The 72,089-nt window shown below is 39.1% G+C and overlaps 1 protein-coding gene across 4 annotated transcripts; it reads left to right on the forward strand.

The window, feature by feature from the left end:
- The first annotated feature begins 7,789 nt into the window (after positions 1–7,789).
- CARD10 (caspase recruitment domain family member 10) lies at positions 7,790–55,264 on the forward strand. Of its 4 annotated transcripts, none has more exons than XM_026695867.2 (23): positions 7,790–8,207; positions 9,136–9,282; positions 10,517–10,659; positions 14,290–14,508; positions 15,884–16,021; positions 17,136–17,461; positions 27,557–27,736; positions 31,529–31,684; positions 32,309–32,434; positions 33,105–33,302; positions 34,381–34,518; positions 36,443–36,558; positions 37,483–37,523; positions 38,742–38,862; positions 39,859–40,039; positions 42,075–42,198; positions 42,428–42,668; positions 45,915–45,972; positions 47,098–47,179; positions 48,366–48,518; positions 50,645–50,766; positions 52,060–52,175; positions 54,833–55,264. In XM_026695867.2, exons 3-23 carry the CDS (start codon positions 10,605–10,607, stop codon positions 55,038–55,040), a joined length of 3,099 nt encoding a protein of 1,032 aa, XP_026551652.2. In that variant the 5' UTR covers positions 7,790–8,207; positions 9,136–9,282; positions 10,517–10,604; the 3' UTR covers positions 55,041–55,264. The 4 variants fall into 4 exon arrangements, with proteins under 4 accessions (XP_026551652.2, XP_087790943.1, XP_087790944.1 ...); XM_087934819.1 differs by having other exon boundaries at positions 8,015–8,207; positions 10,541–10,659; XM_087934817.1 differs by lacking the exon at positions 9,136–9,282 and having other exon boundaries at positions 8,006–8,207; positions 10,541–10,659.
- Positions 55,265–72,089: the final 16,825 nt, after the last annotated feature.

A 72,089-nucleotide genomic window follows, 5' to 3' on the forward strand; every position in this document is an offset into this window, starting at 1 on the left:
ACACAATATACAGTTGATTTTGCTGTAAAATATTCTGTCATTCTGTTACTTGTTTTATGAAAACTTTTATGAAGAGTCATACTATGTACTTATTTTATCCAGTTATATTTTAAGTTTACTTTTACTTTTCTTTACTTATGATGTAGTTCGTATTTTATCATATAGCACAATGACCGTTGACCAAGTCATGGTGTTTGTGTTTTATAAATGCCAGTATGGTTAAGTGATTAAGTTCTAGTCCTTCCTTAGACACAGAAGCTGTCAGGAAGTTTTTGAAGCAGACTGGAAAGTTTAAAAAAAAAAAAACTATGTCTACCAAATTGTACTGGACCACAGTGATAATGTATGGAATTTATATTCCATAATTAGTGAAGGAGCCCTCATCCTGTAGTAAATTGATTCTGATAATAACAAAAATATTAAGATTTATATCTTGGCTTTACTTCGTATAAATCAAAGTGGTGTATATACTGCTTTTCGCTTCCTACTTTCTCTACAATTACAACCATGTAAATGCATTGGAGTGAGGGAGAGTGGCTGGCCCAAAGTCGCTCAACCAGCTTTCATGCCTTTCATTCCTTTCACATTTCTCTCTCATTCTCTAAGTACAAGAAAACCTTTACTATAATTTGTACATGCCAAGCATACACAATGCTGTCAGCCATCACTTCACCTTGATTTAATGCTTCATTATGGTATCTTCCATAGATGCTGATGGGACTGATTAGATTTAACTATTTAATTTCCCAACCTGGAAGAATGTTACTACTTTTTATTCCCAGAGATTGCAGAGACAGGATTCATTTTTTAATCAGGGAAACTGCAGGCACCTTAGTTAAAAGAAGAAACACTAAGACAAGCAGCCCCAAATTCACTTTAACCATGAATTGCTTAGAACTAGCCCTGAGTAAACCTGATTCACATAATGCACTAAGCCAAAATCAATCAATCAACATGATGGCTTAGTATCAAGTTCCCCAACATTTATTGGGAAGTATCAGTGTGCTTACGGAAATTAGTTGACCTTTGATGGATTCCATGACATACCTCACTTTTTTTTACATGTTAGTAACATTATTTTAATTTTGAAAGAAAAAAATGGGAATTGGCCATTATGGAAAGCACCAGTCTCCATCAACATCTTTATTTTCAAGAATGCTTCAAGGCCTTCAATGGATTCTAGAAGAATGATTAGAAAATAAACAGGGTAGGTAACTGTAGCATAGGTAAGGGCGAGATTCTACCAGTTCGCACTTATTCGCTAGAACCAGTTGTTAACATTCTAAGCAGTTTGGAGAACCGGTTGTTAGAAGAAATTACTGGCCTAATCCTGTAAGGAAGGCAGGAAGGAAACATTCTGGTGTTGCTTACAGAAACTGCCTCTCCGTTAACCCTTATTACATTCTTGGCAGGACTAGACTTCCTGTCTCAGGAACATCTCTAGAGTTTTTTTCCCCTCCTTTGCTGGTACTTTGCTTGTGTGGAGTGACCATTCAAAGGTACAATGGCACTGAAAGAAGTGACTTATGACCATTTTTCACACTTACGACTGTTGCAGCATCCCCACAGTCAGGAGACGCCAGGCGAGGAGATGCGTGCCTCGATGTGAGTGATATTGAGTTGGCCACACCCAGCCAATAACATGACCACCAAGCCATGCCCACCCAGTCACATGACCACCAAGCCATGCCCACCAACTAAGCCACACCCACAGAACCAGATGTTAAAAAAATTGAATCCCACCTCTGAGCATAGGGCTATATTAGGAAATGGGAACAGTTGGGCAAAGAAAGGACTAAGGAAAACAGGGATGGTAGGAATGTTCTGCAGGAGAGGATAGTAAGAAGCAGCATGATAAATCTTTGTAGTTGGTTATACTTCTTATCGCAGCATATGTGACACACATAAAAAACAAGGGAAGCTTCTATTGTACCATTATGGCTACCATGTAGGCTTTTTTGACCACAGCCCTGTCATTGGTTTTACCAAATGCCCTGAGAATCCAGATCCAGCCTTGCTTGCAGTGCAAGGCTAATACTGCCCAATCTTGCAGCAATTTTGTATAAATTACTAAAGTTATTTGATGAAAGATTTAGGAATGAATATAAAAACTAGTTTTTAGTATTATTCGGATCCGTTGCATGGCAAGTAATTTCATATACAAGCAAAGGTAAATAAACCATGAGTTTAGATGAACTAAAATAAAGACAGAATATTACATAATTTCAAACTCAAACTAGTAACTAATAGAATCTATTAAGGAGAAAGGAATATATGTCCAAGGCAGCATTTGTCTAGTTCAAGGGCCCATTTTCACAAACAGGAACTCAGTTTCTTGTGTTTTTTGTTTCTCAGCTTCACACAAACTTCAATTTTCTGCAATTGCCCATCTCCTGCAAGCTTTACTAGATTTTCATTTAGGGGCTTATTTAAATTTAAATATTTTTCTATCTCTATGTATTTTTAATAGTTAATTTGTGTTTTTTTGTGTTCTAGTTTTTGAACATTATGAATAGTTAATGCTACTGGGTGGTTTTTATTGTTTCGATTGTCCTTTTAATATTTTAAATATTTTAATTGGGTTTGTTGCTTTGATGTTTTTTTCCTTTCTTTTTAAGGGCTGCCTTGAATGTTAACCAGAATGCAGTTCCTCAATATATAAAAAATACATGAGTAGCACTTTTTCATGCCTGCTGTGATCAGTCTTCCCATTTGCTGGAGTGAGGTGTCCCATTTTATAGATCAGATTTGGAAGATGGGGTTGTTGCACTATTAAATACAACGAAAGATCAGTCTAATAAAATATAGTTTGTTAAAAAAAAAACCATAGGATATATAACCAATTTTATTTTTTTGCCTTGGGGAACAGAATGCATGGACTGCTATTGCTGCATATTGATATGTAAGTGTTCCCTAGAAACCACTGTAGAGTTCTTCTCTGTTCCCCCACTTATGCACACAGGGGAGGCATTTGTCTTCCTTGCGTTATTTCCTAATAGCTGCAGACTCAGAAGCTCTTTAAATTCTTTATTTGTCTTGCATAGGAAAAAGATTTATAGCCAACACTAACCATTAGCCTATGCTAACTATTAAAAATGTATCATATCAGAAAAATAAAATATTGATTCCATTGGTTAGTCTGATTTTGTTTTCCTGTTTTGCAGTTTTGGAGGTGACTGTGCTAAGAAAAAGTAGGTTGCTTTTGTGCTTGATTCCAAGATGGGCCAATTCTAGGATAATCACAATTAATCCCAGTTAAAAACAGAAATAAAATTTCTTCGCTCAAGATTCCAGAAAGCCTCTGCCAATCAGAATAGCACTATACAGGTATATTGTTCAAAACTGACTGTAATACTTTAGCTTTGCATAGAGATCACAGGTCGTCTTTTGCAAATTCTCTTTTCTCAAAAGTATATTATAGTGATAATAATTAATGGAAGGACATAGTTACAGTTCAAGGTTTTCTTTTTTCAGGGAAGGAATAAGAACACTGTCTGTCCAAATGCTAAATTGGGCAAGTGAATCACATGACAAGATTTTCAAGCTGCACTCAAGTTTGTGTCATGTATGTATGTATGTATGTATGTATGTATGGCATTCAGCTTTGTTCGGGTATTTTCCCACATCATTATAGTTGTGCTTTTAAAGTTGTAGCAACGTTTCGGCAGAATCTCATCTGCCATCATCAGGCTTCTGTATTGTGTTCGTGTATATAATATATATATATATTATATGTTGTGGTTCCGGGCTTGGATTCAGCTCCTGTGACTGATATGAGTTCAAGTGAGGAGGTCATGGCAGAAAAATATGAGCCGGCATGGCTTAGTGATTGGACTGATAACCAGGATGAGGAGATGGACGTGACAAAGGACGACAGACCTGATGTATTAGAATTGTCAGGACCTTTGACCTCCTCTGGTTCCTTATCTGATCAACAGCCGGGAATGGCTGACAGGGAAGTTTTGAGAGAGTCTTCTAGTGGAGATGAGAACTTGGAAAATTTGTGGTTAAATGTAAAAAATAGAAGACGGTTAAGAAGGCAAAATCAGCTGGAGCGAATGAGGAGAGCGAGTCAGTAAATTAGCACGTTGCCTCAATGAGTATAAAAGGACACAGCTGGGCTGGTACATTTTGCCAGGAACAAAATGACTATTTGAGTGAGGACATTACAGCAAGAAGCTCTGAGACTGGAGATTTATTGCCAGGACTGGTTTGCCGGACAGAGTAAAGATTTATGCTGTGGTTTCTGCCAGCCGTTATCTTGTAAGACTTCTTTCCGTTTGATTTAATTGTGAAACGGCTGCTTTCTGTTTTGTTCGTTTGAATTTTGAAGGGGAGTCATAACATACATACATACATATATACATATACATATACATATACATATACATATACATATACATACATACATACATACATACATACATATATATATATTATAACCAGCCACATGAGCAAAGAGCCCCGGTTAATGCCACCCACAAACCCAAACTATGGTTAAGAAACATCGATGACACATTTGTGATTTGGCCCCATGGAAAAGAAAACCTAAATAATTTCCTAACACACCTAAACAGCACACACCCCAAAATCAAGTTCACCATGGAAACGGAAACAAACAAACAACTACCATTCCTAGATGTACTAATCTACAAAAAAACAGATGGCACACTAGGACACACCATAGACCAGATACAGGATACAGGAACACAATGTTGCCAGCCAATCAAGACACACAAAAAAGCCACAAAACAGACAGAAGATATTAGAAACACCAATCAAGCAGAACACAGCAAACTCCAAGACCAATAAACACAGACCAAGACTCCCAACCAATCAGGATGAAGAAAAAAACATTCTGGCACAGCAGTAGGCTAGCCCCAAATTTAAAACTGAAACAACTGTAAAAGTCTGACTCACAGACGAACACAATACAGAAGCCTGATGATGGCAGATGAGATTCTGCCGAAATGTTGCTACAACTTTAAAAGCACAACTATAATGACGTGGGAAAATACATGAACAAAGCTGAATACCATTCATGTAAGTACCCATGAAAACTTAAGAATATATATTGATATCTATCTATGGATCTTTGGTTATTCGGGTTTTCTCCCGCGTAAGATTGGAAGTATCTAGGCAATGTTTCGATGAAGTCTCATTCATCATCTTCAGGCCTGAAGATGATGAATGAGACTTCATCGAAACATTGCCTAGATACTTCCAATCTTATGCGGGAGAAAACCCAAATAACCAAAGATCCACATATTAATACCCGCGAAAATCTCAGAAAACAAATATCTATCTATCTATCTATCTATCTATCTATCTATCTATCTATCTATCTATCTATCTATCTATTTATCTATCTATTATAACCAGCCACATGAGCAAAGAGATCCAACAGACGATCATCCCAAGAGAAAAATCTTCCAGATGCCTCAAACTATACGGCCTCCTAAAAATGCACAAAAAAGGCATACCTCTCAGACCCATAGTCAGCTCCAGAGGAGCACCACTACAAAACCTAGCTAAACACTTAGCAGAGCAGCTACAGGCTATTCACCATTTTCACTATTCACTCAAGTCCCGATAAAAGAAACTCTTTTATAATACCATACATGTAAGTACCCACAAAAACTTAAGAAAACAAATATGTGTGTGTGTGTGTGTGTGTGTGTGTGTGTGTGTGTGTTTTAAACTGGGACCTTAATTCCCTCTGGCAATTTAAATAGGAGGTACCTGGAAATCTTTGGTTAAGGAGTTAAATTAAACACCAATGGCATTTTCTTTCAAATCACTGGCGGCATTTCCCTACTTTTGTTACTACTACAGCACTGTCACATATACAGTAGTGGTGTTCAGCATTGCAAGTGGTACCCAGATGTGGAAGGGGAAAAACAAGGAGGTAATCATGGCACACCCAGACTCTTCACATTGTTGTATTCAGATTGTGCATTCTTCAGGGAGGAAATGTAATGGCAGATATTCTTATCAAAACTGCTAAGAAGGGCTGCCAATTTATGCTTGAACATTTATCCTGGACTGAGAGCTATTCCTGTCATTGACCTTTGGAAATGCAGTGGCATTGGAGGAATAAGCAAAGGTGGCGTTGATCTAAATTGGGCATGGTCTTTGCATACATCATGAGCTTGTGCAGAAATTATTGGGTTACCCTGGTGTGTGTGTATATACTATGCTTGCTTAAAAACGATACTTAATTGTTCTAGAACCCTAGTCCTTCTTTAAATATGGAGCAAGTGGCCAGTTTTAAGTTTCTGGGTGTTACCCTAAAAGAGGACCTGACCTGGGGTACCCACATTGCAGCCCTGGTCAAAAGGGCCCAGCAGAGATTGTACTACCTGAGACTTCTCAGAAAACAACAACCGAATGAAAAACTGCTGATGACCTACCGCTGCACCATAGAGAGTATCTTAACTTACTGCACCACTGTATGGTTTGTCAACTGCACAGTGGCAGATAGGAAAGCACTCCAGAGGGTTAACATCATTGGCCAGAAGATCATTGGTTGTATTCTCCCCTCTTTTGAAGAGCTTTATAGCTCCAACTGCCTTAAGAAAGTTCAAAACATTCTCAAAGATCCATCTCATCCTGGGAACTCTTTTTTTGAACTATTGCTATCTGGCAGACGGTACAGAATAATAAAAACAAGGACAAGCTGAAAAACAGCTTCTATCCCAGGGCAGTAACTCTGTTGAATTCTGCTGTATAGTGCAGTGTTGGTGTGGTGTCAGGGGTTTTCAATTCAATGTGTGGAGTGTGAAGGATGTGTGTTTGTGTTTATTTTCATGGTCATGATGTGCACTGAAGATGGTGTTTGATTTCGTTGTATGAGGTGCAGTGACAATAAAGTAAACTAAACTAAAACTAAACTAAATAGCCCTATGGTTGGCTTGTCAAAAGCACTACTGGTAGTTCTCAACTTGCAACAGTGACTGTTCAAAGTTACAATGGCACTGAAAAAAGTGACATGACCATTTCTCACAACTTTTATAGCATCCCCATGATCATGTAATCAAAATTCAGATGCTTATTACCATTGCTATATCTCAAGGTCATGTGATCCCCTTTGGCAACTTTTTGACAACCAATGTCAATGGGGAAGCCAGATTCACTTAAGAACCGGGTTACTAATTTATCAATGGCAGTGATTCATTTAACAATGGTGGCAAGAAAAGTCATAAAATGGGCTCCAGAAAAATATGTTACATTTTAGAAGTAAACATTAAAAGGAGCATCATTAACTATGTAGAAGCTCAGGTAGATAACAAAATATTTTTTAAAAAAGAAATGCAAAACAGGGGGTAGGTCCAAGCCCTCGGTTGTATTATCATAACATCGCCAAACTTCTTCGCTTCTGCCCCATCACTTGACGCTTTTCAGACGAGGCAATGAGGTCCAAGCGCTGCGCCGCAGGTGCCTGGATTTCTGTCCCCGGATACACCTCCGAGGCACCTCTGCACGCAAACTCCCCTGTGGAATCCTCGCATCCCTCAACGGCGAAGTTTAACCACAATTAAACCAGGCACAACCGGCTAGGGTTATACAACCCACGGAGCCACCAAACAAGGCGGGGGATTCCTTTCAGGCGCGAAGCCAAAGCTATCACCTTGTGATTGAGCGCGGCTACGAGCCCAGCCACAAACCCTCACGCGAAGCTCCTTTACTTTGGCAGTGACCACACCGCCGACGCCTGCTAAATGTGTATGCAAGGAATGCGTGAAAAGCGCTGGAGGTACAATAAAAAATCCCGCCCTTCTCTAGAGTTAGGCTGAGGGTGCCTGGGCCGCTTAACCTCTTCCCGTGTTCTTTTCGGCTTTTGTGTGCCATCCCCGCCCGCGGGGGTGAGTTTCTCCCCCTCTGGGAATGGAATCCAGCCGCACGCATTCCTGAGCAGGCCGAGGGGCTGCCGGGACTTGTTTGGGCTCAAGCCACCTCGAATGCTTCATTCAGTTGCCAATCTGCCTCTGCCTGCCTTTCCGCCCACCTCTCTGGCCCGGAGGAAGCGGCTGTTGACTGCGGCCATCAGGTGTGCGTCTCGCCTTGAGGCGGGCAGAATGAGTAGGCAAGGTTAGGAAGTGAGGAGGAGAGGGCGAGGAAGGCAAGCGGGCAAAAGCGAAGAAGGACCCCTTCAGCTCGAGAGTTTCTTCCCTCTGCAATTAGCCCGTCGGCTGAGAAGTTTTAAGGTAACGCGAGCTCTCGTGGTCCCCTTTGTGAGAAAAAAAGGGGGAAAAAAGCGGCGCGTTTTTCCGATGCTGGCGGCGTCTTAGCGGGTCTTTTGTTTCTCATGAGCGGATGTCAACGAATCCTGCAGCAACTAAGGCCAAGGATGTAAAACTGAGGGGATTGCATATTTGTCTTTTATTTTCTTTTTCTCTCCCTTTCTCTCTCACTTCTTTGCAAAAAGAGCCATGGATCTAAATGGTGCAATGTTTCAGCGTTGATAGATAACAACTTTGAATAAGCACACTCTACGTGGTATTTCTCAAGTGGCTTAGGCATGAGGCCCAAGATAGCATGGGAAAAAGGTTGCTCTACCTTAGTCTCTAACTCAGGATGTTTGCAGAACCCAGCCATTGTGATTTTTTCCAACAAACAGTGGCTAAAAGTGATATTTTCTCCCTCTCCCATGAAGATGGAGAGATTTGCCTGCAGCTATTGCTGTGAAGGAGTAGCCTTGTCCTAGGAGTTGTCTCTCATTTTCTTTCGTTCTATCACACCTGCAGATATGACTTATGGCATTAGGTCTTGGTTATGGGGATTACCCCTAGGTGGCTTAACTATAAACCCAACTGTGATTTCAGATTTCTTAAACTGCTGGCACAGTGTTGTCATTAGACCATTGTTTATATTTGAATAACAAGGTCATTTAAGGTGGGGTAAAAAGTTTTATTATCCATAACCTTTCCTTTATAATTGATTCATAATATTATGTGACAAAGTGCAAGCTACGTGTACTTGAAATATTCAAGTTTCAGGAGAGAAAGAAAAGTGTGGCAAACAAGGGAAGGAAGGATATTTAACTATTTAGAGATGAAAAGAAGCATCAGCATTTAGCAAATCAGTTAAAAGGCAAGAATTGTAATACTGAGACAAGATATTGTGTTTTTTCAGACTTATTTAGGATATTCCAAATTGCCTGAGGAGCATGATGGACAAGAGATGTTTATTCTGGCACTGAGAAGAATGTGTAAACTTAAAAGGTTTTCTAAAGAAAACTTGGTTTAATATTATTTGAATCTCTGTGGCACGGCAATTAAGGTAATATGGACAAATGCAGTGGCTATTATCTAATCGTAATGGCTATTTTAAATGTTTTAGTTTTATATTAATGTGTGATTTTCAATCTGTTACCTTCTTTCACCGTCAAGGAATAGATATATAGTTCTTTGGATACAGGATTTATGCAGTCTAGTAATGCAGAAACTACATAACCTCAAGGAAACTATGTGTATGTGATGAGTTCTGTGCGCTATGAATCATCAACATGTTTGCATGTCTGGGATTGATGATTCAAAACATTTCCTTAGAATTCTGGCCCTAGTCTCTTAACCTTAGTTAGACTTGGGAGAATTAAAGACCTGAACCTGCTCATATTTAACTCATAGAGAAATAGGAGTGTCATTTTCACTGCTCTAAGCAATAGTTTGACATAAATGGCTTTTTCCAATCTGAAGATATCAGCCAGCAGTTGTTAAAGTTCCAAGAACCCAATTGTGTTTTGGTGTAACTAGTTCATGGATCATCCCATGAATACTTCTATACAAATATGCCATAGTGCTGTTTTCATTTTCCTATCCATTCTAATTGATTTGAAGATGATATGCAAATGACTTCAGTTCTGCATAGCTTAAAACATGAAAACAACTCTATGGTGACAGAAGGGGAAATGATAGGTGAAAGGGAAGTAGGAAAAGATGCTTTTTTGTTAGTGACAGGGAAGACTCCTGATAAATGCTGCCATTTCAGCAAAACATCAGTTGAGCTATCAGTATGTAGATTTGGCTCCAGGATGCAGCAAACATCATGAGATTGGATAAATGGTGACCTTAATATGAACTAGTGCAAAGATCTCATGTGGAAATGCCTAATTCACAATTTGGTTTGATCTTAGTATATTGTGAACTCCTAGTCATTACTGATTATGACTTTGTAGCTGATTAAACAAACCATAGCAAGATAGAACATGTGTTAGTATGATGTGTAAGTCCAGACTATCTCTGTGGCTTAGCTACATTTATATAATTTGAACAAGCCATAATGAACTAGCTTACAAGAAAGCATGATGGAGAAAGTTCAGTCATTATAATAAGCCAAAGTATTATTTGATAGGAACCTAGCAATTTCTGTTTTTCTGTCTTTGGCCCTTTATTTACCATGTAATGTCTTATTGGAAACCATTGTCATGGGAGACAGAGTAAGGGATAAACTTTTAATTTTAATCTATGAATATATGATGCTTCCTTATGTTGTATCATATCATTGATTTTTCTAGCCTTCTTCCATTTTCTTTGATCAGTGTTTGCTCTCAAGCATTTCCACTACTCCAAATTGAAGTTGGTTTATCCCAAGAATTCCAAGCTATGGATTCTCCCCACAAATGGAACAGCTCAGTTACTTTGGACACAGAACAAAATGGTCTGTATACTTTGAATTTATCTTTTAATTGTCTTGTCTTGTTGCTTGTATGACATGAACAGAGTAGACCATATTATTTTATCTTCACTCTATTGCTTCTGTTTTTGAAAAAAATATTGCTATAGCAAGATAGATTGGCTGAACAAGACTGCTATGGGAATGGAAGCAAAATATACTGCTATAGAATTAAACTTTCTGTGAATCAATTTTTCCCCATCCTGAAGTCCTCCAGATGTGTTAAACTAAAGAGTTCTTATAAACCTCTCACCATGAGTGGCAGCCAATTTGGAAAGCTGCTGTAGAACTAAGACTCCTGGAACAACATTCAGTACTGCTTTTTTTTTTCATTTAAATGTAGCAAGATCCAGGGGTAGGATTCTACTGGTTCAGTAGAACCGGTTGTTAAGATTCTGTGCAGTTCGGAGAACCAGCAAATTGTGCCCTTGGCTGGCCCCTCTCCTCTCCTCCCAGTCAGTCCTTACTGGTATTTATTTCTTCCTGATGATCAGCTGTTTTGATGATCAGCTGTGCCGGGGTCCCCCTTGCTGTCTTACTGCTTCACCCAGGGGGCTTCCCTGAGGCCCAGGAGGCAAAAAGGGGCGGTTAGGGGTGCTGTAAAAAAAAAAGCCACACCACCCAGTCACATGGCCATGCCCAGATAGCCACACCCACAGAACCAGTAGTAAAAATATTTGCATCCCACCCCTGTTAAGATCTTTGCTTGTTGTTGGTAATTTGATATTTTTGCTATACTTCCTTATTCTGACTGGAAATTTTAGGCTTGAAATTTTATGAAGATTAATGGTATCTCTGAGGCAGAGCAGAGCAGAACAACAGAACAGAACAGAACAGAATTCTTTATTGGCCAAGTGTGATTGTACACAGAAGGAATTTGGCTTTGGTGCATAAGCTCTCAGATAAAAGATAAGTAATAAATCATGATCATAGTCATCATAGATACATTCATCATGAATCATGTGATACAACATAGTAAACTAATAAATTTTACTCTGAGAATTACAATATGCATTCTTGCATTGTGTTAAGCCAAAAAGTGGTTAATTGCGTTTTGCATCTGTTGTATGAACCTAGCAGTTATGGGTTATTCAGAAAGTTGTTAAACTAACTTTCATAATGTACAGGCTTCCTGGTAATTTGCCTTGAGTTTTCAACAACTTGTCAAATTCCAATTCCCTTTGTTAAGGGAAGGCAGTTAAAGTTAGACTTCAGAATCAAATAGTGACCCTTGTTTCCACAGTTGTGTAATATATCCATCTCTGCTGGCTATCACTGAAATTGCTAAAATGGTTTTGGTAGAAAAGCACCTATTTGGATCTGTATGTTTGAAGACTTTGGATATGTTAATCTTCTACTTGACTGTTAAGTGCTTTAGAGAAGGCTGTGGAAACTCCTTGAAGAGGGAATAGAAGAACAGCGGGAAGTCCTGCTCAGGCAACCAAACAGCTTATTTTGCTGCTTTGGAAGTTCTTAGAAACTTTGCTCTTTGTTGAGGGAGTGACTGCATGCATTCCTAGTAATTTTGTCCCCTGGAGTAAAGTCTAAGGTTGTTTTTTTTTTTTTAGTGGAGATAATAATTGTAGTTTGCTTAATATTAGGGATGTTGATTTATATTGGAGGGAAGGGCAGAGGGAACTTATGGCTCCTTACATGGTTCTGCTTACTGACTGGGATAGTTAGGACTTTTGGGATTGTAGTTTAGCAATATTTGAAGGGCCCAAGTTGCCTACATCTGTTTGAATAATTATTATACTTTTGTTTGCTTATTGAAGACTTCACATTATTGAATAGCTGGATTTTCCTTCTATGTGAATGGTATAAACTCTAAAATGCCCTCCCATTCTGTTTGGTTTGGCCAAACGATGATTGTCTCTAATAAGTATGTATTAGGCCAGTGTTTCTCAATCGTGGTCACTTTAAGAAATTTGGGTTTCAATTCTCAGAATTCTGCTTTATCTTGGGGTTGGAAGGATTTTGTAAATTGCTACTATCAAAGTCAATCAAGGCTACAGTCAATCAGAGTCAGATCTGAAAACACCGTGGCATTGCAACATTGTATATATGACTATTGTTTTTTCTGCATGCCACTTTGGCCCTTGTGCTTCTTCTGTTGTTGTATGATGTGCTAAATTAGGTGTAGCAAATTGTATGAATGGTACCATTGTAGTTTGTCCCACAAATCATGGCTTGGTACTAGAAAGAGAAGTGAGTAAGATTAGATTTGGAGACTTGGATGATACTGAGAGTTTTACACATTAGATTGAGGGCTGAAAATTGCATGAATCATTTGAGCCAGAGAACTGCATTCAGATTATTCCATGTTCAAGACATTAAATGTTTCACCATGAAGACAGGTTTTGAAATAGATAAAAATAGAAAAAACAGTGACAATATTTAGATGTTTTATCAGGGATGTCCAAGACTTCATATATCTGGTAAGTCTAATAGATGTCTTCAATTAAACTGTCATAATCTCCTGCTTGCACAGCCATCTGAAATACATTATAATTTGGAATACTTTTTACTGTATGTCCTTGTCATCCTTGTTGATAGTATTTATTTGGAGATAATTGTTTTCTCTTTTAAGCAGTTCATAACTTGCAGACTATGCTAGATGTGGTTCCTGACATCCCTTTTTACAACCCTTGGTGCTATTTCTGACTTTAGTAGTTCTTGTCATTTTGAGATGGAAAGCGTAGGAAAATTATTATGTATTATATATTATTATTATGCTGTACAGATATTTGCATTTGAAAGGCAAATTGTGATTTAGAGATTTTGTAGGCACATAGATAGCACATGCTTGGAACACGTTAAAACAGCTACCTCTTCAGCTTGTGCATAGTCCTTATTATTTTGTGTGCCTTAAAATAGGAATATTATACTTTTATAAAACTAAGAAACTCCCCAAGACTCCCCTCCCAAATTTAATTCTATGTTCATGAAAAATGTAGGTCTTGGCATTAGGTTATTTGAGGGACCACCTTGCCCCAACTTCATATGAATGCTGAATGTGAATGCTCCAACACTGAAAGTTTTTAAGAAGAGATTGGACAGCCATTTGTCTGAAATGGTATAGGTTTCCTGCCTAAGTGGGGGTTGGACTAGAAGACCTCCAAGGTCCTTTCCAATTCTGTTCTGATGCCCATCTTACCAGATCCAGCAGAGAGGGAATGTTACAGGTTGCATAGTCTAGCGAGTTACATTTAATGGGGCTTAAGCAGCAGCACTCACATTTTGGAATCTTCTGCCCCCTCATCTTTTCTAAGTTTCTGAGGCTTCTTCAAGATTTGGTTGGGAACTCCAGGGATCGTTGAACTAGTGAAGTGGTTCTGCTAACATTCCTTCATCTGCTTTTTTTTTTTTTTTACTTTACCTCAGTTTTCTATAGTTTTGATGCTTTGATTGTTACTAATTATGATTTTTAATGTGTTTATTAACTATTGTAAGCTGCCCAGAGTCTAAAAACAAATACACTTTGTGGTGTTTAGTCTCCAATAAAGAACAGCCCTAGGCTGGTTCCATTTTCTGGGCAGAAGTTGAAATCCCCACTTTAACCTTTCGTATACATTATAATAATGTGAAAAATCTACACTCAATATGTGTTCATAGGGCCTGAAGATGGTATCAACGAGGTCCAAAGTCTTTCTGAAGAACAGGAAGAAGAGGAAGCTTTGTGGGAGAAGATTGAGAGTGTGCGGCACCAACTAACTCGCTCTTTGAATCCAGAAAAGCTGACACCCTACTTGCGTCAATGTCGTGTGATAGATGAACAGGATGAAGAAGAGGTGTTGAGTGCCTATCGGTTCCCATGTAGGAGCAACCGAACAGGTGAGAGATACTTGGAATTTGCATGGAGGAGAAATTGGTGGAAAGGTTTTTTTTTGTGTAAAGTACAATACAGAGTTAGTTGGTTCCTGCATGAAAGGAAGGGCCTGTTCAAGGGATTCCATCGTGATTCTGTGATAGCTTTAAAAAGCCATGTTAAAGCAGACCAAAGTTTTGTATGTAGCCCAGCAGTTTGTTAACGTTAAGGCTTTATGGAACTGAAGACTAACTTAGATGTTCTCAAAGCCCAGCGAAAAGAAAAACAAAATTCACCTTCTATATTTTTTATTTCTGTTTAATTTCTGTTATTGATATTTTTTAAGTTTCCCTTTGCTGTTGATGGAGCATGCTAATGGTATAGTATTGTATAACTTTATTGATTGGTCAGCTGACCATAGCAAGATAATGTTAATGTAATCATTGACTTAAATCTACAATTGGTTGTGATCGTTAAGTGAATTTATAACATTTTTAGCTGTGTCACTGAGTGAATAACTGCATTTACTGGTAGTTTTCAGAAAAATTACATCCACAATAAACCACTGATGGGCAGACTCTATTAGGGTCATAACTTGAGAACTACCTGTATTGATTATGGTTTCTCTTTTGTTTAACCTTGCATAAGACCTAAGACATTTCCCTAATCCTGCTCTCTTGACTTGGCTCTCACATCCTGTTAATTTAAAGGGCCATTGCTGATTTTATAAAGGTTAGGCAAGGGGTCTGCAACCTGTGGCTCTGGAGCTGCATGTGACTCTTTCATCCCTCTGCTGTGGCTCCTTGTCGCTCAGAACATGCATCATAACCACCGATGTGCAATACCCGCCAGCATGCGATTTATTGAGCTTTTTGACCTGTTTTTTTTTGGGGGGGGGGGAGTTCAAAATGTTTTTGTTGCATGCAGAAATAAAAAAAATGTTTTCTCTATGGCAGTTCATTGATTTCATAAATGCAACACACTGTAGTTGTTTTTATACATAGCATAAGGGTAAAAAAACGATATATACAATTTTATCTTAATTTTAGATGTCAAAAGGGTTTTGTGGCTCCCAGTGTTTTCTTTTCTGTGGGAAACGGGTACAAATGGCTTTTCGAGTGTTTAAAGTTGCAGGTCCCTGGATAGACCAGGTGGCCTTTTTACGATTTTTGGCTTTATATTTCTAGAAAAGCAATAAGGCTACTATATTAAATTCTAATTTATGATTTAGTGTGATTGTAAACCAAGCTAATGGTTATTTATTCAATCATGGTTTATTTAATGAGCCAGAATTAAGCACATGATGGCTTTATGTGATACGCAATCACCCAATCTAGGATTCTGGTTGTTAGTTGTTTGTATCCTATCCATGTGATTTTTTTAAAAAAAATATCTCTGCAGGACTCCTGATGGATATCCTTCGAAGGCGAGGGAAGCGAGGCTATGAGGCATTCTTAGAGTCCTTGGAGTTCTATTATCCTGAACATTTCACCCGACTGACAGGAAAACAACCTGTTCAGCGTTGCTCTATAATCTTGGGTAAGAGATTGTAAGAAACACACTATTCAGTCAGATTTAGAGAAGCTTGATTCTACTTTGGAAGAAGGAGGGCCTTCAAAGCTCTTGATATATAGTTTGCATAAATGGATCCTTTATTGAGCTTTCTGCTGATACGGAGAATTTTATGTGAGATTGCTCGGCTTGTATTGTACTGAAATTCATATATTTGTCATTTTTGGTTTTGTTTTGAATGCCTTCCTAACATAAAGCGGTTGTCATTTAGAAGATGAGATACTCTAGAACTGGCCTTTTATTGGTAATCAAAACAATCTGCTTTTGAGATTTGAAGAGATAGAAATAGCTTAAATTTGTGTTGTCTTTGGTTTATGGATCTATTCAGGGCAGTACTATAGAATGCTTCATGATACCAAAGTTATGTTTCTGTATATTGATTAACTGTTTTGCCTTTTCTCTACCGCTTCCACTGATATATCTTTTGTTGCTGTATGTGAATCGACTCCTATATTGTCATAACACTGTTATCTCTGAACAAATGTTATTTTTATTTGAACAGCTCTCTTGCAAAAATAAAAGCAAAATATACAGTTTGAGTTCATTTATTCTTAAAATAATCCACTCTGCTTGCATTTTTATAAATTGCCATGTGGTTATACAGTTTGTGTTTTCTGAATGCAAAATATGTACTTGATAGGTATGCATTAGAGAAACATCTCCATATTAGAGAGAGGTATGTAACAATAAATAGGCCTCACAGAAAATCTGGTACAGTTCTCAAGAAATGCAAATTGAAATGCATGTACATTCATATAGATTTGAGCAAAGGAATTTTATTTGCCAGAAGTGTCAGATACTTAAGATTTTCTGTAGAACAGTTTTACCATGAAAAAGTGGTATTTTGCACCTTATGCAGCTAAGTGTGTTGCTGTGTGCTTGCAGTGACGATTGCCCCAATTTTAAGCATACATGCATGTATATAAACATGTTATTTTACATATTAAGTACTTGCAAATTAAGTAGGTGTTTGACAAGTTGGCTTACTGTGTGAATTGCACATGATGTTCTGATTGAGGGCTGCTAGCATTTTGTCTACTTGTGGGACTAATTCAATGGTCCTCCTCTGTCCCTTTTCCAGATGAGGAGGGTCCTGAAGGCCTGACTCAGTTCCTGATGATGGAGGTGAAGAAGGTGAGGGCCCAACGAAAGGAGCACTTGGCCAAAGAACACCAGCTCCAGATAAAAAACCAAGGCTTAGAAAAGGAATGTAGCCAGTTGAAGCAACACCTCCAGAGATTACAGAAAATGCAAGAACGTTGGCAGAGGTTCCAAGAAGAATGGGATACCAACAGCCTGGAGCTGCTGAGGCTGAAGGATGAAAATTATTTGCTGGCCATGCGCTATGCACAACTATGTGAAGAGAAAAACACTGCTGTCTTAAGGAGTAGGGATCTGCAACTTGGGGTATGGTGAGCAATTCAATACAGTGGAATTATGTCCAAATTAAAGCAAGCTCTTTTCTCTTGATTGAAGGTTATTTTGTTATTAAAATAGTATTTGGGTAAATGTAATACTAGTAAAAAAAAATTATAGAAAAGTACCAGAAAACCAGTTCATCTTGCTTCCATTTCTTGGCACTTTATGCTATGTCTGATATAAAATTGGTTCTCTTGTTCCTTAGTTTTTCATTACATTGCTCATTTGGATGAATTCTCACCTGCACCCGTGCCTTTTTAATTCTGTTCTCTGCTGAGTTTACTGCTGTTCCTTCCTGTCTGCCGTAGGTTTTTTTCCTAAGTGTTCCTGAATACTCTTAATCTATGTTTATCTCCAGTGTAACTCATGACTTAGATGATTCTCTTAAATGCCAACCCCCTCCAACCCTTGCCTCCCCAGGATTTGTGAAATGCCAATTTTGAAATTTGAAGCCAAGTTGAGTGTAGGTTCTATTCAACATGACTTTCCTTTATGTCTGTGACCCCTATTAGCTAGGAAATTCCATAGTTTGACATTGCTGGTATCTTTTTTAGGGAAGACAGATTTATCGTTTTAGATCTAAGCAGAGTCTCTGAAAATCAGTGACTGAACAAATGTGTTTGGCACTTGTGTTTATGAATCTTTAAATTAGAGACAATGATAACAAAATTATGATTTATAAGTATATTTAAAATTTTACTCTGTACTAACAGTTTTTCTGTTTGGTGTAATTGTGCACTTCTGCTAGATTTGCTGTATGATCAGCATCAGCAGGTATTCATCCAACTGCAAAATACCTAATCACCTTAGACAGAAAGCTAATTTCCCAGGGTAATCTTTGTCCCTTTTTGATGGAATTCCCAAGTTACCATTTATATCTCTGAAACCACTTTTTAGCTAAACTGTCTCCCAAATCACTTCCAACCCTCTGTTTAGCAATAGTCTGTTTAAAAATCAAGTCACATAAAGACAACAGATGGGGAGAGATGAGAAAGAATAAGATTAAAATACTTAACAATATTATTGTTATGATAGTGCTTGAGTTGGGGAAAGTAGGGCATTTTTTCCAAATTTCTCAGATGTGGCTCTTAAGGTAGGAGATTGTTTTATGTGCATAATCTAAAACTTAATGGTGGCAAATATATAGCAGGTCTTGAGGTCATCTGCATTTTTAAAAATGCAGCAGCTTCAGATTGCATTTATTATTGGAAGAAAAGAATATTTTGTGTCTTAAATTAGGTATCTTTTGGATGTGGTAGAATGGTGTGGCAGCAAAATAGTTAAAGTTTGGACTGGATCTGGTTTCAAATTCCCATTTATCCATAGAAATCCACTGGCTGAATTGGGCAGTCTCAGACACTCTTGATAGTCTCACCTTAATCTTTGTTATTGAATTTCAGTTCTGGGAATAAAATTAGGAGAGACTTTCCACCATTCTTTATGCTTCTGTAAATTTGGAGAGGAATGATATAATATCTATGGAGATTCTCAGTCATCGTGGTCATGGTTGCCTGAAAGGTGCTTTTTCAAAAGGTGACAGGACTTTGTTTTTCCTTGAAGATGTTTTGCTTCTCATCCAAGAACTGAAGAAGCTTCTTAGATGAAAAGTGAAATGTCTTCAAGAAAAAACAAAGTCTTGTTGCCTTTTGAAAAAACCACATTTAGGATAGATGTGTATATTCTCTGCCCCACTGTATCCATCTTCCCAACCAGTATAGCCAGGGATGAGAGTTCTGCGAATTGCTTACCTGGGAGTTTTAGTCCAGTATGGCCAAGATTGTTCTGAATAGCAAGTGCATTTTATGTATGGATCCATAGGAGCATATCTACATTTATTTATTGATTTGATTTTTAGAACTGCCCAACTCACACACCAGAACTTTGGGCATAGGATAAACATAAGATTAAAGCCAAAACCAGAGTCAACAAGGTAACAAACAACAAAGAAGATGACATGAAAGTAACCAATACTATTAAGGGTGGGATTCAAATTTTTTAACAACCGGTTCTGTGGGCGTGGCTTAGTTGGTGGGTGTGGCTTGGTGGTCATGTTATTGGTTGGGCGTGGCCAATTCAGTATCACTCACATTGAAGCACGCATCTCCTCGCCTGGCCTCTCATGACTGTGGGGATGCTGCAACAGGAGTAAGTGTGAAACATGGTCATAAGTCACTTTTTTCAGTGCCATTGTAACTTTGAATGGTCACTCCACACAAGCAAAGTACCAGCAAAGGAGGGGAAAAAAACTCCAGAGACATTCCTGAGACAGGAAGTCTAGTCCTGCCAAGAATGTATTAAGGGTTAATGGAGAGGCAGTTTCTGTAAGCAACACCAGAATGTTTCCTTCCTGCCTTCCTTACAGGATTAGGCCAGTAATTTCTTCTAACAACTGGTTCTCCGAACTGCTTAGAATGTTAACAACCCATTCTAGCGAATAGGTGTGAACTTCTAGAATCCCACCCCTGAATACTATGTTATTCAATAGTTCAGATGTTATTCACATACAGTTTTAAAATAAAACCCAGGCACAAGTATTAGTTTCAGTACTTATTGATCATAGCAAGTTTAAACATTCCTTGCCATTTCTGAGCCTGCTTAACCATCTAGGGCTGTGATGGTGAATCTATGGCACGCATGCCAGAAGTGGCACACAGAGCCACTTCTGCCGGCACGTGAGAGGTCACCCAGAAGAGCCCCACTGTGTGTGCACACGCTGCTGCCCAACAGCTGATTGTTCTGGCATGCATGTGTGGGGGGTGGGGGTACACAGGAGACTGGCGCACAGGGGCATCGCGCGTGCATGCGCAGAGATGCACAGCACACGGGGGTGTCATGTGCACATGCGCAGAGGGCGTGGGCCCCCCCAGCACGCATTGCATTCTGGGTGCTGGTGAGGACACAGCACAATTTTCCACACAGGAGCCAAAAAAGTTAGCCCCTACTGATTTAGGGCATCCTTTGATTCCTTGAAGTATTACTCAGTCTCCATTGCAACCTCTCATTCTAATCTTTGTAGATGTAATACAGGTAATCCTCAACTTTTGACCATAATTGAGCTTTCTGTTGTTAAATGAAACATTTGTTAAGTAAGTTTTGTCCCATTTACAATCTTTCTTGCTGCAGTTGCTAAGTTGATAGGTTAGTAACTTGATTGTTAAGTGAATCTGGCTTCCCCATTGACTTTGGTTGTCGGAAGGTCGCAAAAGGTGATCACATGACCTTGGGATAGAGCAATGATCATAAATATGAACCAGTTGCCAAGTGTCTGAATTTTGATTACATGATCATGGGATGCTGCAAGGGTCATAACTTTGAAAAATGATCATAAGTCATATTTCCAGTGCTGCTGTAACTTTGAATGATCACTAAATGAACTGTTTTAAGTCAAGGACTACCTGTAGTCACCAGTTCATGCAGAGTCAGAAGGCTAAGCCCAGTTCTTGGTCCCAAGAACATAGGATTCTTTCTTGCTGTAGACTCTGTCACATTCTTTGCAACACACTTAATACTAGAATTATGACATAAGCAATGAATGGGAGTGAGCAAAGTGTCTCCTATAAAAATGGTAAACCTCAGATGATCCTTTCGAGTAAGTCAAAAAAGTCTTTGTGGGAAAAGCCAAAACAACCCAAGATTATGGCTATGCTGTGTGGGAATTGAACTGTGTTTATTGTTCTTATGCAACAGTGAGACTTGATGAAAATCAAATTGTAGTTTCATGCATAACAAATAGTATTCTTCTAAAGTATCTGGTCATTCATATTTTGAATTATTACCATCAGGGAGATGTTATAGGTCTCCCTGATGGTAATAATTCGAAATATGAATGAGGACTGATAGACTGCCTTTTCCAAGGCAATAATTGTCTTGAATCAAACAGTACATTTGTGATTTAGTTCTATGTATAAAGTGGTATTTTTAAACTATCTAATTTAATATATGGGGACGAGCGGTCTGCCACCTCCAAGTGGTGTCCCCTGGATGCGCAAAGCCGTCAAACGCTGACCGTAACTGAGAGCAGACCCTCCGACGACAGGCCCACGCGACAGGCCGGCTGGAGTACTCAAATGCCGCATCAACATGGTGGAAACGTCCACTACAAAACACACGTCCAATGCTACCGCGTTCGGGGGAACCGACGGGCGCAGGAGACCATTGGCCTGTGCCAAAAATCAACGAAATGGTCCACGCGGAAAGCACGGCGCACCTGCACCGTGTGAGAAAGCTATGGCGACTGCGTCCGGGTCCGATGTGCACGGAGACTACCCGATCCGTGTGAAAAAACGCAAGCGGGGAACAGAGGACTGCCAGACGCTCAAGGTGGCCACCTGGAACGTGGATTCGCTGACTGGACGCTCGACCGAGATCGTCAGGGCCATGCGGGACAGGAAGCTGGACATCTGCTGCCTCCAGGAAACTCACTGGAAGGGCAACAAGGCTACGACTATAGACGGCTACAAGATCATATACACCAGCTGTAAGGAAAACCGGCGGTGTAGCTGTGGTTGTCAGTCCAAGCTGGCAAAGTTCCGTCGCAGAAGTTAAGCGCCTCACAGAACGACTGATGATAATCGTCGTAGCGACCGAGAGGCAGCGCCTACACATCTTGTCTGCCTACGCCCCTCAGACCGGATGTCACGAGGAGGAGAAGGATACCTTCTGGGAACTGCTCGACATCCAACTCAGGCAGATCCCACACGAAGGCGACACCATCATCTCGGGCGACCTGAATGGTCATGTAGGGCGGGACAAAAACGGACACCAGTGCCACGGTGGGCACGGCACAGGCGATACGAATGAGAATGGCCAGAGGATCCTGGACTTTGCCGACTCCCATGATATGACCATCACGAATACCTGCTTCATTAGGCGAGAATCTCAACTCCTCACCTACCATAGCAGAAACGGGAGCCACCACACACAGATCGACTACATCATCGTACGACGAAGAGCCGCTAAAAACATGCTCAACGCCAAGGTGTACCCGTACGAATCGAGCAGTCAGCACAGGCTGCTGATGGCGAAGATCAGGATCAGCAAGCCCAAGACCAGGATTGACAAAAGGAATGCAGACCAGCCACGAATCAAGTGGTGGAACCAGAAGAAGATGGCGGGACCCCTCATCAAACCGGAGCAGTTCCTGCAGATGGTCGACGGGCCACAGGAAGCGTGGTCCATGCTGAAGAGCACTGTTCACACTGTCCGGCTGCCAACAGCTTGGTTGCACCAAGCCAGGACGGAGACGCATCGAACGAGATACATGGCTCTGGACACCGGAAGTACAAGATGCCGTACACCTGAAGAAACGGCTCTACAAGGCCTTTCTTCAGGACAAGACCAGCGAGAAGCTCTGCGAATACAAGGCGGCCAAAAAGGCAGCCAAGAAAGCAGTAGCGACAGCCAGAAGCTCCCACTACGATGACATCTACGAGAAGCTGAACACGCGAGAAGGCGAGAATGAGATCTACCGCCTAGCCAAAAGCAGACACAGGAAGACCCTGGACATTGACCAGTTTCATGGGATCAACGACGAAAGGGGAAATTTGATCGTCAACCCCAGAGACGCTGCGGAGAGGTGGCGGCAATACTTTCGAGAAGATCTCCACCGAGGAGTTCCCACACCCACGAACCCCGCGAGGTGACCCAGTTGAAGGCCCAGTCTCAGGCATTTATGCCAGCAGGTCGCCGACGCCATCAAGGCCATGAAAACGGTAAGGCAACAGGACCAGACGACATCCCTGCCGACTTCTGGAAAAAGGCACTACCGGGCTCGGCATTGTGGCTGTGCGAGCTGTTCAACAACATCGTCTCCACGGGAAAAGTGCCACACGACTGGTACCGCAGCACCACTGTTCCGATCTGGAAGGGAAAGGGCAGCCCAGCGGACTGCTCCAATTACAGACCGGTCAGGTTACTGTCACACACTATGAAGATCTTTGAACGCGTCCTTGATAAGTTATTCGGGACATCGTCGACATCAGCGTCAACCAGGCTGGATTCATCAAGAACTGCGGCACCACCGACGCCATCTTCGGTGTGCGGATGCTGATGGAGGCTCACAGAGAGAAGAAAATCCCGCCCACACCGCCTTCCTAGACTTGGAAAAGGCCTTCGACCGTGTCCCGCACGATCTCATCTGGTACGCACTGCGAGATCACGGCGTGCCTGAGCTGCTCGTACAATGGGTCCAACTCCTATACAGATGTCACAAAAGCCGTGTAAAAGCGGCAGCTGGGATATCAGAAGAGTTTAATATTACCGTCGGCGTACACCAGGGCTCTGCTCTCTCACCACTGCTGTTCATTCTGGTGATGGACACAATTACACACGACCTGTACACGCCCGCCCCATGGACGCTGCTCTACGCCGATGATGTGTTCCTGGCCAACCTGTGCAAGGCTGAACTCGAGCACCGAGTCCAACAGTGGCACGACCGCCTCGAGCAGTTCGGGCCCGGCTGAACCTAAAGAAGTCCGAATACCTGACCACTGACAATGAAATGACAGGCTCCATCCACGTGAACGGGCAGGAGCTACCACGCGCCTCCACCTTCAAGTACCTGGGAACTACTCTTGGGGAAGAAGGCCTATTACAAACTGAGGTGGCAGCCAGGATCAATGCAGCGTGGGGCAAATGGAAGTCCGTCACGGGCGTCCTCTGTGACAAGAAGATGCCGATGCGCCTGAAGGCGAAAATCTATAACTCTGTGGTGCGCCCGTGGCCATATACGGCGCAGAGTGCTGGCCGACGACCAAAGAAGTCGAAAGCAGACTCCAGATAATGGAGATGCGAATGCTCCGATGGTCGGTAGGCCTCACCCTACTCGATCGCGTCAGGAACGAAGAAGTGCGTAAGACGGTTCAACGTCGTGCCCATCCCCACGGTCATGAGGCAGTCCCGGCTACGATGGTTCGGCCACGTGAGCGCGCCAAGGAAGAATCCATCATCAAATCTGTAATGAAGGTGACTGTCGGAGGAGCGAGACCGCGTGGTAGACCTAAACAACGCTGGATGGACACGATCAAGGCCGATCTAGAGATTGCGAAGGCAGACCCGACACGCGTGGCAGACAGAGAGGTGTGGAAGCAGTACTCAAGGACATTAGCGGACCTCGCCCGAGCGCGAGACAAACGCTGAAGAAAAAAGAAGAAGAAGAATCTAATTTAATATATGTTTTAAATAGGTTTTAGACTAGGTTTTTAATTATTATCATTACTTTAATTATTTTTCTTTTTTAAACACTGTGTAGTGTGATTGTGATGTGGTGTTTGGGGCACTGTGCTGGAGTAGCTTTCAAATTTCATTGTATTTTGAACGCAATGACAATAAAGGTATTCTATTCTATGTATCCCCAGGAAAAAAATGGTTTGGTTTGGAACACAAGTTGTTTTCTACTACCAGATTATTCATTTACTTAACCAGGAAGATCTGCTGGATTTTATGCTCATCAACATCATTTCATATCTGATATTTATAAAGCTGTAGGTGTCAGAATTAAATTTGGGATGTGTTGCATACAAAGAAAGGGTTTAATTCTTGACTTATGGTCCCTTCTCAATATTCTCATCTCCAGTTCAAAATTCCCAGGGTTCCAAATATGTTCAGTCATCTTTTCCAGCCATCAATAAAGGTTAAAAAGAAACTGCTTTATTCTAGGTCAGACTGTTGATCTATTTTGTCCATTATTGCCTGTTCTAATTGGCCTATTCTAATTCTAATTGGCAGCAGGGATCTGAGGCAGGAGTTTTGCATATATCTTGGGACTTGAACTTTTTAAGTGGATATATCAGATTGCATGCAAAGAAAGCCTCCTACTAAGTAGCCTATGAACTCCAAGTATAGCAGCATTCTAGGTGGCCATTCAGTGTTTCCTTGCCTTCCTACACATCATAAAATTCTGGGTCTTCTGTTTGTCTGTTTTGCTTGGCCTTATGTCGACCCTCCAGAATATAACTTATCTAAGGATATGTGTAAATTATAATTGGATTTAATAATATGGTGTCAGATATGTATTATATCCCCCCTTTTTCCCAATTATATTATGTCCCCGAAGAATAAGCCACCACCTGCTATTTTACTGTTCCAAAGCCCTATGCATATTGATGATGCTGTAAAAATGATAGATGGTGGCAGTCCTGGCCTTTTTTAGTTAGATCTGAGCTTGAAATGGCTTTCGTATTTGCTCTGGGAAGGCATTATTTTATAGGCCATGGCAGAACTATTCCAATTTCTTTTGAGCAAATTAAACAAGTTATAATTGGGATGGGGCATCTTTTCATGTTAATTGTATCACTCTGAAGTGTAGGATGAATTTTGAAAGTGTATTTATATGTACTTACCTGCTATGAAATATTGCATATACATTTTTCTGGTTATTTCAAGATTTTGATATTTCAACATTTGTATTTCTGTTTAAAGCATGAACCTACCAATTTAACAGCATGATACCAATTTATTTGCATGTAGTATTTGAATTCACAGACATCTTCATTATTTTATTTCAAAAATCTTTAAAACCATCAGATAAGTTGGTATTATTGTACCATATTGCAGATGAAAGTTATTGATTTTATGGTAAAGTCAAAATTTGAAATACATGGTTCATGGTTCTTCACAATTTTACATGTAGCTTATTGTTGCCTTGTACTATGAGATGAGTAGCATATAAATTTGTTAAATAAGTTACCTTGAACAACCCAGGCTAAGATAGAATAGAGCTATGGTTAAAGAAGGACAGACTCATTCTTATATATACATTAATCCCTTTAGTGTGTGACTATATTTATAAAAGAGAGAAAAAAGCTTACGAATCTCATTTTATAGCATTGATCCCTTTAACGATGGAGTACTGTCTGCTGTAGTTTCAGTGTGCTGTATGTGTTTTCCATTTGTGTAGGAATGTTTGATTGTTAAATGCTTGATTGGTTAAAACATAAATTGGTAGTATTTTTTTTAATTGTAGAGCCTAAAATCATTTTGACCACACTGTTGAATTTTCTGGTATGATTTCCAAAATTGGAAGCATGATTTTTTTTGGCATTTTTTTATGGGAAGGACATGGAAACTTGAAAGCATAAACCTAACATAACACTGCTTAAAAAACCATAATTCCTACTAAAGCAGAAAAATCTCAACCCTGCCTATGTGTTTGATAGAAGCCATCAATTTTACTTTAGTATGGCTTTTCTTCCATTTTCCTATTACCAAACATTGTCCAGGGTGGTCTAAGATATGAATTTAACTAGATTACCCTTGTGTCTTTTTTTTAGCTGCTTTCAGCAGTCTTAGAATTGCTCCAAATTAAATGCAATCCCGGGATTCATCTGAAGTGCCAATCATTAGATTTTGTTCTGGAGATTGGTAGATTCTTCAGATGAATCCCAGGTTAGATTATATTTGACGCTATTGAAAAGCAGATAAAGGTATAAATAGATGTCAAGTCCCCATTGTAAATTACGTTTTCATTCCAGACATTTGACAGAATTTATTAGACAACCCTTTGGTTACCTGAATTTCATCTTGAGCAATAGACACGTCTACTTCCACTTTATGCTGGAAACTTTAACTTTAAATCTATATATGTGTTTAGATTAGAAATCTTCTGAAACCACTATTCTGCCTTCCTCAAACCAGTTGTCACCAATCATATTGGATAACAATGTCCAACATCATGTCTCAGTGAATCTGGTTGGATGTGTTGGCCAGAAATGATCAGAGTTGAAGTCCAAGTGCAGGAAATAAAATTGGAAAAGGCATGTCTAATCTTCTAGATTTTTTTACCTATTATTTTAAATGTTTTTGAGCATGCATCTATTAAACAATTGGCTTGCTAACCCACAAATCTATTATTACATTCAGAAATAGGGCACATATTGTGAAGAGAACTCACCTATGCTTCAATTTACTCCTTTCTTTTTAGTACAATATTTATTGACTGCGAACCATTAAAAAGTTTTATGTAAGACTTAAGTTTGATTAACTTCCTGATCAAAATAAACCCCTATATAAATTTAAACTACTTGTTTCTCTAGTGCTGTAATCAATGTAGTGCTGTAATAGTCTTTTATTTGTTCCAACTTTCAGATGGATCAGTTGAAGTGCAAGATCACTTGTATGGAAGAAGAGTGTTCCTTATTGAAGAAACAAACATTAATGGCTCCTCAGCAGGAGGTGGAAGATCATGGATTTACTGACATTTCTGATTTGCAAACTGAGAACCAGAGGTTAATTGCTTCACTTCAGGAGTTGCAGAATGTAATGCAGGTACGTTCTGAAAAATGTGGATTTGAGAGTAATCCATAGAAGCATTCTCTATTCTGAACCTTCTCCTGTATGGAGTCATTTTAGTATTTAAACTGGGACAGCATCTGAAAGAGCAACCTTGATCTATAAAAATGATTTGGTTGCAGAGGAACCCAAACATTGTAACTCAGAGCTTCAGGTGCCACTATACTCTCATTATTTGATGGTCTGCCCTGAGACTCCAACTATGGACCTTCCAAGGTTCTTCCTGGTATAGTCCAGATTTCCTACTTGGTGCCTTTGAAGACTTCACATAATTCTTTAAGCAACAAAGTTAAATAGGCTTGGGGTAATTTGTCCATTGATTTATATGTTTGGAACCCAGATGTCAGGGAAGGCTGCTGGGGACTTTAAAGGAAACCCATTTAATCTGCATATAATTAAAACTTCTGTTTTAGAATTTCATTCTGGGCCTGTGACTGGGTTGCTACTTCACACTAACTTTCTTAGTTTCAGCTGTGGTTTGCTTAATAACAACAAGTAAACGATTCATATATCTCATGTAAGTCACAAGCAAGGCTTTGCAAGCCATAGGGTTCACGCAATAAGCTGTGCACAAATAAAACAAATCATTTTGGTGCGATGTATGAATCCAGTCGGTTGGTGCCAGGATTGTTACTTTTCCCCATCTTAAAACCAAGTGATAAAGTCTTTACTATTATAATTGAAATGGGAATGGGTTGGTCACATAGCAAGAAGAAATGATGGCAGGTAGACCAAGGCAGTCATAGAATGGAAACCACTTGATAAAAAGCATCCACAAAAGACACCTAAAACAATAAGGATCTACGACATCAGCAAGTATTGTGGGCCCAATTGGCAAAAGAAAGCTCAGGACTGTATTAGTTGGAAGCTTGTAGAAGAAGCCTTCATCCTATAATGGATAGACGGGTTAAAATGATGATGATTTCTCTACTACAGGGGTGTCAAACTCACGTTGACACGGCGGCATCACGTGATGTAGTGGGACTTTCCCCCCCTTTGCTAAACTGGGCGGGGTCAGCACATGACGCAACTGGCCTGCAGGCTGCAAGTTTCATACCTCTGCTCTACTACTGCTATACTTCTACTATGAGCTGCGGGTGGTTAGAGTGTAGTGCTGCAGCCTTCTTCTGCTGCCTGCCAGCTGCCAGCAGTTTGGCAGTTCGAATCTCACCAGGCTCAAGGTTGACTCAGTCCTCCATCCTTCTGCGGTGGGTAAAATGAGGATCCAGATTTTGTGGGGCAATAGGCTGACTCTGTAAACCACTTAGAGAGGGCTGTAAAGCACTATAAAGCAGTTGTCATGTCTCCAGGGCATGCTGGAGCCGTGACACCACGCGTTGTGCCATGTCAGACTATGCTATCAAGGGGGGAAGTGCTGTTAACCACCCAACCTGGGGCTTCGACTGTTCCACGGAGATAACGAGCCTTGCTGACGTCACACGCTGAGTGATTAGGATGCTGCCTGTTGAACTAACGATCTCAAGAGGGGTGGAGGGTCACTTCATAGGCGTAAATACAATGTTGGAATATGATATTTGTACAAGTATAGTAAATAGGGTAAATAATTAATGGATAAAAGCACGGTGTATAGGGTGTTACATGGTGACCGGATGTGATCCAATAGTGCTCACCGGATGGTGGATAAACTCATTGTTAACTGGTGCATAAATACAGCTCTGGTTGTGAGATGCGCCAGAGCTGACTTTAAATCCTTTTGGTTACTCATTGTTACCTGAATCCGGAACATTGTATGGACGAATAAAGACTCATTTGATCATTACCTTGAGACCTTTGTTTCCCTTCCTGCCTAGAATTTGGTGAAACAACTGAGATCAGTATGTAAGTCTAAGTGCTATTGCTATTGCTACTACTGTTGTTCTAGTTGGAATTTAAGCATACAGTTGGTAGTCCAATATAATTAAAGGGCATCTGATTGGAAAACACTAAACTAGTTATATTTTTGATTTTACGTGTAGACCTTAAACAATTAAAAGGTGAATGTCAGCAAGGCTGTTCCTTCCTTTCCAGCAATGCCTTGTATTTTTGTGAATCACAGTCTTTGTTCCCTTCTAAATTACCTCATCACAACATTGACAAATGTTTCTCCTTGAATGGCTTCAGTACAAAGTAATCTTTTATAATAAGTGTAAGACTTGCCATCCAGATAAACATACGACGTATTGCAGGAGAGTTGTGTTCATTCTTACACTAGTGCTGGATCAGAATCTGAGTCGGTTGAGTGCTAAAAATAAAATATATTTTGAAAAGAAGGCCTCTAGCACTGGCTTAGATGCTGCTAAAATATCAGTGGGTGGTATGAACAGCTGTGATTCTCAGCTGTTTGGGAGATGTAAACAGCCTGTTATATCTGGGTTACCAAATAACCCCTATTTTTACCCTGGAATATATGAATATATATATATAGTTTTGAAGTTTTCCTTGGATTTATGACTTAAAACTATCCTGTATTATGGATTCCAATTATTTGGTTATTTACATAAGTTATCTCATGATGCACAACTTACTGTTAATTTGTTTTAGTTTTGGTGAATGTTACTTAAGTACTTATATTTTGGTTTAAAATTCTTCCTTCCCCCACAAATCCTTTTAATTTATTAAACCATATAAATTTTAAGAAAAGTATTCGTGAGGAAGGGATACAATCAGTTATATAAATCTATTACATACTCAGCAAAATATTGCTATTTCCATTATACTCTGCAATTTTTATCTAGAATAGTTTAAGAACTCATCCCAGAAAGCATGAAATTGTAAGGTTCTTATCTTAGAAGACATGAGTCCATCTGCCCATGTTCATAATCATCCATAAAACATTGCTTAGCTATGATGTTTTGACTATACGGTTTCAATATGACACAGCTTGTCTGTTTAGAGCAAGTATTTTTCACTGCTTAGATCCCCTCATTCATCTAAATATAATCAAAACTAGAGCTCTGCCTATACATTATTGGCTTCGACAGCCACTGTGGCTTACCGGTTTCATGCAGGCAGATGCAGAGTCAGCCTATGGAAGCGCCATCAGGGCTGACGTTACTGTTAGAGATACTGAGACAAGTATCTTGGACTTCAAAAGGAAACCGCTATATAATTGTGAAAGATATTTCTCTACTGACAAGAGAGAAATCTGCTTGTGTGGTTTTCTGTTTTAGAAGACAGTAACTTGATTGACCTTAGAATCAATGTATCTTGATTTTGCAAGCAGGGGCATCGCTCATTGCTCCATCTCAGGCAGCAGAATACCCCAGGCTGCTCTTGCTGGGAATGAAAAAGGCTGCTAAACTGCATCAATCTTACAGTCTCAAATAGATTTAAGAGTCATTCTTTGCTTAGGGGACAGGCTTGCTAATTGGCAGTATTCAGAATCACTGCTAGACTAGAGGATTCAGAATTATTAAAAGCAGCCATGAAATTAAAAATGGCACGGCACTGGTATGAAGTTTGTTGCACAAATGCACCTTTCACTTTTGGTGGTAGTGAAGATATAGATATTGAATTGGATAGCCTTTCTTAAAAAAAAAGGACCTTCCATTGCTAACTGAGGATGGAAGGTGGTGAACACATCTGGAAGTTGTCAAGCAGGCAAAGCGTAGAGTAGAAGAGAACTCTATTCTGGAGCTCTTGCTGGAGATATTTTAAAATATTCCCTAGGCAAGCATGCTGATCTCTCTTCTTTTTTCCCAAAGGCCTTAATTATCCTGATATCATTATGTCCTAGCACATGAGTGACTTTGCTTCTTTACTGCTTAGAAAGCAAGGGAAGACCAGGCTCCGGGCTCTGAGAGGGTGCTTCTAGACATTCTGGAGCATGATTGGAAGGAAGCACAAGCAGACCGACAGGAACTGTGTCAGAAGCTCAACTCCTTACAGAACGAGCTGCAGTGTGCTGAACAGCTGAGAGATAAGGTAAGATGCTGTAACACCCAGACATTTAAGCTTGGAGATACGTTGGAAGGGCCGTGAAATTCTTGTTCCAGACATTAGTGAGCAGGGAATGTCTGTGCTGTGGGCTAAAGGCAGTCAAGATATTTTGGGACTCTGATAGTTCTTACTTTGTTCTACCCTTTTGAAAAAAAAAAAACCCAGCAAAACCTATGGAAGAATTTTTTTGCAAATCGAGACAGACAATGGAAGATGATAATTGTATCCTACTTCCACCCCTGCAAGCAGGTGTATAAAAAAGGAAAATAAGATTCTAATACTATTCATTTCTGGATCTCACTACTGTTAGAATGAACACCTTCATAGAGTATCATTAAGGCAATTTGGACCCCGACAGGAAAAATCTTCCCTATCCTTGTTCTAATGTCTTTTAAACATCAGGTACATGCTTTCTATTCTGGAAATTCTAAATTTAGTCCCTTTGTCCAATCTATGCATGATAATTGAAAATGGAGTGTAAGGGATGCAAAACACTTTCTTCTTTCTGAACCCTGACATTTGAAAAGAGATTGCAAACCCCCAACTGCCTTTGTTTAAGACCTGAACGTTTACTTGGAAAGTAATCCATCTCTGGAATTTCTTCCTCAGTATCTGCAAGAAATGGAGGATTTACAATTGAAATTCCATACTCTGCAGAAGAACTGTGAGCTGTATAAGCACAGAATGAACACCGTGCTGGGTCAGCTAGAGGAGATTGAGAAGGAAAGAGATCAGGTAAACTGCTTCTCCTCTGAAATATTTCCTTGGTTTATAATTATGGTATACAGTTAAGATTAAACAATGTTCTTGCTACCCCCATTTCATGCTATTCAAAGTAATAGAAAAATACAGAAACCCTGTAGGAATAATAAGATGGAAGAATGGTGCTTGCTTTATGTTTTCAATCCAGTCTGTTTCTCCGTGTGTGGTTCTTCATAGATACTTATGTAATATGATCTCAGATCCTATATCAGATAGAAACATCTAGAAATCTATCAAGATTGTTTATTTACACCAGTTTTTGGTTATTTGGGTTATTTTTTATTGAATGTGCTCTGTTCCATTGCTTTTGTTCTTCAAGTAATTGTATACTGAATGAATTATATGTCAATGCATTCTCATTTCTCAATATTTCAAAGAGCTATCTTACTGTAATTTTACTTCCAATCAGGAAGTTCTTTGTTTAGAAAGGCCTGGTGAATACCAGAAGTGAGCTGAAAAGGACTAATAAACTATGGCATTTTATCTTTTTGATTATGGATACTAAAACAGCAGAAATTATGCAGCAATGTGCAAAATTGGATATAACTTATTTAGAATGCGATTTAGAGAAAAGAGCATATGCTGTGCACAGTTCTGCCTATAATCTCACCCATCAGTTCCCCTTCTTCACTGTTTCCTTTAGGCCATTCAGAGCCGAGATGACATTCAGCTCCAGTATTCCCAAAGCCTCATTGAGAAGGACCAATACCGTAAACGTGTTCGGAACTTGGAGGAAGAGAGGGATGACTTGCTGAGCAAACTCACACAGGCTGAGGGCAAGATCTTCACCCTAGAGGGACAGTTGCAGCGATGCTTGTGTAACAGGGGGCTTGCCAAGAAGGTATGTTTGGAGAAAAAGAGAAAGTCAATAGAAGGGAATATTTGCAACTCAGGGTTGAAATGAGAGGTCCTTGGTGTTCTCTGAGCTTGGTTATTTTCTTGCAGATGTTTCATTATCTAAACTAGGTAACACCACAGACTGGCACTGATGATGTTGCCTAGTTTGAGTAGTGAAATGTCTGCAAGAAAACAGGCTTAGAGAGCACCAAGGACCCTTTGAAAGAAAGACGAGAAGGCCAATGTCTTGTTGGGAAGGGAGACTAGAATTTAAGGGAATCATCAGGCACAAAAGACAGGACTATATAACACTTCAATTAACAGATTTATTGCTAAAAGCCTGCACAGGAATCTTCTCAACTAAAGTTCAGCATCTGTTTAGAATTAGATAAGGGTCAATAGCACTCAAGGGAGGGAAGGGTTGGACTTAATTCTCTTGTGGCTACATAGGATTTTACGCTGATTCCCCCTTTCACTCTGCCCCATCCCCTCTGCCATTCTTTCTACAGTAATTCAGTTAAGCTTGCTAGAGAGGAAAAGGGCACATGTGAATGGTGATATAAACTATCCAACATGCCCTCATCTGCTAGATAATTGCAAGAGTGAGAATTCAAAACACAAGAAGCACATGTAAAAAATAGCCCTACCTTCTGTCCATCAAAAAGGCAAAAAGGACAGCTAGATATTCCAATTTTAAACTACGTTAAAGTCTATAGGATTTAAACTGTCCCAAATTCTTCTTCAAGCCTTTGATACTTTATCAAAATGAAACAAAAACAAATCTATAGTGCTGCATTTATGGGATTCTAACCTGATATTAAGAAATCAAATAAATTCTGGTACTGCAAAAATGAAATTTCCCTCTGAAATGATTAAGTCAGTGTGGATGACTCTTAAAATCAGAAAAGTAATGCTCTTTTTTAGCCTCCGTGGAATCAATGCAGTAAATGAAGTAATGCAAAGAATTCTTGTCTGAAAATTAAGGCCCAGTGTGTGTCTGTGTAGGAGTGAATCTTAAAGGATGAGTTACTTTACTGAAGTATCTTGCATTCATTCTTTCTTTTTCTCTCCTGGCCCCCAAGATATGTTCCTCTTCTCATTCACTATACAGCAGCAGTTGGAGCATAATAGAGAAGCCTTTGTCCCCGGAGGATGGGATTGTAGATTCACCAGACATCCTGGACATTGTCTTCCCAAGAGACTCTGTAGGGCCAGATGTGGTAAGAAGATATGGCATAAGCCATGAACTAAAAAGGCACATTCTTAAATGCTGAAATATCTCAGTTAGTTACAAAGAATTAGATGGCAGAGTGTAGTCAGTCCTGACTTACTGGCGTATAATTTTCAAAAGCTGTCTGATAGTGAGAAATGCTGAAAGTTGTAATTCAGCAAAATGTGGAGGGCTATCTTGTGGCAGCTATTAATGAAGAAAGACAATTGATGCTTTTTGGAGGAAAGTGCTGATCTGGTATAAGATAATTTTGTATGTTCTTGGAAACGATTGCTGTTTTTCTGTTTAGGTGGCAAAAACTGATATTCAAAGCTGACAATATACTTAGTAAGGCAAAGCTGAGCCTAAGTCAGGTTCCTACAACTAACTACCCCCATGTTGTATTGAGAACCTTGAAAGTTAGAATCCCAAAACATCTAAAAGGTCTTAAATTGGGGGTTGCAATCCCAGTATATCTGTGGGAACTTGCTCTTTTATGATTTTTGATGAGAACAGATGAAATCTCTGTTCTAGAACCAACAAAATTATGTAACGTTCTCCACTGTGTTCAGTAGGCAGGCACGACTGTCACAGCCACTACTTTTGGCCTATTAGTACTGGACTTCTACATTAGGTAAATACTTTATTGCAGGAAGACACTCTCATCAGTTAGTGCGAGAGTGCAGTGAATTTGAATTAAGAAAATTCAATTGAGTTGAAAATTTGGTGTATAATGACTGAACCATTAGTTCCCAACACAACTTCTTTAGGAGACACTAGCATCTAATTTTGAGTATGCAGGTTTAGATGAGTAAGGTTTCATGGTTGTTAAACCAGGAAATATAAAATTACAAATGACAATCCAACTTTTGAATGAAGTCTGTGGCTTGTCTATATATCTGTGGTTCCCTTCTCTATTCTGGTGTCTTCCATATGTATAATACATGCAGACTTGTATAATTCAATTCTCTTATAGAACATGGGGGCCAGCCTCAAAACCACCCTTGGTTTTCCATACTCGTATGCTTTTTAAAAGAAGAATCTGTCAGCTATAGCCTATGTTCTCTTCACAGTTGGCTTCCAGATGGAGGAGAAGCTTCCAGGAACAAATTGGCTTTTATCCCATTTGCTTCCTGAAGTTGTCTCCTTCCTCTCAGGATGGCTTTTGGTTGGGATGTTTTTAATCTTCTATGGAGTTGCTGGTGATAACAAAATGATATAAGTATGAATAGGACTTGAACCCTCCCGTGGTATTCTGTCCTAAATATGCAAACAGGATATATTAGCTTCTGATCAGAGTTCTGGTATTTAGGCTAACCTTCACCAATTTGACATTTTTTAAAGAAGTATTGGGTTTATGGTTCATTGGATTCCCACCCATTATGACCACTCAGAATTCTGGAAAATGTTACTCCTGAGTCTTGAAAGGTTATCAGGTTAGTGAATCAGGCTAGTGGTTGAGGCACCAGGCTAGAAACTGGAAGACTGAATTTTACTCCTATCTTAGCCATGAAAACCATCTGGGTGACGTTGGATTAGTCACTTCCTCTCAGCCCAACTCGCCTCATAGGGTTGTTGTGGGGAAAGTAAGAGGAAGAAGGCGTGCTGGATATTTTGTCCACTTTGAGTTATTTGTAAAAATATAAAGATGGGTTGGAAATAATTAAATAAAAATATATCACCCCACTTCTGCCAATGGTACCTCAATGCCTCAGTTAGATGATAACCTGTATGACAGGACGCAACCTCATCAGAAAAAGGGCTTTGTTTACATACTTTTTGTTTACATGCGCATGGCTTTTGTTGAGCAATTTGTGATTAAAATCACAAGTGGTGATATCAAGCCTAGCTAAAGAATGATAGAGACAAGGAAATGTGGGTTTGGAGAAGTAAGAACTTGTCTAAATTCAACATACGTTGTCTGCTTTCCTTAGGAAGTGACTCCAGACAGAGAGAAAGAAATAAATCGGCTCTCCATCTTTCCCTTCCCACCATGTGCAGGTTCTATACTTCGACGACAGCGTGAAGATGGGCCAACGCCTTTCAAGAGGTAGCAATTAGAATAAGCTGTAAAGAAGTTTCTCTCTGTTACCTTCCTGAACCTTGGGCTTGTCCATTCAGAAGGGTATTTCCTGCTGCGGAACACACTTCAACATTAATGCATTTTTTTCTTAACCTTTGCAACTTTAAGGTGTGTGTGGACACATTCAATTCCCAGAACTGGCTGGGGAATTCTAGGAGTCAAAGTCCACACATCTTTAAATTGTCCAGGTTGAGAAAAAAATACATTAATGTATGACCGGTAGAGGAATATTGTACCTCAGACATGTAGAATTACAGTGTTACTGTAATTCTGAATTGACTCCCTTTGACTTAGTTTAATTCAGATTATCAAATGTTTGGTAGAAACTCTTGAGATATTCTTTCAGTGCTGAATTTGAACAATCCAGTCTCTCCTCTTTCTTAAGGTTCTCTCTGCTAATCGGTTTTCTATATGAGAAATAAAAACATTTGTCTTCTGGAAATGTAATGAAGGGAATGAAGTCATGTCAGAGAACAGAAATAGGCCAGGCAAGAGACAGGGGAACCTTACATTCCAATCTGCTCGCCAGAGATTTTAACTGTTTTGTTTTGGTGTTCCAAATAAGAGATTTTAAACTGTAGGACAGAGGTCTCCAAATGTGGCAACTTTAATACTTGTGGACTTCAACTCCCAGAACTGCTCTAGGATTCATGAGACAGACAAAGTGGTAATGAAATTACCCTGCTCAGGTTACAAAAAAATGTATCAATATAGATAATACGATAACACGGTGGAGAATTAATGAAGGCTGGAAAGGAATTTTCCACTATTTTATATGTCCTCTGGATTATTTGAAGAAATGAAAGAATATTAATGTAAGAGATTTGATTTTGATTTTTGCAAAAAGTAATGTTTTTTCTCATTGTGCTCTGTATTTTTTCCTGTCTTCAGCTGGTCTTATGGGTCCTTTGGTAGCATGGAAGACTTAACAGGTATTGCTAGACATGATTTCCAATCAAACATTTTCATCTTAAAAGCTTCAAAGACTGATTATTGGGGCAGGGAGAGAAGAGACTTCCCTCATACAAAATCACCTGCATGAATATGTATCCACTAGGGGGCACACTTGCCCCATGCTTCAGTTGCTACTCTTGAGTTAATTATCCAGGGGCTCACTGGTGTCCTGCATGCATGCTTGACTCTCAAGTTATTACTGTTTGGTGCACTTAATTTATTGGGGAGGGGGAGTGGTTAGACAATGAATGTGATTCAGATTCAGAAGAGTAGAAACTGGAAAAGATGAATGTTTCCGCTTCTGGCTGTTATTGGTTCTTGGTGACAGGTTGTAAATCTCTAGAGCCTGTCTCACTGTATATCCTGAGATCAGATAGTTTTGTGGCATTCACTATAAGGCATCTAACAGGAAGATTGGCATTTAGCCCAATCCTGTCTGGAATTTTTCATTTAGAGGTTAAGTATGCCAAAGGTGTGCCCAAAACCCAATCATTCAATACTTAAATTCAGTTCAAGCTTCTCTGTTGATTCCATTTATGGACATTCACAGTCCAGATTTTAATGTAATATGGGGTTCTTTAAAGAGGCCATATTTACTCATGACTTGCTATCTTTGGGGGCTGATATCAGCCAAGTGTCAGTGTTCCAGGGAACCTCCATTCCAATCAGTAACTCCGAGACAAACATAATCTCAAAAGTACCTTTATTAGAATAGCACCTGGCACATCTGTGGAATCTCAAAACTAAAAGTTTCCCAGACTTCCCATAATGTCCCAAATACACAACCATCCCCCTTTTTCTCATCATCACATCACATGAACAAATCCCAAGTAAGTTCTTTTTTTCTCCTGAGCCACACTCTATGACCTTGAACTAACAAAAGAATTATATTTTGTCTACTTAAAGCTACTCAATAAAAATCACCCCCTCCCACTTTCTCAAGCTATGTGGCAGTGATGAATTAGGATTCCAAAGCTGACACCAAGCTTGTGCCCCAAGCTTGTAGGTGTTAGGTCTTTTACTGAGTTCCACCCATCTGATGGCACAGTAGCCTTGCAAAGGAAAGAGCCCCTCCAGTTGGGATTTTGTTTCCATATTTATGTCAGTGTTTCTCCTCCCATGAACCTCCCCAGTCCCTCTACATGCAACATAAGAACGAATAATATGAACTTGCTCTCCATCTTTCTCCCCATCAGGAAGCATCAACACCACAGCCTCTTCTGCCAGGTCACCTTCCTCTTCCAGCAGTGCATACACCAGAGCAAAATCAGAAGCCTGTCTGTCCGATGACTGTAATCAACATGCATTTGCCAGAAGGTCTGTTTGGCTTCCTCCTTGGTTTCTAGACACAACTTTATTAACACAAGGGTCATACATAACAAGATTGTCCTCTACCATCAAAGCTCAAATCCCAGCCTCCTGATGCTGCAACCTACATGCACTATTTACGATGCTACCATCTTCAGCTTCCTTGCCAGTTCAGACCAGCAGGCACCAACTGGGGAAGCTGCTACATCATGAGAATGGCTCTTCCTACTGTTAGAACATAGTATTTTCTTTTTAGGAAATGGAATCCAGATTTGCAATCATCTTTCATATTTTCAGTTATTTTCTTACTGCTCTGTAATATACTTCTCCAGGGCAGTTCACGTTAAAAAAGAAAGAAAATGCAGCCCCCCCCCACAATTAACACGCATATTATATTAGATCCAAAGAATTGCAACACAACAAAACAAACCTTGTTGACAGGTAAAATATAACTTTTATTAATCTGGCATCTTCCAAATGCAGTCCAACATGAGCACTGCAACTCTCATATTGTCCTGTAGACCTGGTAGCTGGGGGTTAATTGAATAGTGGTCCATTACATTCTAATATCAGGTTGTTAAAAGCTGGAAAATTTCCAGCTTAAAATCAAGCATTAATTTTTCTTGCATAAGAAATGGAGGCTGTTGCCCAGGGTGTTTCGGTAGCTGAAATTAGGTAGATCTATGGGACAAAAGGTACTATTGTGTCAAAGACAAAAAATTAAGCTTGGGATTCATGTGTCCTTGGGCTTCACAATAAAAATACCTTGCTCCCTAGGAGCTAGCAGTGCCATGAATTTAGTTATTGCACAGCTCTTCAGATGAAAACTCTGCAGCAGTTGTAGAAAACCCAGCCTTTCATGGTTTCATGATTGATGCATGATGTAAACTAGAACATTTTACTGAATGTGCCTCTATAGTTCTTGTAAAACAGAAGTCATATCTACCTCTCCATTTATGCCTAGACCAGAATCTAAATCTTCTCATTGTTTGCTTTCCCTTTTAGATCGGTTATGGTGCATTTGTCCAACTCGGGTTCCCTGAGTGTTCCAGGACCCCAGAGCAGGGGACTGACTGGAGACATTTCCATCCTGGGAGGAAATAGAACTGGGATTTATATCCATTGGGTGAAACCAGGCTCAGAAGCTGAGAAGGCAGGACTCCGAGAGGGATGTCGACTCCTAGAAGTATGAATAGAACTCAGTTCTGCAAAATTATGGCTAATTTCTATGAAGGAAGAATTGGATAAGAAAGGGACAAACACTTAAGTTTTGGACATTAATATTTGAAGCATTTATTTCAGTTCCACTTTTCAACATATATCTGCCATCCCCTATATACAACTTTAAAATAATCTTTCTAACATTCCCTTTCAATTAAAATTTTCAGTTAATCTCCAACCATTTTATCACTTTTTTAAAAAAAATCATTCACCAATGAGGCTCCTTGTCTTGATTTTTTAATCATTTCCAGAACTTAAAAAAAAAATCTCCATCAAAATTGCTCTATGTTTTCTTCATAACAATTCCTTATCTTTTATTACATTATTTGCCATAAATACTATTATCCCCATTTTTGCTTCAGCAAATCATTTTCTTATATGGATTTTTTCCCCCTCATCCACAAATTCTTTCAGTTTATCGTTTCACCAGATATCTATTCTAAACTCTCCATTTAATGTATCTTTACCTACTTTTGTGGTCCTCAGTAACATAATTCTCTGCTTCAGGCATCTTCTATATCCTCTTAACTTACATCTACGTTCCATTCATTCTCTTAAAAGATTAATCTGTCGTCTAATACTTTTTCATGTGGGACTCATACTTTCTTTTCCACCAGACTTCGTAACTTCAGACTTGTATCTTTCATGGCGTTCCTTTTTATTCCGTGACAATTTTATTCTCAAGATTTACTCTTCACAGCAAAAAAATAAAATAAAATAAAAATCCGTCCCATATTCAGAATCTCTTATCGCTCTTATATCCTTCACTAATTCTCCTCATAAAAGGTCAAAATAATCATGAATTTAGATTTCTTTAATATCTTTGGTACGTGTGCATGAAGAGTCTTATATTTAAATCATATTTTTGAAGCACGCCTTTGTGTTCAACTTATAGTCACTGGTCTTACTTAATTTTTTATTTTCCTGAAGATCCAGTATTTTCTGTATTCTTTCCTCTTGTTCTCATCTATCTATTCAGGAAACCTAATAGTAATTTTTATCGTGCATCACACTCATTCAGAATTTTGCACGATTTCTGCCAAAGTCTGTTTTTTTCTGCTTTTCTCCCACTAACACAATTCATTACAATTATTAGGGTAGCAATCTATGAACTCCAAACTCCCTATACACTCATAGCAACCTACTGTAGCATGAAACCAATTCATACTTTCTGATATAAATTTTAGTGCTTATTTTTCAAATACTCTAATTCATAGTCTTTTATGTGCTGTGGTTATCACAAAATTGTCTAAAGATACTAACCTCCATCGCACATCATAGATTTGGTTAATTTAAGTTTTTACTGAATATTGTTTAGTAATATAGAGAAAATTTAGATGAAATTCAGCCTTATCTATGTCACATGTAATTTTCCTTGCTAATGATAAGAACAGTTGGTTTTGCACATTTTGGACAATATACTATAAGTACAACAGATCCATTTCACCCCAAGCATATTCACACACTATATATATATATATTAATATAAAAAAATCAATATTTACATACATGGTGTGTTGTGAGTTAATTTTGTGAGTTTGCTTGCAAGCAAATTTTATGTGACAGACTGAGCTAGCTGATGGCAGATAGATCTCTGAATGAATTCTGTGATTCTGTGAGCAACTCAATCTGCCTGCCTGCTTTGCCTGATTTTGGGTAAAAGTTTCTCTTTTTTAAATAAAAAAATTCAATATTTATATAAATATTTATAATATTTACATACAAGCCATGCCCAGCCAGTCACATGACCACCAAGCCACACCCACAAATTAGGCCATGCCCACAGATCTGGTTAGTGGTCTCTGGGATTTAAAATTATGCGTTTGGTTGTCCCTGAGGTCCAAAAGATTGGTGACCCCTGATCTAGCTTGTATTCATCAATCTTCTCTTGATTTCTTGTACAGGTTACAGTTACAAAGAAGGTAAAATGTTTATTTTAAGCCCAGAAATGTTATTCTGAAGCTAATGAATCTTCTCTCTCCCCGCCCCCCCCGCCTCAGCTTAGGGAGGCACAGCTAGATGGTGAAGGGCTCTCTTTGGAGAACTGCACACTAGAGGTTGCTCACTTAAGTTTGTTGCAATGGAAGGACCCATCTGCTCTTCTATTCTCACATGACATCAGAGGTAAGTAGCTAAGCAGATGGTGTTGCGGTATGTTTATTTATCTTTGATTCATTTGGGCACCAAAGTTGAATATATTCTGCATCTGTGCTGACCATATTAAAATATATAGAAATGAAAACCTGATTATTTATTTTCCATCTCTAAAGAGCATCTACTTTTCTGGTAGGATGCTGGTCTGTAGGGACCCTTAAAAACTCTTTCCTTTCTTGTATTCTTTTCTCTTTATTAGGGTATCAGCCTCTCAAAGAAGCATTTGATTCCAGAAAGAAAATTCTTGGCGACTCATTTTATGTGCGTACTAACCTGAGCCTCCTGGAGATTTCAAACCCTTATGCTCTATGTGTGAAGTGTCGAGAGATCCTTCATGTTACTGATACCTTGTATAAGGGGCAGTTGGAATGGTACTGTGCTCGGGTGGACCCCTTCACACTTCAGGATTTGGACAAGGGCACAGTACCCAACTACAACAGGTAACCATTCTGGGGCAGGTGCCCCTTGTTCATGTATTACAATTACTCTTTTGTGCTTCAAAAGGGAAAAAAACGCCAGACCATTCCCATTTTCTTCACCAGAGATTGTAGCTTAGTCATTGGAGATGGGCTATGAGTGCAAATTCTATTGCTAATATCTTCACCTATGTAGAGAAAGAAGCCTGTTTGCTTGATTGCTTGCTTGCTTGTCTGCCTATTGATCCATCCATCCATCCATCCATCCATCCATCCATCCATCCATCTATCTATCTATCTATCTATCTATCTATCTATCTATCTATCTATCTATCTATCTATCTATCTATCTATCTATCTATCATCTCTCACTGCCTACCTGCCTTCCTGCCTGCGTGCCTGCCTCTCTGTCTATCTATCTATCTATCTATATCTAACAGCTAAGTTCAGATCTATGTATCTATGTATGTATCTATGTATCTATGTATTTATGTATCTCTCTCTCTCTCTCTCTCTCTCTCTTTCTCTCTCTCTCTCTCTCTATATATATATATATATATATATATATATATACCTGCCTACCTACGTGAAATGAGAGCACACAGTATTTTAATAGATTCTTAAGGTGGCTTTATAATCCTTATATAACACCATTTTTGTACTTATTGTAATAGAAAAATTGTGATAACCCACAACAAAGTAAAGCACCACTATGATGTGTCGGTATTGTAAATGCAAGGTTTGTAGGAAAGCAGGGTTTTTGTTGGAGGGAAGGAGATTCTGATAGCACAGCTTAATTAACAAAAGGTCCTGTCCAAATTTTTGATTTGTGAAATTCAAAAAGTTGGAGAATGAATGAATGGTACTAAATATTGCCTACTAAATGTTGTTAAACAATAGGCTGCTGGATTTTTCATCAGTTCTGCAAAATGTTATTTTAAAAAGTATTTTAAAGTAATTTGTACTGTTTAGCTAGTATTATTAGAAAAACTTTAGACACACTTGGGTTTCCAGGATTAACTTAGTTTTATTCAGTACTGTGCTTTTACTTATCTTGCTATCAGAATTCTAGAGAAAAATGGCCTGATATGTGTGTGCAAATGTATGTAGACAGAGCTGGAACTTGCAATCTGGAGTAAGTGGGGTGTTCAGTGGGGAGATTTTAATTTGCCAGGCCCACGTTCAAATGAGTCAGAAATATCCATAGGAATATTCATGATCAAAATTTTTAAGATTTCTTCCAATATCTCTGGGGAGAAAGAAATGACAATTGGGTAAAGATAATGTATCAGATTGGGAAAACATTTTGTTAAAGTATTGATTTAATAATCTATTACTTACTATAAAATAAGTTTTTAAAAAGCCTGTGCATTGGCAGCTGGTTTCAGGGTTGAGCTTAGCAGAGTTAATTCTCAATGCAGATGGAAGGCACTCTCTCTGTGTGTATGTGTGTATGTATACACACACACACACACACACACACACACACACACACACACTTGAAAAAAAAACAAATGCTTTCTTTAGAGTTATTGTTTTAATTATACATTATTTTATGCATAATTAATTTAACAGTGAATTGATTTGGTCTATAATCTGAAGTTTCCTGGAGCTTGTTGAAGAATCATATATTGCTTCACCAGTAAAATAGGGGGCTATAGATCCTCCTGGCTATTGTCTAGATGTGTAAACTCCATTCTCAGAATTCTCAGTAATAATGTGAATGCTCATTGGAAGCCCTAAGAACTTATGGTTATTCGTACCTTGGTCACTTCCCAGCTGTAATACACTATATGAGGCTGCCCTTGAAGTCTCTCCTGGAGTTACAGTTGGTCCAAAATAACAACTCACACAGTACAGTGTGCCTCTTGGTTTTACCCAGTTTATAACATCATTGTGCAAGCTGCACGGGTTTTCTGTATTTCTTTCTGGGTGTAATTTCAAGCTGCTAGTTACCACCTTTAAAGTCCTGCATGGCATAGAGCCAAGTTACCTTGGGATCATCCATTCTACTAGAATGGCATTGCTCAAGCCCTTCCCTGAAATGTTGCCATCTAGTGGAACCTGGGAAGTACGTCTTTTCTGTAGCTGTCCCTGTCCTGTGGATTGGAACATTCTTCCCATTGAGATCTGGAAGCCCTCATCCTCTCAGCCTTCTGTGTGGATATCTGGCTCCTCCCCCTGCCCCCCCAATCCCTGGGGTACTGGAACCTTAAGGTTGTAGCCTGGGAATTGAAGAGATGAATTGAAAGAATTTTGCTTGGGATCCTGGCTTTTCTTGATTTTTCCTCCCCCCTCCTTTTATCATTGTTATTTGCTACTCAGAGTTGTGTACCCACAAGATGGGCAGCTATATAATTTTTTTAAACAAACGAACAGAAGGGAAGTTTGTCAGTTCATGCATTTGGGTGGAATCCAGGTTAAGATAAACTGTGTAGCTACTTCATTCTGCTACCGCTGTGAGAGGAAACATGGTCCATTAGAGTGAGCATACCTGAAATAGGCAGCTGATCCACCTGACTTCATATTTACTCCTGGATTAATGTAGTAATTTTCCTACCCATGGTAGTCATTCGGTGGGGAAAAAATCAAAGTACTGTAGCCCTGTCATACTACCATTCTTCAGGGTAGAGATAAAAATGGTGATTTGCCAGCAGATTTCATCCTTCTATGGTGTAAATACAAGATGGAATTGCTGTCAGATGCCTTTTGTTGGAAACTGTCTTACTCCAATCCCATTTGGGATTTTGTCTCTTTATCTTAGTGTAGTGTTACATTGTATTGTGGGAAAACATAAAATGCAGCTTTTCACCTGAAGGGCAGATCTATGCAAATAGAAGCAGTCTTGATTCTCGATGGTTTCCATTGTGATATAAAGGACAAAGGATAGAAGCTGGCAAAAGACCAGGACTTCCAGCTCTGTGACATGCATGGCAGCATTTTAAGGGAGGGGAGGGCTGAGAAAACAATTTTGCTGTCTCCTAAATAAGTTAATGCTTATGTTTTGAAAATGAAAATTTAAGGTACCCAGGTGGTATAATAAGAACTAACATTATGAGAAACGGGAGTTGGAGTTAGTAACAACCTCCTGTTCTAGTGTTATATAAAATGGAGAGCGATAGTTACGGCTTTTAGTCACTAGATGATCATAAAAATGACAGCTTTTTGGCATTGGTATGTCTTGGGATACCTCTAGAGAGTACTTGGCATTTGTTCTGTTTCATTTTAGGCTGCCAAGGGTCTGATTTTCAACTGATGTCATTCTTTCAGGGCTTACCAGCTCTTGAAGATACAGGTAGCAATGTGGCAGAAAAGCTGCAGGAATAAGGTGAGCTGGAAGTGAGAGACTGGGGATGATGGATGGGTTACTCAGAAAGAACTAATAGTTCATCATTGATTGGAATTGCCATCCAACATATCTGGAGGCCACCAAGGTGGTGAAGGTTAATTTTACTCATTTATATTCTGTATCACCAACAGTGAAAGGTGACTGCAAATATTGTTCTTCTTTCCACTAACCCAGATAAATGTAGCTTGAATACTGAACAGTGAGAGAAGAGTATTTATACACATTCAGAAGGACTTTTTTTCTTATTATTACATCATATGATGAGAGCACGAAGCCTTACTGTTGTTAGCCATAATTCTATTTTTTCATCTAAGGGTCTCAAGCTGGCATAAATGTGATTATCCAAATTTATTCTACCCTATGAGATGGGCCAAACTGAGATAAAGATTGAATGGCACAAGGTCATCAAAGAAACTATTTAACTGTGGGTGATTTGAACCCATTTTCTTTATTCTAAGGCCTGCATTCTATCTATTACATCATAACACATGAAGTCCCAGTTGAATTTAAGTCAAAGTTATTACTTTGTCTTTACCTTACAGAAATAAACTCATTTTCATAATCAGTCAGGTGCAGGGACCAATTTGTTAGAATTGGATATATAATCTGTTATTCCCATTCCACTGTTTTCCTATTTGCTTTCGTAGTTTGTATCTTATTTTATCTTATCAATAAAAATGTTAATAATGAGAATTGAATGAATAATCAGTGTTAAATAGCAAAGTTAAGGAGTAAGGAAGAACTGGATAGCTGATTTCCTACTATATTGGTAAAGTAAAAATACTTTATCAGGAGGTAAGAACCCTGTGTGGTAGTACATTAGTGGTAGCTATTTCTGTGATGTATTTTCTTGAGCTGAAAAAATGCATTTTGTCTAATTTATTTATTTATATTTTGTATTTCTTAACCGTCCATCTCCCTTAGAAATTTACATTTTTTTTCTTTAGATTCCTCTAAAACTAGTGATATATCCTACTTTTCTCAGAGAACTGCATCTCAACAGTCTACTTAGCTTTCAAAAATAAGTAAGTGGGTATAATTTTTGTCAGCACCTGAATAATGTATTCTTTTCCCTTTCTTCTTTCTTTCCTTCTGTCCTTTTAGCTGAAGAAACGAACCTTGAAGCAGCTTCACCTGGTGAAACTCAAGAAACAGGATGAGAATCCTTGGCTGGACTCTTGCCCAGGTGAATTGTGATTTCTCTTATGTCTCTGTTGACAGATAGATGGAAGAAACTTAAAGCTGTACTTCCATTTTAGATTAGTAACTTCTGAGGGACAGTTCTTCCTACCAGCAGGTGTACTCTATATTTTGGGACATTAAACCTTTGCACGTTTATAAGAAGTTAGAAATCGATGCTTCATTAAGATTCTTAGTCTGTCTTTGAATCATGCCATCAGGACAGCTTACAATAAAATATTAAAAGCCTGGTAAATAATTAACATGTACAAATAAATGTAAAACCAGGGAATCTTCTAAAATCAGCATACAAATAATGCACCGTATCAAACACCCTAAAATAAGTTAAAAGCGTAATAGAAAGCAAAACCAGCAGGTGCCAGAAAGACATTGGATTAGGTGGCAGGTGAATCTTCCTGGGAAGGTGTTTTCAGAGCCATTATGGCTCACTTGATGAAGTATTCTTTCTCCTGATAACTATCACAAATGACTGGGGAGAAGAGCCTCTGATGAAGATCCAAAATAGGAATATGTGTGTTCAACAGGGTCCTGGTTATTTGTTTTTAATCTCTGAACATAGCTGATTTAATTTGTAGCAATTAGAGAGTAATGGTTGAAGTAATGCATGACCCAAACAGCTGTACCCCTTCTTTGCAAATACGATATACAACTAGAGGTAGTCCTCGGCTTAAGACCATAATTGAGCCCAAAGTTTTCATTGCTAATCAAAGCAGTTGTTAAGTGAGCTTGGCCTTGTTTTACAAGCTTTTTTACCACAGTGGTTAAGCAAATTGCTGCTGTTGTTAAAGTGAATCATGCAGTCATTAAGCGAATCTGGATTCCCCCTTTAACTTTGCTTGTCGGAAGCCAGTTGAGAAGGTTACAAATGGTGATTACAGGATCCCTGGACAGTGTAACTCTCATAAATACATGACAGTTACTAAGAATCTGAATTTTGATCACATGACTGTGGGAATGCTGCAGTGGCCCTCAGAGTGAAAACTGGTCATAAGTCATTTTTTTCAGTGCCTTTGTATCTTTGAACAGTCACTAAACATATAGTTGTAAGTCAAGGACTACCTGTACTAGAAACACAGGAATCCTCCTTATATGGTATCACAGTTCTTCCCGTATTGCATATAGAAAACCAACAAAGTCTCTCCCATTATTTATTTATTGCTTTCTACCTACAGTTGGAGTTGAAAAACCATATAGTCTGGTTCATCCTGTAGTGGTTCAGACCCGTCGCCCCATCATGCTTTCCCCTGGATGCTTAGCCCCTCTGCTTCTGAAGAAACTTCTGGACCTTCCTTCTTCAAGTCAGGATTTCTGTTTTAGCCCAGCAGGTGAGCTAACACATAGAGTGGCCCACCATGTTTCCCTGAAAATAAGACCCTGTCTTATAATTTTTTTACCTCAAAAAAGGCACCAGGTCTTATTTTTGGGGTGGGGGCGGGGGTTGTTGTCCACTGACTCACCTCACTTGCGCATGTCACCCCCGGCCCCTTGTTTGCTGTCAGAGGCCTTTAGGAACTTCTTCTGAGTCCAGCAAGTCTTTCCTGAAGGCCTCTGCAGCCAATAACAATAACAGAGCTCCAGACCGATCCGGAGCTCTGTTATCGGCTGCAGAGTCCTTTAGGAAAGCCTTACCAGTCTTGCCAGCTGCAGAAGAAAGGCAGGTGTTGGTGTGTGAGGCCTAGCTGCAACTGTCTGAAGGTAAGTAGTAGGGCAGCACCACCCCCCATCCCCACCCTAGCTTCATTTTTACCCATGCATCCTGGAGTGGGCAGGGTCTTAATTAGGGCTTATTTTGGGGGATAGGGCTTATATTGGGCACACATGTAAAAATCAAGTGAGGGCTTACTTTTGGAGCAGGTCATATTTTCAGGGAAACACGGTAGATCAGGATTTCTAACTCAGAGTCATTCCAGGATGTGAACTTCTGAGTTTGAATGCAGATAGCAACTTACGACCACAATTGAGCCCCAAATTTCTGTTGCTAAGTGAGGCATTTGTTAAGTGAATTTTGCCCCATTTTATGACTTTTTTGCCGCAGCTGATAAGCAAAACACTGCACTTATTATGTTAGTGGCATAGTTGTTAATTGTTCATTGACTTTGCTTGTCAGAAAGCGGCAAAATGTGATCACATGACCCCGGGACACTGCAACCATCATAAATATGAGTCAGTTGCCAAGTGTATGAATTTCGATCATGTGACTATGCAGCAGTCCTAAGTGTGAAAAATGGTCATAAGTCACCTTTTTCAGTGACGTTGTAACTTCGAACGGTCACTAAGCAAAACCGTTGCAAGTCAAAGACTATCTGTAATCTTTCTTTCTTATCAAGAAGCACATAAGCAGTTTCTTTCTTTCTGAGCATGTCTCCCTATTCTGCATCTTGAAGAGAAGCAGAACAAACCTTGGAAGGAAACCTCTTGTATTTCAGGCAGTGCTTGCCATTTCCACAGTGCAAAAAGTTAACCATCTGAATTCTGAGATACTGCATTCGTTTATAGAAAATAAAACCCAAACCAGCCCATTTGAATGCCCTGTGAGATTTCAGTAAAAAGGTGTTCTTTTCCCAAGAGCTTTTTCAACTGCTAATGCTACAGTGATTTGCATGGCAGGTTGAAATCCATCCATGGTCTGGGGAACATTGAGATAATATTCAGACCGTGTGCACAATAGGACACCTAGGAAACTCCTTCTGAGACCAGGATCCCTGGATAGGTCTCGAAGAAAAAATGGCTTTCTATTCTAAGATCTTCTTACAAAAAACATTGGAAATTACGATGTAGTAGAAATTATTTATCTAGACTACCTTGTCTTGTATAAATTCCAGTCTTTATAAGAGCTTTCTTCTACTGCTACTATCTTTTCTGCTGTCTCTCTCAACACAAACTTTTTTCCTTCCCTGATGACGGTTTGGGAGAATAAAGGGAGTCATCCTTTTTGGAGAAAAAGGAAAGTACTGAATAAACTAATTTGCAATTTATTTCTTTGCAGTCACAATAAAGGTAACAGTAACAATGCCACCCCCTTCACTATTTCTTCTGAATCCCCACGTTTTCTTACAGGAATGCTTTGTATGCTGTATGATGCGATATCACCTGCATTGTCCAATTGACCTTGTATGGGATGATACCATTTTGCCTTTTGTTTCAAGACAATAAAAATGTCTTGGGCTAACCCCAGCCTCCCCCCCACCCCCCAATCCTTACTTAGTCCTAGCATTCAGCGGACTCCACTCCAGACTGCAGGATTAGGTTTTAATCCTCTGAATACTTAATGGGAAGTAAATACTATTAAATTCAGTGGGGTTTATTCTAATTAAAGATGCATAGGAGAATTGAGGGTGACTGTCTTAACTTATAACTTGGAAGCTTTTTGTGGCATTCAGCCCGTGCTTCTTAGTGCTTTTTCTCCCTCCATGTTTTACTATCCATCTTTTGTTGTCGCCTCTTTTCATAGACAACCTTGCAAACCAAAGACGATTCTGTGCTTCTTCCAACAATGTTGTTAATGCTGAGAAGGTCTGTCAGGCTCAGAGGGACGGCGGGATGATCCATATGATCCAAGAAGCTATTAAAAAGGTAAGAAAACAGAGCCCAGCAGTTTCCACTACTGAGAGGCAGGGGTGAATTGATTTTATTTATTCGTTAGATTTGTACCCATCCTTTTGTTCAGGAACCCAAGGTAGTGTACACACCTCCCATCCACAACAACAAGCCTGTGAGGTAGGTTGGGTTGAGGAGAGAATGACTGGCCCTGCACCCATGCCTTTGTGCATTAGAACCAGTGCAGCATTGGGACCTCAAGCTTGATGGGTGGTATGGGCTTGCTTTAGAGTAGGAACTATATAAATTAATCAAACGGGCCACTTTTTGCTAGAATACTGCCTGTGCTAAGTGTTGTTGAAAAAAAAAACTGTAGAGCTAGAGGCACAACATCTATGTTGTAAATTTAATGTCATTAAGAGACTGGTGGCTCATAGGCTTTTCTCTGGTAGATTAAAAATGCAAGATCAGCGAAATAGACAACGGAAGGTATAAAGCAGCCTTCTCAAAGTATGCTTTTCGGATATGATGACAGTGCACATAATCCACCAGCCATCAGAGGGATGCCAGTTCAGGAAGATTAGTATAAGCTTATCAGAATAGAGAAAACCAAGAGGATTTTTCCCCCCCTGTGTGAATAGAAGAAAAATACAGTCCAGTCTTGGACAACCTTGCAATATTCAGTCAATAAAATGGAATGAAGGAAACAAATAAAAGGATGGTGACTATTTGTGGAAGGGATCTTATGGTTCTGAGAGCAAGCCAAAATTTATTAGGCTGAAGCTATCCCAGCCTTCTGAATGACAATTCAGAACATTTATCTTGCTTAAAATCCTCCTATTGAGTGGCTGATACATGGAAATACATAAAAAAGCATAAGAATGTGAGCAGAACTTTGCAAAAGTTCAGTGAATTCCTATTAAATTATGCCTGGTTACTGATTTGTGTGTGAGAACCAGCACTACTCAGATCATGATTTCATCTTGTTAATTTTTTCTTACATTCTTTAACCTTTGCCAAGCTCATGGGACATATATATATCTGTGGGAATATTTAGTTTTCAGATAACTCAGAAGAGTTTTATCACTGAAAGAGTCCAAATTCAATGTAGACATATAATAGACAATACTATGTCTATTGTATCAACTGGTTCTGCCCTTCAGTTCTTTTTTCTTCCTTGTAAGTTGGTTGTAAATTTCATCTTTTAATGGAATTACTATTGGAAAAGCAATGAATTTTCATACTATGGGATTTGATTTAATATAACTAATCCGAAATAGGTTATTTCTTTTCCATTTGAATTACTAAATCTATTGGATTTCTTCACAGAACCAACACTGTCTGCTGGAATTGGAAGTCCAGTTGGTAAAGGAACTAATTAAGAGTGAAATATACCCCATCATTATCCACATTAAAGTAACTGAGAAAAAGATCAAAGGAGTCAGGTATGAATAAAAGCTCTTCTTAGAATTGGAATGTGGTTGGAAAGAGCTCCTGTCTTCCCAAACATAAGGTAGAGATAAGGATTGGAAGAGAAACTGCCATCAAACAAGAGTCGTAGGATGGATGGGAAGAATTTAATCTTGCAGGATCTACTTTATTTTTACTAATATCCTAAGTTCCATTAAGATCCATTAAGAAGATCTTGGAACAAAGGATGAATATTAGATGGATGCTAGGAAAAATAAATCTGCATGACAAATTCATTTTACTACCTAATTATATCTATATATCATCTATCTATCTATCTATCTATCTATCTATCTATCTATCTATCTATCTATCTATCTATCTATCTATCTATCTATCTTTTAGATCAATATTCTCTCCACCCATTCCAAATCCCATCTCGATGAATTTATAGGGCTTATTTGGATGGTGGTTTTATTCGTTGCAGATGAAGAAGTTCTCAGTAAATATGATGAATTAAAAATACAGCCTACTGATACCATGCTAGTTTTCAACTCTACGTATTCAAAGAGATCTTTCATGTTCTTCAGCCAGTACATTTGGAAGTGATCAGAAAAGAAACAGTTCTCAGGCTATTCAGTGATGTACTTGGTTAGGGGTGTCAAACTCAATTTCATTAAGGCTGCATCAGGGCTGTGATTAATATCAGGGAGCCGGGCGGGCATGGCTGACTGGGTGGGTGTGGCCGATTGGATGGGCTTGGCCAGCTTGATGCCATTCCCCAAATTGCTGGCATGTTTTCTCCTCACACTGGGTAGACAGGGCCAAAGCCATGCTGACCAAATGTTTCCTCTTCGCAAGTCGAAGCGACGTGGGCTGGCTCCTTAAGTTTTCCAGGATGGCCCCAAGGGGGATCCAGCCCACAAGACTTATCTTTGACACTCCTGGGTTAGAGCATCAGGTTAGAAATCAGCAGAAGGTGAGTTCTAGATCTCTCTTAACCACAAAGTCACCTAGGTGACTTTGGTCTAGTCATCTACCTTATGCCCCAGGAAGGAAGCAATGGCAAACCACTTCTAAAAAACCTTGCCAAAAAAATTGCAGGGACTTGTCAAGGCAGTCTCCAAGAATTGGACACAATTAAATAGAAGAAAAAAAATACCACCGATATTTGACTACCTATCATAGCCTGGCACTTATAGTTTGTAATATAGTAAACCTTTAATTTCATGGACTAATGTGGAAAGGTCCTTTAAATAGCAAATGGAATTATGGCATTTTATGCATGAATGAAGAAAGTACAGTATAATATGCATGAAATGTACAAAAATGTACAAACAGTGTCTGGACGGATTCACCAAGCAACAGACTTTTAGATGTTCAAGCAGCTTATTGCCAACAGGTTGATTTTTCAATATGTGTTGTGATGGCAGGAAGGTGGATCCTAATGGCTGTGGACCAAATATTTCTGACAAGGAAAGATACATTCTGATTTCTCTGTTCAGCACAAAATATGTACAAAAACACTTGCCTTGAGGTTTTGGTTTAATATGAGTATAAATCCAGAAATGTAGCTTAATCAAGAAATTGTGGTTAAGCAATTGATAAGTTATCATGAAGAATGAATCTAGCCAATGAGTAAGAGCAGCTAAATTTCCTTGGATGATATATGACTCTCCTTCCCTGTTTTGTTCAGAAATTGCCACCTTAACAATATGCATTTGCTGTAGTTTATTTACAGTTTCATGAAAGAGCATGAAGAAACAGTTGGCTTGGTTCAGGGGTGTCAAACTCAAGGCCTATGGACCGGATCTGGCCTGCAATGTCAGATCTGGCCTGTGGGGCTGTCCTGATTTACCCAATGCAAAGAGGAAAGATTGGCCCAGTCTACCTGGTGTGAAGAGGAAAGATCAGGCCAGTGTAGCTCTGGCCCAGTCTACCCATTGCGAAGATGAAACATCAGGCCAGCATAGCTTCAGCCTAGTCTACCCATTGTAAAGAGGAAACATCAAGCCAGCGTAGCAGTGGCCCAGTCTACCAGTGCGAAGAAGAAAGACCAGGCCAGTATGGCTTCGCCCTGATCTAACCAATGCGAAGAAGAAACATGCCAACCGTTTGGGGAGTGGTGTCAAGCTGGCCACGCTGACCCAATCTCCACGCCCACCTGCCCCTCCAGGTCAACCACAGCCCTGATGTGGCCCTCAAAAAAAATTGAGTTTGACACCCCTGGTTAGTTAGAGATCTGAATGAATTAATATTGATTTTATGTGAATATCCCTCACCTATTACCAGTTCTCCCTGTCAGTCTTTCTGTATGTGGAAATGTTTTGATCTCTATGTTAAAACTCTAGATCAGAAATAAAAATAGACTACTGGTCCATCTTGCTCAGTATTAGACAACATTAACCCAACAAAGCAATTCTCCCATTCAACTGTTACCTAGTGCAATTAAGGTGGAGTTGCTCTGAATGTCCTTTTACTGCTTCCTCCTTCTCCTGGCCTAAGGAATCTCTTCACTGTTTTCTCCTTTACTTTCCTGGGATCTATTATACCTTCCATCACACCATCAATTCTTGGGATTAGAACATTAGATTTTAAATATGCTTTACTAAGCCTCCATCAACAAAAATGTCATCAGTCTCTAAAAAATGTACATGATTAATGCTGCATTTCTCTTCTGTGTTCTTTCTAGGAGCCTATTAGGGAAGCCAGGGCAGCGAGATTCTGAGGTGCTGAAGAAATGTCAAAGAGATGAATGGGTTCTCCATACTTTACCCTGTTCATGGGTATGGGTAGATCCTCAATCCTGGAGCAGTGCAGAGGACCTGGTAAAGGTGGTAAGGGCCCACATCTTCCAGGAACAAACCAGGATGGTGTGGGTTGAGGAGAATGATATGTGATAGATGATACTGGTGGGTTCACTCATGCAGAAGAATGGCCTCTGCAGGACAGAGGCATGGGCTCTATAACCCACCAACATTGCCTTGTATTTGTCATTTACCCCACATAAAGTGGACAATTGATATATCTGGCATGTTCATGACCATTTCTTTTTTTTTTTTTCTTAAGCCAAAAAATTATGGGGTAATGAATGGATATAAATAAAAGGAAACTGTGGCTAAAATGATTGGTTTTGGTTTTGTGTAGTTTCTTACTTTTTAACTATAATTAATTTTATCCACTTAATCAATTGATAATTTTAATATTCTTTACAAGCAGACACACACACATATATACAAACATTTTCTATGTATGTTCTTGTTAGGCATATTTTTGCAAATCCTCCATAATATATTTACATATAGATGATATATACTTTTGTACAGTTTTTTTTATTAGATAATTAAATTGGAGAACCATTTTGAAAAATATGGAGACATGCAAATTAATATATAATTGTATTTTGATTCTTGCATTGATACAACATGTAGCTGATGCTAGATAATCCTGAATATCTAAACAGAGAGAGATGAAAGAGAATCAGAAAATCCTGAGGCTATAGGTTACTCTGGGAATTCATTTTTTTTAATCCTGAAAGATGGTAATGACAAACCACTTCTGTATTGTTCCCAAGAAAACCACTTGAAATATGTCAATGAAATCACCAGCAGTAGAACCAGTTCAGAAAGTTTGCATTAGCTTACATTAAATGTGCCCAGTGAAGTTTGCATTAACATGGGGATTTAGAATTGTCACTATTTCCTAGATTATTGTCTGATTAGCAGGGCTGATTCTACCATTGGGCAGAGTAAGGTTTCCTTTTCAAAGAACTAGTTTAAGATAATCAAGGGATTCTAACAAGCTATATATAAAATTGAAGTCTTCAACTCACTGTTTTACTTTTGCTCCCAAAATATGAGCTTGAAATTTTCTCCCCCAAAGTCTAACAAAAAAAAACATCTCTAGGTCTTGACGATTCATACATCTTTATTTAGGGAGATCAGGAGATCATTTGTTGCATTGCCTCAGGTAGCAAATTGTGACATGGATGTTTGCAGAGGTACATTGGGCCACTTCCACGAACATTTGAGGCAGAGCTGATCAGCTTTCTTTGGTTGATCTGCCTTGTGAATGAAGGCACTGTTGCCTAGTGAATCAAAGTGACTGTTCCACTGATTAAAACTGCTTCAGAGAATATTTCAAAGGGGTGCTGTAGAGCATAAAGAAGATGATCAAGATGACCTTGATGGAAATATGCAGGTTCTGTAAGGCAAATTGGACTGCAATAACATTCAGAAGCAACTTGGGCCTGATTCTTATACATGGAGGCAGTACAATCAGATTCACAAGATTCTGTTATAATAGTCAATCTCAATAAAATTGTTTTAATCTTCCTGTGGAATTGATTTCCTAGTCTGGTTAACTGGTGGGGCTGATAGCTGCTTTGCTGATCTCTATTAAAGCGAAACACCCCTTCCAAGAACTGTGAGTCTCGGTCCTTCCTGCTGGCCCTATAAGCTTCTATTTTTTTCTCTCCCAAATTTTCTTTTTATATTCCATGATCCCTATGATTCTTAATTCTTTCTTTACTTCAATAGAAACACACGTTTAGGTGTTTGTGGGGTGGTTATACTGGAGGACATGTATACAGGCACTGCATTTACACATTTCAGCAGGTAGTGCCCTTCAATTGGTATAAAAATAAGCTCAAGAGAGTCTTTTCATTACATACTTTATAGCATGTAAATTATTCATGCTCTCCCTTTTTCTGATGACCTGATGCAAAATAAAATAGCATTTGCAGTGAAAATGGATTGTTCATGGTTGTACAAATTAGGAAAAGCATAGCACAACTAAGATTAAAAGAAGTTAAAGCTGCTCAATATAATCTCTTGGGCAAGGGTTGCATTGCCTGTTTTTCTTTTAATTGGTTTCATAGATCCTTCTAGGACTTACTAGAGCAATTGCATTTCTGAGGAGGAGGGGTCAATGGATTCTCTGTGCAGATGGAGGCAGAAGAGATAACTCTGAAAAATATTAACTCATTGCTTACTCTGGCCTGCTATAAAATAAAATTAAGTCATGGCTTAATTTGGCCACTAAGAATATTTAAATCTGCAACAGACCAATTGCTGGAAGTACTTTGTAGAAATAATTTTTAAAAATTGTTTAAAGCACTTTTTGGGCTGAGGAAGTGGCTTATATTGCTTTACAAGAAATGAGACTCCCCTTGCCCCATCCCAACAATCAAATTAAAAAAGGGAAACAAAAAACAGTAAGAATTTTTTAAAAATACAAAATTGGAGCATGATATTTGAACAGCGCAGTTTTTATCTTTAGATTTTACTTTTGCAAAGTCATCAGAAATATATTACTGAAGTTAGGAAGCATAGAGCGAAACCAGTGTTTTTTAAATGGGACACTCAAGTTCCTGCTTATCTGTATACCATTGTTAAAAATTGAAGTATTCTGACCCTTCAGTTTCATCAGTGCTCTTACACAGATACTATTCCTTACTATTCCCTTCTTTAGATCCAAAAGGGCTCAAATGTAGATGTCCAATTAGCCTAGAGATTGTTATTTCAAAGGGAATCCTAGAGCTCCCTATTATATAGAAGACCAGTAAGGCCTTGAATTCTGCTTTTGGCTGGTTAACTATATTTTCTTGCAGGTTTACCATGTGAAACAGCTCTAGTTCTTTTTACCTAAGGAGATCTGTCTGCAGGTGTTCTTTGTATTCATGCATTTTCCCATTTTTTCCACATTTGCATATGTACCATATTTCATATGTTTTCCCCATATTGGCAAGTCTATGAGACCAAGAAACCTAAGTCAGCATTTGAGGGCTCCAGGAAGAAATTCTTCAGATCCCTCTCAGCTGAAAGCAAAAACAGGTAAAGGAAGATTAACCATCCACATTCCAGAGTGCATAATTGATATAGCAGCTGGAATAAGAGTTTAATGTAGTTTAATAAAAGTCATTAAAGACAACATGAAAAAATGTCTTCCATGGTTAGACAAGCATCTTCATTAACAGCAAAAATAAAACCATTGTTCAGGTGATTTCTCTCTCTTGCCCCTTCCTCTTCCATGAAATGCTTCATTTTCCAAGTTCTAGAAATAGTTTAATAACTTTAATCCTTGGGGGGGGGGGGGTTGCCTGAAATTTTGCCAATTTGAAGAATTCATGATCTGAATGCATAAGGACTCATGAGAATTTATTCGAGGTGGGGACTTTGCAATTTGAACTCTGCTTAGGTATATTTACCATGCTTTTTTGGATGATGGGAGTTCTAATTGATCAGATCTATTGATCAATCACAGGTTTTGAATGAGTTAGCTTCATGTGTTTCTAACTAATTCTACTGTTGAATGTTAACATAAAGTTAGGTTGTATTACATTGCATCATGCTGGAGAGAAGGGATGCATGCCTTCTCCTTTTGGTTACATGTTTGAGCCCTGCATCTCAATGTCTTGGTTGGAGATTTAATTCATTTAAAAATGCATATCCCTCTTTATCACACAGTGTGGCTAATCATATAAGAGTACAAATAAAACCAGGAGCACATCTTATTGTAAGATGCAACTTGCATCCAGATTAAACATCAAAATCTATTGGATAATAAAGCAAATCCCTTAAAAGAAGGGATGCTGGCATATTAGTGCCAGAATGTCAATGCCATAGCAGAGAGGATCTTATTTAACTTCCAGTGGGATGTAATAGTGATGCTATTACTATAGGCAGAAGTTCAGGAACCCAATTAAACTACACAGGAGAATTGTCACCCATAGCAAGGCTGACTTGCCACAGTCTGATATAATAGAAGGAACAAATATTACTTGAATAGGTCTTCTTAAGACCAGCGAGACCAGAGCATTAAATTATATTAATATGCCAACATCTTTTAAGGAGAAAAAAGATAAACAGGATAAATGCAAGGCCTAGATCAGGGGTGTCAAATTGGATGTGTCAGCACAGGCCATGCCAACCTCAGCTCCACGAAGGGAAAAAAAAATCACAATACGTCACATGACAGCAATGTGACGTGGTGAGTTTGACACCTGTTGGTTAGATCAAGGCTCTCAAGTACAAAGTGAATGGTGCAGCTTTGCTGGATCAGGCTAAATAAGCAGACTTTTTTTTTTAATTGCACAAGGAGACAGGCTGTGGCATCCTGCACAAATTTGCTTTTCCAGATAGTCTCCCAAGTGTTGCTCTTCTTAAAGTACCTCATTAAACTCAACCCTTGAGTTTAGCAAAGCATGGAAGATAGCAGTTGAGTTTGGCCGGGAAGGTTTGAAAGATATTTACTGTAGCAGTGAGAATGATCCAGATGATTTTATGCTGGAACAGTAATATAATAATAATTTATTACTCATTTAAACAACTAGATGCTGAACAATCAATAAAGAACAATACAGTAAATGGTCCCAGCAATAGGCTTGCTGGATGTAAATCAAATAGGCAGCAGATATACTAAATTAACAACACTGGTAGTAGCCCCGTGCAAGCTTCTGGCTCCAAGTCAATTCCTCTGCAACATATATCTGCAAATGTCAATGGATGAAGGTGCACACTGCTGTGTTCTCTGAATCCTAGGAATAAATGCCTAGGGTACAGTTGAAGGGGTACTATTGAATCGTATTTATGAAGTTGTACATCAGTCAAGGAAGACTCATTACTGCAGCAAACTCCAGAAAGCTGTTGGAGTTCTTTACTTAGTATGTATTTTCTGTTCATACAATCAACAAGTTTTGGGTTCACTGTGATTGCCATTTTCTTAATTCTCAGACAGCTGCTATATATGTATGTACAGAATTAGCTACTGCAAAGATACTATATGAACTATAGTGTGGTACAAAATTCACCATAATCCACCTAAAGAATATTTGGTTGCAAGGTCTATGTATACTTGCCAAATGAAACATGCTTAAATCTGAGGGACAGAACTACATATGGGAGGATGGCAGGACGAAGTAAAGATGATTCATGGAAAAATGAAGTCCAAAATACATGTGCCAATGGGTAGGTCAACAAATACAAACCAAAAGAATTTCAGAGACCAATCCATTTATGAAGAAATAGAATACATCCTCACCAATCTGATGATATAAACGAAAGGGATCCAGGTACCTAAGGACATATTGGCTGGAAGGTTCTCATACATAATGTGCATCCCTGAAATAAATGAACAAATTACCTGGGAAGATATCAAAAGCTGCCTTCAGATGAGAACCATCTGTTGGGGGAAAAGTGACAAAATGGATTCACTCCAGAAAAACAAAATCTGGATACTCATCCAACTATCTCAAGGATAGAAAGTATTTGGGTATAAATAGACATTTAAAATTAAATATAGTTCATAAGATGTAAGGGAACAGTACAAGGCCAGCCTCTCTCTATCTTAATGTATGACCTTGAGCTCCCTATGCTTGCCACTTTTTCAAGACTGGAGTTATTGCTTCTATCCCCTTAACAGTTCATCCATTTCTCCATCAAAGTCATCTTTACATTTCTCAATGTGAACTGAGTAAATTAGTGCTGTGCAAAAGTTAAAAAAACCAAAAACAACAAATTAGTTCCCAATTCAAGTAAAATTAAAAGGTGAAGATCCATAAGAGCTATAAAAATGGGAGCTTACAGTTGCCCATCAACCATTTGGAGCAAGCTAACTAGATAAAATCTTGATTGGCCCAGATGAGAAATTATTATCAAAGTTATATAATGTGAAAGAAACAATGATTGCATGGAGTAGGAACATTGGACATACTATTGATCTGGAAGAATGGAAAAAGATCTGGAATGTGAATTATAAAATAACAAAATCGGTGGAAAACCAACATAAAATGTTCCAACATAAAATGTTCTATCATTGGTATTTGGCACCCTCAAGACTGGCTAAGATCTACCCAAATTTAAAACCAAATTGTTGGAAGTGTGGACAAAAACAGGGTACCTTCTTTCATTCTTGGTGGACATGCCCCAAAGCGAAAAAATACTGGAAAATGATTCAAACATGGTTAGAAGAGTTAACTAAAGACAAAATTGATTTTGTCCCGGAATTATTCCTTTTAGGAATAATAAAAAAAACTATAACAGAAAGACAAAATATCTTATATTACATATATTAGCAGCAAGAATTTCATATGCTCAGTACTGGAAGAAAAACTCCATACCACCTGAAGGCTTAATAATCAAATAATTTTTAGAGTGTGTGGAAATGGATAAATTAACTATGGAATTAAAAGGGAAAGCAGACACAGAATACAAGTGTCATGCCCCTGGTGGAGACTGACTCTGAGGGAGAGGAGGAACAGCCAACAGGGAGTGGAAGTGTAGTTCTGGAGGTTATGGAGGAGGTTGGGGAAGGGCAGAGGCCATCTGAGCAGTCAGAGGAGGACCCAGGCCCATCTCCTATCCATCCTAGGGCACGCAGGGAGGAGAGTATAAGGGAGAGACGTGGTCTCCTCGGGAGGAGAGGGCCTTGATCCTCTTCATGGGCTGCAGGTGTGACAACTGAATAAGAGTTTAGACCTGCTTACTGGCAAACGCTGGAAACAAATTGTGTAAATATCTCTAGTTTATAGTTCCTCTCTGAGTTTGGTGTCCTTCCCAGTATGTGTTATCTGCGGACATCCTCCAGCCCTTATCTTGCCTGGTTTGTCTTGCTTTTTTCCTTCTTTGTGTAACTGTGTGGGAGTTTTTTTTGTCTTCCATCAAAGATATTTGGAGCTTGGAAGCAAACTGAAGGAATAAAAGGGGCTTCGCCTGTTTTCACAATACAGTATGGGAAACATGGTTTATTTGGATAGATAATAGATATAAGAATAAAAAATGTAAATAATGTATATAATAGATAAGAGGATATGAAAGTATTGTGTATTGTAAGTTTTGATAGGACACATAAATGTATATATAATGTCACAGCGCTGTTTAATAACTTGGTATTATGTATAAATGGGAAAAAACTCAATAAAGCATTATAAAAAAAAACTATTTGGAGCAAGCTAAAGAGGAACACAGAAAATGTGCTCCAAACTTTTCCTGTTTATACTAGTTCAGGACAGGGCATAATAATTACCATATTTTTTTGGTCTGTAGGATGCACTTCCCACGCCCCAAAAGTAGGTGAAAATGTCTGTGTGTCTTATAGAGCAAATGTTGCTGAAGCCCCACCAACCCACCAGCCCCCACCCTTCAGTCATTTTCAGCATGCCCCCTTTTTGGCCTCTGCATGCCCTGTTTTTGGCCTCCACATGTCGCATTTTTGGCATGTTCCAAATGGTGGGGATTGTGGTGCTTGGTGGCAATTGGTGGCGCTAGGCAGCAATCCTCGCCGCCTGGAACGGATCAAAAACAGGACGTGCGGAGGCTGAAAATGGGACATGCAGATGCAGCGATAGGTGGTAGTGATTCCCGCAGCCTGGAACAGCTGATCGGTGGTATTCAGCAAGGCTGATCCAACCGCCAATCAGCTATTCATGTTAAATCCGGCTGCAATAATGTGCTGAAGCTGACCAGGCTGTTTCCTGTCTGCTGTAAGGACACTAGCCAGATGAATACTGATGGATGCTGGGAAGCAGAGGCAGATTTTTTTTCTTGTTTTCCTCCCGAAAAGCTTGGTGCATCTTATGGTCCGGAACATTTTATGGTGAGAAAAATATGGTACTTGGCTATTTCTTTGCAATCATTTTATTACTCTTTATAATACTGCACCTTCTATTTGTAGTCCTACGGCAATGTCTTAGATTTTTTAAATAGCTGCAAACAGTTGGGGTAGGCATAATTTTCAATAAAATGTTATTCCAGTGTTTCAGAAAATGGAAAGTCACCAGATCCAGGTCTGCCATGTTTTAGCAAGACTATTGTACAGGGAGTCCTTGACTTATGACCATTCATTTAGCAACCAAAGTTTTTCAGTACTGAAAAAAAAGTGACTTAGGGGTTTTTACAGTTAACAACCATCACAATATCCCTATGATCACATGATCAAAATTCAGGCACTCAGGAACTGGCATGTATTTGCAATGGTTACAGCATCCTGGGGTCATGTGAATACCACTAACAACCTTCCCAGGAGGCCTCTGACAAACAATATTAATGAGGGTGTGTGTGGGGGGGAGGAAGCTGGATTCACTTAATGACTGCGATAAGAAAAGTCATAAAATGTCAATCCTCAAAACCAAGAAAGGCAAATGGTGATTCTTCCAAGCAAAATTCTTCATTGTCCCATAGATAAGAATTTTTGAAGTGCTCTACTATGTATATCATGAGATAATTTTTAGGGAGGGACTGTCTTCACCTCTTTCTCTAACAAAATATCTGGATTGAATTGCCTCTTATTCATCAGGAATGCACCCCTCCCTCCTATGTTACTACAACCCATCACATCAGATGAGGCGTGACTTGCTTAATGACCCCATAGCAATAGCATTTAGACTTATATACCACTTCATAGAGGTCTACAACCCTCTCTAAGCGGTTTACAGAGCCAGCATATTGTCCCCAACAGTCTGGGTCTTCATTTTACTGACCTTGGAAGGACGTCATAAGCAACTTTGTGGGCAAAACCTTGAGTTGGTCAGGATTGAACTCCATACTGTATTCTAACCACTGCACCACCATTCTCAAATGACTGCATCTCTTAGCAATGGAAATTCCTGTCTCAATTGTTGTCAGTCAAGGACTACCTGTATCATGTCTATTTTTTGGACTCCCAATTGATCTTTTATGTCAGATGTAAGATAGCAGCTTGATGAATAATGAACTCCTTTACATATTGAATTCCATGAGATTTACTCCCAGGGAAATGTGTCTAAAAAGGTTATTTGATTGATCCCGTGAGTGATCTGTCAATTGCATTTGCATGACAATAGGAACATTGTTTCTGTGGAAAGCAGTATACTGTGGTTTTAAATGCCATCCATACTTAACTTCAAATCAGTGGAGGAAATCTGCCTGAGAGAGAGCAACTAGCTGCTGTTTAAAAATCTCTAAATACAGAGAGTCCATTTCTTTCCAAAGCAATTTGTTCCATCACTGAACAGCTTCTGTCACAGGAGAGTCTTCCAAATGTTTGATCAGTGTCCCTTTCTAGTCACTTCAACCAATTAGTTCCAGTTCTACTTACCAGGGCAAAAGAGAAGGTGAACTACAACAAGCATCATCTTCATAAAAGATACTTTGAGAAAAGGAAGAATTAATTTTAAAGACAGCAATTGCTGTCTGCAGCAATTATCAGCATTTGTATTAAACTAATGATTCTTTTAAAAAAACTTGGGACATGCTTCATAGACAACATTTTCAATCTAATAAATGTTTTTAATGGATTCATTTGTCTGGTATATTGATTAAATGTTGAAGCTCTATTTAGGATCCCATTGTGCATTAGTTATGCTCTGCAATATATAGTAAGCTGAATTTATATTAAACATGTATTCAATTTTTCTGCTACGCTGCCATTACCCTGTGATTGTTGGTTGATTGTTTTCTTAGTTTGCATCAATGCTTAGCAACAGAATCAGACAAATGTGGTGGTAGCAGTTTACTAATTCGTGTTTTTTCCTCTCAATATGTAGTTTTGTCTTAGTGTCAGTGATAGAGACAGTTGGGTCTGACTCATAGCTTTATGCCATTCTGGAAGGACAATTTGATGTCATTTCTATGTCATCTGCAGATCACCCTATATCCTTATATAGGATAGTTTATCCAAGGAGTTGGCTAGAAGTTGCTTGTGCAATAGTCCACAGTTCTGTGCTTTTCCCACAAGTCATGTCCTGCACATTTTGCAGAATTACAGTTCTGGACACCAATGCATGTTGGACATTGGACTAAGCAATGATGCCTAGGGATAGCATAGGGAGGACTTGTAGGTCAATAGCAGCATAAATAGTTTACATGCAGAACTTTCAAATGTCAATATCCTGCATCTCTTCTTAAAAGGATCAGGGAGCTAGTGACAAAGAAATCTGTTGCAGACAGGATGGATTATTCTGAGATAAATCCCATACAAGCAAATTATGATATTCAAAACTGGGTATTGAATTCTCCCTCCACTGCCACATTTTACTCCCCAATGAGCTTTTGACACAGCTGTTTAGCAGGCGACAGGAAATGTAGTTGGTGGAAAAGAGGATACAACAGTGTCCCTTCCCAAACATTCTCCGTGATCACAGTCACAGAGAGAAGACTGAAAATGTTAAGTTCGGATAATGAGAGGCTGAACCAGGGCATGGGTGCAACAATACTTTATTAGAATAATAAAGGACTGAACGTGCTTGCCAAGCCTGGAACTGGCTCGCAGCGATCAGCGACTGGTCGGACCCCGCAGCCTGCTTTTATAGCTGGCTGCTGGGGAGAACCAGCCAATGAGAGAGGGCAACCGCCCCCGCAGCGCGAACGGACCTGGGTGGGAACTTCTTTAAGTTCCAGGGACATAACAGAAAAGTTCATGACTAAGTGTCATTTTTATTTCCTAAATAAATCATATACCCATCAGCCCACCAAAATTGTGACAAATGAGCAAGCGTATGATTTATTTGGTTCATTGATGGCCTACTCTGTGCACCATTCTCACCTAATGCTCTTTGTGCAATAATTGAATTCTGATTGAATTTGTTTGTGTTTTGAATATTAGTACAGGACAAGCTAATACTGGCCCAAGCTCTACCTTTTATGAATACATACTCACTTCTTACTCACTGCATCACCAAGAATCTGCTCCCATGCTCCACTCAATGTCATATGCAGCTTTGTGGGCAAAACAACTGCCATTACTTTGCTAGATAGACAAGATAACCCTACAGTCATAAAGTCAAAACATTTTCAAGATTTTTTTAAAAATAGCTTTATGCTATTCTAGAAAAAAAGAGCCCCAGAGTTGTTGCATTTCCCTTCCATATCATTTTTATCTGCTAAAATGACTGTTTATGTAACTGCCGTATCTCAATAAAAGGGAATAGAAGCAATTTGAGAATGGAAAATGGCACAAAATTACAATAAACACATTATTAAAATCCTAGTTCTAGATGCCCTTCTATATCACTTGTGCTACAGCTGTTAAATTTTGAGAAATGATGATCCTGTTTACGCATGACACTGCAAAAGAGATGATTCTGAAGAGTAGCAGCTTTTGTATAAACATGTTCTTGAAACATTGTACTATTAAAGTGACATTGCCAAACAAAGCAATTTCGCTGGATGGAGACTGAACTGCCCCATATCATTGGGAGATTGGAGAGTAAGGACATGTAGAAATCAATGTTGATGCAATTGCTATCTTCCCTGTAAAATTAAGATAAAGGACATAAGGGAATCCTTGAAAAAGTTGAGCAAAATATGATCTCAACAAAATACTGCTAGACCAGGGGTGTCAAATTCAAGGCCTGAAGACCGGATCCAGTCCATACTGTGCTTAGATCTGGCCCATGGGGCTTCCCTAGAAACAGTGAAGGACTGGCCTGCAATCCCTCTGCCAGTGAAATGATTGCTTGGGAGGGCTGCCCTCCCGAGCTCCCGTTTTGCTGGCAGAGGGTTGCAGGAGGCCGTTTCATCCAAAAATGGAGCTCAGGAGCCCGTTTTTGCTGGCAGAGCACTCAGGTCAACACAGGTACCCCCAACATGAGTGATGTTGACCTGGCCACGCACACCATGGCCACACATAACCTGTCCCAGGGCAAACATAACCCTGATGTGGCCCTCAATGAAATTGAGTTTGACACCCCTGTGCTAGAGGAATCTCAAGGTTATTACAATAGTTCATTCTGCTAATTTCTTCCTCTTGTGTATCTGGGTGCTTTTATATTCAGTATTGTTATGAGGAATTGGTGGGACATAGTAAGAGATGAAATGGATGGAAACACCTTGCATTAGAGTTGATGGATGGATAAAACTGCACAGTTGAGCACTCTCACAACTGGAGATGCCAAAAGGGATTTGAAAGTCGAAAGGGAATTTCAAAATCTAGGTCAAATGACAATATGTACATATATTTCTTTTGAGATGCCACTGATAATATTCTAAAATGAAATGATTTTAATCAGGTCATACACTCATCAAAGCATAGAACAAAAAAAAAGGATGCGTATAAAACACAGAGTAGCATGACCTGGTTGAAATGAATGACAGTTCCTTATGGGGAAGAGTTTAAGAACAGAAGGGGAATATAATACAAAAGAGATACTTAAAAGATGGGGAAAGATGCCAACATGTAGCAACTTGTCTATAAGGCGTTGTGTAAAATTAGCTTATATTTTTATGTGTGTGTGAGAGAGAATATTTAGATAGCATCAGCATTTGTCTTCTCTTAGTAGGCTATCTGTTATTTATATATCCATTATTTTGAAAAAAAAATCTACTTATTGAAAAAGCATGTAGTACACTATACTACAATACTTTCCCAAACTACTGTGGAGCTTTGATCATCTTTCTAAAATTTTGGGTTGATCAGCTGCAACAAAGACTTCGTTCAAAGAATTAGAATCATACATTATACCAAAGATATCAATATATTAATGGAATTAGGATCATACACAAAGTGCAGTAAACATGAAAAAAACCAACAAGACCTCATTAAAAAATGTCAAAGACATAACTGGTATCTTGAGTTTGTTAATCTGAGGATGTTGCATTTGAAATTGAAGCGTTTGGATGAGAAAAGTGATGGTGAAGGGAGATAGTGAAGAAAAAGAACAAAAGATTGTTCTGACACTTCTAGTTTCTCATCATAGACCAAAAAGTTCAGTGGATACCAATAATGAGAAAAACAGTAGCAACCATGCCTTCTAAGACATATGGGAACTAACATCTATGCTGAGTGAGCATCATTCTCAGGTAATGGTTACTGGGCAAAATGGCTCTTTGGAAAGAAATATTGTGGTCCTTCAATGGGTACAAAATTATGCAGTGGGATTTCTGATAAACCACAATATGAACTATTATAGTCCAAGATATGGATTTATTACACTATGTGTTATTATTTATGACCACAAATTTGTAGAATGAAATATGAATGAAGGCAAAAATCCCACTTTACTAATAGAAACAAGACAGGTGTCAACTTGGAAGCCATTTTTCTTTGAGGCTTCTGAGCTGCCACATTCAGTGCCTGGGAATTTGGGAGCGGGATTTCAAGGAGCGGTGGAAGATTAGCCACAACAACATTCCTTTCTCAGAAAGTCAAGGACATGTTACTCTGCACCTGGAGGCGAGTGACTGGGGATAGTCTCCAGTTGGAACAAAAGTAAAGATTGGACCATGTGATGGACTATTGGGTGCAGGGGTTGGATTTTGGATTTTCTTTGGGCTAGGGAAAAACCAGGAAATCTCAGATTCAGGTTTTCCTCAGATGTTCCAATAGGACACCTCTAATAAAATAGATCTTTGAGAAGATGATAGTCTCAGAGTCTTTTTCTTTGGAGGTTGTTACTTGGAATGCTGACAACAGGGACATGTATACAGTCTCGCTGTAACAGAAAGGACGGGGCTTTTGTCCAGGGAAGCAAATCTGAATCCTAGTGGGGTGGGGTATCCAGATATTTCTTCCCTCCACCCACTATAAAACTGGACATGGGAGAACCTTCTCTTGCTCTGGTGTCTGCCATTGGTGTAGGTTGTGTGAAGTGTTACAATTGCTCTGGAGCGCAAATGGCTTTGAATGTAGGAGCCAAGATTCAGTGTGTCACCCCTGTGAAATTTAGTTTGCAGCAAATACAGTGAAATGGAATTTATTCCTAGAAAAATATTATACCCTGGTTCTGTTCTTAAAAGCACCCTGCATTTAATTTGAGAATGTTGAAACCAAGGCAAAGTTCATTTTATTTTTTTCAACTATGTCTGCATACAGTAAATCTATCATTCACTCTTGGAGCTCTTCAGTTAAACAGTATTATTTATACGCAAGCAAGCTTGAGAAATCAGCATTGCAGGGATGCAATATCCCTGTAATTTTTCATTCTTCATCAGGAATGGGATCATTCTTATTGCCTGACAAAACTGTAGAGGAAGAAAGAGCTGGGAGAGAGGCAGATGGCGGGGAGAGGGGAGATTTCCCCTGAGACAAACAGGGACTGTCCTAACTAAGGCTGTCAAATCGATAAAAGGGCTTGGGTGGTGCCTGCCATTTACAGCCCAAATAAAAGCAAGCAGGGAAAGGGGCCAGTAGACAGCTGGCAAGACTGGAGGACAGCACTTCTATTTTCAGCCTTCTTGTCATTTCTGCAGCCTAGTAGGCAAATTGTTTTGGCTTTTAAACACTCTGTTTAGAGAAGGGGAAAAATGAATATTCTCTTGGCAACTCAGGAATTTTCTCCCCAACTTTTGTAATTTATTTTGCAACGTGAATTCAAAGAGACACAAGGCAAAGGTATCACCATCATCACCAACATCATCATCCTGGCTTAGACTGCATAGTTGACTCACCTGGTGGCCAGTTATCTTTTACCCCAGTGTTCTTTGAGTCTCCCTAATCCCTACAACTCTTAACGGAATGGGATATAGAGACTGATGAAACAGGTCTTTGGTAATTTCTGCATTGTTTAAAAATGTTGCAAATCTCATTTGGATTCACTCCACAACATTTTAGGAGTATTGCTTACTCAAGGCTCACCTGTTAGTTTCCTCTGAAAATACAAAAGCAGGATTGTGCAGACACTGAAGCTAGAAAGAAGATCTGCTCCAGAAAAAAATAAAATGGCCAAAAAATGTAAAAAACAAATAATGTAAAAAAAGTTGTAAACATCCTAAAAGCAAAAGAGTAGCTATGTAACCAAGCAGTTTTGCAAGTATGAAAATTCAGTAGAAAATTATCTTGTATATTAATGAAGCCAAGTCTTTCTACATATAAAAGAGCTTATTGAAGAGATGATAGGTAAAGGAAGGATAGGTAAAAATAATACACATATAATTTTAAATGAAATAGTTAAGTCAATCTAATTAAACCAATTACGTATTAATCTACTTAAAGTACTGAGTTTCAGAGTATGTTAATGTTTATTCCAGTTGTAAATCTTAAACTATAATAACATAAACACATTGTAAATTTCTGCTCTGAACTTGTGTTTTTCAAGGTTTGCATATACTGTAAGTGATCTTCTCTGAGACATAGAGGGATGTTCTTCAACATGGTATTCATGTTCCTGGAGGAAGAATTAATAAATCAGGATGTCATCTAAGTAGTAGCTGACAAACTTGTTTGTAAAATCCTGAAAAATATTGTTCAAGTAATGGACTATTGTGGGTATATATAAGCCAAATGTCATCACTGTATAGTCAAAATCTCCAGACTAGGTTTGAAAAGATGTCTTCCACTTTACATTGTTTTGCCCACTCTGAGAATAAATTTTGTAAAAATTTGAGCCTTCCTGTTTAAAAATCAGATTGTGATCAATAATTATGATTAGTTTAGTAATCACTTGTTGCAAAGTTTATTATCATGACTTTTTCTTCACAAATAATGGAGCTGATGTCAAAACTCCAGTTTCTCTATTTCATCCTGCTGATAAAGTAGAGGGACAAATGAACTTGCTTTAAAAAATTTTTTTCTTACGCAGTCTTGCAGAGCTATAAGATTAGGTGCTAAGAGAAGTAAATCCATCCCAATCAGAGGTGGTATTCATATTTTATCTAATTCAGTCAGTTCCTTGTAAAACCCAGCCATCTTAGTGTCTTTTTCATACCTTGTATGTATTTGCAAATATGAATACCAACCTATGGTATTCATCGGCTGGGTCTTCTTTTGTTGCCCTGCACAGGAGAACATAGCTGGAAATCAGGTTAGTGGGGTGGGGAGGGAATGGGGATTTTACAGTATCCTTCCCCTGCCACACCCACCAAGCCATGCCCACAGAACCGGTAGTACATTTTTTTGAATCCCACCACTGATTTCCTAATGGGATCTTGGCTCAAGCGTTCAATCTATAGGGAAATAGGGCATCCATGGGTGTGATGTAGTGATAGCTAAACAACTTTATATTCACTGAAGATGTCGCTGAGATTTACATATTTGTCTGGAAGGCTGGGCATCCCTTCTTCCACTCCAGTTGCTAGAACTAACATGGAGGGGAAATGCTTCATGCAGCTGGGTGAATTGTATGGTATGATTCCTTTCAAAGGATTGATCTGAGAGGCAAAGTTATGGAACTACAGAGTGCCCCAAATCACTGGCAGATGAAGGGTAAAGATGTACTTTTAAAATTTCAATCCATTTAAATTTAAATTCTTAACCCAGGCCTCTATATAAGGAATCTCCCATTAATTCTTTTTATCCAGTGAGGAAATTAAGCAGCAGGTCTTGGAAACCCATGGATCTTGGAAAATGTCAAGTCCATGAAATTGATCGTGGCATGGTTCATAAAGTTGATCATGGCAGAATCAATCATGGCATGGTTCATAAAGTTGGGAAACCATGAATCTGAAACTTGACAGGCAGGATCAAGTACTGGCTAAGCATAGTAGTTCAGGGCACCGTGAGGCTAGCTCGATGGCCATTGTCTAGAGTTCTATAGCCTGTTTCTTGGCATGATTTCTTGGCTGGATAAGTCGTGGCCTGATGCTGTCTCCACAATATAAACATGCTCCTAAATATCTGCATTTAGACTTTTCTTCCACATATAAATGTAGCTAGAGCTGACTTAGTTTGGGTCTTCAATATCAACTTTAAGTGGTTGACAGCCTCAACATAATTAAACAGCAATGGGTTCTGTTGGAACAGCAGAGGATTTGCCCATTTGATCACTTAGTCAAAGAGTAAGATAATTAGAACACCAAGTTTAAATTAAATTGTGGAAAAGTCTTCAGGGTGAAAGCTCATGTATAGGTTGCATTGGGCCAGAAAGACTGAAACAGAGCCAAAATCCCATCAACATTGTCAGGTATTACTACAGGGCATTTACACTTGATGCATTCCATCTATCTCACATCGTCAAATGGAAAGCTGTACTTGTAGTTCTTTGCTTTCATATTATAATTATTCCACTTCAGTTATGGCAAGTACTGTAAAAGGGTACTCTA

The sequence above is a fragment of the Pseudonaja textilis genome, chromosome 5 (genome assembly GCF_049901715.1).
Source record: "Pseudonaja textilis isolate UNSWEBS1 chromosome 5, rPseTex1.2, whole genome shotgun sequence".
NCBI classification, from domain to species: domain Eukaryota; kingdom Metazoa; phylum Chordata; class Lepidosauria; order Squamata; family Elapidae; genus Pseudonaja; species Pseudonaja textilis.

What these genes read in the sequence shown, in the direction of transcription:
- CARD10 (XM_026695867.2), top strand. Translation starts at nt 10,605, where the DNA reads ATGGATTCTCCCCACAAATGGAACAGCTCAGTTACTTTGGACACAGAA. An exon ending in CAACATGCATTTGCCAGAAG is followed by an intron (nt 38,863 to 39,858) that starts GTCTGTTTGGCT and finishes TTTCCCTTTTAG; the next exon opens with ATCGGTTATGGTGCATTTGT. An exon ending in ACAGTACCCAACTACAACAG is followed by an intron (nt 42,669 to 45,914) that starts GTAACCATTCTG and finishes TCATTCTTTCAG; the next exon opens with GGCTTACCAGCTCTTGAAGA.